Below are 62,265 nucleotides of genomic sequence, written 5' to 3'. Positions count from 1 at the left end.
ATCACATTGTTAAATCACCAACCAATGGCATATCACAATATATAATCACCCACGATGGGTTTAACCATCTCATTGCATTCAAACATATAATAATTCCCATCTAAACACACATTTCCTACCCTTATCTCAGCCACATAGCAATATTTAATAGAATAAATGGTAATCAAAGCACAATGAGATAGGGTAGAGTCTCCCCTTACCTCGAATTGAAGAATTACACATGAATTCAACCCTAGGAAGTGCTTCCCACACGAATTTCATCCTAAATACACGAAAGAATCCCATGAGAACCAAGGGAAACCAAGAAAACAGAGAATGAGAATGAGAAACTGAAACTCTAATTGTTAAAACTCACCTCCAAGCGTTCTCAACACGAATCCAACCTTCAATCTAGTTCCTGAACGGTTTTGGAGGCAATTTAATCTGTAAAATAAGGTTTTGGGTCAAGAGAATCAAAGAGATTTTGAAGAGAGGAATAGAAAATGAATTTTTCAAATCCTAACATCTTCTAATACCCCTCTGGTCACGACACTCTCGTTGCAGCGAGGTCCTTTGTCGCTACAGCAAAAATCTCAATGAAAACTGCATCCTGATTTCTGCAAAATCTTGCTACAGTGAGAACCTCTCGTTATAGCGAGACTGCACCTAGAATTGCACCCAAACTGTTGCTCTGTTGTTGCAGCGAGAGACTTATTGTTACAGCGAGAAAGCTTCACGCCTTCCTTCCAAGGTCCTCTCGTTACAGTGAGACCTCTCTCGCTACAGCGAGAATACCTTTCACTCTATACTTAGCCTATTTCAAACAGTTCAATATAGTCAATCTCGATGCATACTTAGCATCCACATTTATAATATACACACACATGTATATATATATAATAATAATAATAATAATAATCAATATTACAAAATTCGGGGTGTTACAAGAACCAAATATATGAAAAAGATACTTAAAACATGGTTAGTTGGTTGTGTAGTGTGACATTTTATATAAGCATATTTTCCTTTTGAAGTGTCTTTCTTCTTAGACAAGTGCGATTGATAAGTGCAAGTATGAGTATATAGGTATGTAGAGAGTACTAGTGTAAGATTAAAGTTACTACTCACGTGAGTTTGAGACCAACTACATATGTTTTTTTAGAATGTGGGTAAGGGAATAAGTACTATAGTACCGTATCCATACCTCACTCGTTGTCATTCCTACATAAGAATCTCATAACCTATTATAAGCAATGAACAATAATTGATAAGTAACATAAATACTAGGTAATTAATGTATAAAAATACTAGTTAAACAAAAAATATAAGTATAAATAATAAAATATATATTATCCAACTTTAAAATTATCATATAAACTAATTATGAAAAAGTTATGAAAAAGATAAGTATTAGTGTGCACCAATTTGAATCAATCTAATTTTGCTTAAGAAACTCTAAACCAAAGCACATTAATTTCAATATAACATGACCTTTTTCTACCCATTACACCCATCAAATTAGACAGATCTAGGTTAACATGGTGATCCGAGTGGTTTTAGATGAGTTTTAAATAAAACGTAGTATAAGTCATTTTTTGTGCCTTAAATTTAATTTCAACCTCCTTTGTATTATGAAGTTTGTATCTAAATGATTTTGTCATAAATGTTAGCTTGCAAGGAGATTGACAAAGTGAATATCACATGGTAAGAGAGAGAAAAGAGAGAATGTATGATAGTAAAGGGTGAGATCATGTCTATGAGAAAGAAGAGAGAACCATACAATAAGTATAATATTAGCATTGCCAAAAAAGAACTTGACCTAATACTCCAAAAGAAAGAGACTCTCTTTCTTTGTCTCTATCTTTCTTTTCCACTGACTTATCACTATTTCTTTCACCCTCCATTTTCCTTTCACGAGCGAATGAATAGGTTTGACTTTTCAGTTGAGCATCAAATCAAACTTTTTTTTTTGTGGTAATTATTATCATCAGTATATATTTAAAATTTTTCTTTTGCTTGTCTACATGCTGAAGGTGAAGTAGTGGTGGAGTTGTTGCAATGCTAAGACTGTAAGGTATGTTGTGTGGCAAAGAGAAAGAGAGAGGAGAGAGAAGAAAGTTACAAGAACAAATTAGTATGAGCAACACAATTACGCTTAAAAGTAAGGATCAGTATCCTCTTATTTTTTGGCACGAATATGAGGATTATGTAGAGTTTTTTTACAGCAATATTATATAAAAAAATAAAAATACCAAAATAGAATGGAGGCCATTTTAATTACCCATCTAGACCCAAATTTTGGGCAATAATTTTGGCACCCAGGGAACCGAATTCTAAGTTGCTTTTTTTTTCATTTTTTAATTTTATTTTATGTTTTTATATAATAAATTAAATATTATTATTTAAATTATATTTATATGTTTATATTTTATTAAAATAAATATTTATAAATATTTTGTTAGTTATATATAATAAAATAAGTTTTATTATTTAAATTATGTTTATATTTTATATTATTTAAAAATGAATAAAAATAATATTAATTTTAAATTTTTATTAAAATTTATTTGACATATTTAAAATAATAAACAATATTTTTGTTTTTCTTATTATATTATTTAATTTTTATTTTTTGAAAATGATATTAATATTATATTCTGAAATTATATTTGTAGTTATTTAATATTATATTATTTAAAAAATACAAATTACAATCATAATTTATTTAATTTTAAATTTGTATAAAATAAAAATTATAATAATAATTTATTTAATTTTATATATTTAAAAAATAAGTAAAAGTATTAAATAATAACTAATTTATTTATTTATTTTGAGATATTAATCTTTATTAAAATTTATACATAATTATTTATTTACAAAATATAATATTAATATTAATAAACATAATTAAATATTATTATGTAGATATATTATATATATAATTATATATTTAATATAAATTACAAATACTAAAAATTTAAATGTTGAAATGAAATTCATAAAATTAAAAATGATATTAAGAAAATTTTAAAATAATAACAACAACATAAACCAATGGCGTAAACTAAAAGCTTGAGCGATGTTTAGACATGTTTTTCTTGTGTGACTAGGGGTATGACAATAAGAACAAATTTTTGCTTGATTTTGTTGTTCTCTATAACACCTTAAATTTAATTTCAATTAAATAATAATTTTGCAAATCGGATAGCCAAATTTTTTATAAAAGATTTTGAAATAAGTGAAAGGTTACAAATTAATATCAAATAACTGCTACAAGACTAATTCAATTACAGCAAATTTCAGAATAAAATCTAAGTCTATAGCAGTTCATCCGTCTCTTCACTGAGTCTGGTGCTGATCGTCTTGATTACCTGAAAAATAAATGTAAGGGTGAGTACTCTACACTATCTAAAAACACACAATCAATGTAGAGTCTCACCTCCAAAACATTTCCAACATATTAAACAAACGCAATCACAAGCAACATTTTACATCTATAAGTACAATTCATAAACCTATGCATATGCATACTAGCCACATTCACTGTGGCATTGTGATCACAGATTTACACCATGAATGGTCGCCGATTACCCCTACCTCACAGATACCACGTGGGCAGTCACGAGTCGCTCGATAAGGATAGTGGTCAGAGGTATAGTCAGGAAGAGAATGTGTGGCCCGTGATGCACCGTTCCGCAATCAGTGGCACTGCCATTCCCTCTTCCCCAAGGTATTTCTACCGTCCTCATCTCCCACATCTCCAGTGTATCGCTGAACCATTCACAGCAAATTACAACGGCGCTAACATGCTCATTCACACATATTTCATTCACGCATGTAATAGTCATGTTTACACACGGTACACAGCCCACATGGTACTCAAACACACGGCACTAGACCCACATTCATTTCACATTACACGGCACATAGTCCACATTTATTCACAATATCATTAATTCACCAATCAATGGCATCCCATCACACACAATCACCCTCACGGGGTCTAATTATTCTATCACACATCACGTTGCATATCAATTTCCATCAAACACACAATTTCTATCTTCTATCTCAGCCACATTACATTCCTCAGCAATTTCTTACCCACTAACTTAGCCATAACACAATATTCAGCAAAATAACAACAATTCATGCACAAAAGAGTAAGATAGAGTTCTTCCTTACCTTAGATTGAAGACCACACTCGGATTCGACCATGGACGTGCTCCTTACACAGATTGCGGCTTAAAACACATGGAAGAACTCCATGAGAACACCAAGAAACCGAGAAATAGAGAATTAGGGATGAGAAACAGAACCCTAACCATTAAAACTCACCTCTAAGCGTTCCCTATACGGATTCAACCTTCAATCAAGCTCCCGAACGGCTTTGGAGGCAATTAATCGGAGAGGGAGAAAATAACTCTCTCCAAACCCTAACCCCCTTTAAATCCTTTTCTAGTCGCGACACTCTCGCTACAGCGAGAACAGCCCAGTATCATGTCCTGCACTTATGCACTTAGCCCATTTCAGCCCTATCTAGTCATGCATACACACATCTATATACTTAATACACATAAACATCATTATCAAGCAAATCCACAGACGTATATATATACATTTAAATTTATATAAATAACAACAAATAAATATTACCAAAAATTTGGGGCGTTAGATTCTCTAATGTCTATCTCTGTTCTTATTCTACTGGACTTCGGTCGACCCCTTGAAGTTTTTTTCAATTATGGATTTGGACACAAAGTTGGGGCGTGTAAGTTGGCCAATAGTATTCGTGTCTGAGTTCTCCAAACCGACCTTCATATACCTTAGAAACTTGTTGTAAGGTATACACATGAGATATGTAGATGTCAAAGTTGTGGTGTGTGTAAGCATGAAGCAAGTACATGCGAGCATGGAATGTGAACTTTTTAAAACTTGCCACAATCACATCACATTTCATCTAACCGTACTGTAAATCTTTTTACAAGTCAAATTTCTATCGGATGTTGCGTTTGTTCGACTAAAAATCTAGTGCTTGTTCTGTCAAAGGCGATGACTCTATGACTGTTCACCTTTGACTGTGCATCTTAAATTGCTTTAGTTGCAACCTCCGACTACATATCTCTAACATTAATCATTGCATCTACTTCCCTACTTCTATCAATGAAGAACTTATTGCAACGGGTGTATGTTGCCATGACCATGGAGCAAATTGGTAAGGTTCTGGTTTTCTTCAAGACCGAATTAATTGACTCCGCTAGGTTTGTTGTCATGTGTCCCCAGCGTCGTCTGTTGTCCCATGCCAATGTCTATTTTTCCCTTGGGATGTTATCCAACCATTGTACAACTTCAGAATTATTATCTTTTACTATATTGTAATAGTATAAGAATCTCGGTTCAGTCATATCATATGCTGGAAACAAGATTACAAATTAAATTAATATAACTAGCTAAACAATTGTATAAAATATTAATGATAATATAGTACGTTAAAAAAATTAAAAGTACCCATATTGACGATATCTTTCTTCAGTGCAGCGTTTTTGAATCGTCGCATGAAGTTTTGTGCAATGTGTCTAATGCAATAGACATAGATAGAATTGTTTTCTGTCCAACCACTTCCATTTCTAGAGTATGCACTTCTTATGGCCTCGTGACAATTCGAAATGAGGCACAACCCCTTTTGCAGGGTTACGTTCCTCCTTAAGTTTTTCAAAAAAAAGAACCATGAATCAGTAGTTTCACCTTCAACCACAGCAAAGGTAATGGGAATTATGTTGTTGTGGCCGTCTTGCGCTACTGTCACTAATAAAGTCCCTTTGTATTTGCCATTAAAAAATGTTTGATCCACTTGAATAATTGGTTTGCAGAAGGCAAAACCATTAATGCATGGCTTGAAGGTCCAAAACAACCTCTTGAAGAACACATTCCCCTCGTCAAGCAAGCCACCCTTATATGCCGGTTGTGTACTCAGTTTCCAGATGAAGCCCTGAACATACAGTTGCATTGCAAGTAACTGTCTAAGTAACTTATGGTATGACTTCTTCCAATTTCTGAAGATATTTTCAATGACATGTTATTTCCCCAACCATCCCTTTCTATAGCTGATTGTGTAACTCATTGTGGACTTTATGTGGGCTAAGATGGTTGCGATGGGTGTAGATGGATCAGTCTCAATAATTTCACAAATGGTTTAAGAAATCATTCATGATCCCAACTTGTTATGATCCTGTGAAATGAGTAGGGAAGCACATGTGTGGCACCCTTCAAGCTTCATTATTTCTCAGTGTTGCTCGGTGCGCAATATAGTGCAATATCTCAAGGCACAGTCGTTGTGAACGCATTCCATGACAAGCCTAGTTGTACTTGACATCTTCACCTTGTAAGTGCAATAATTGACAATGTGAAATCTATTTATGGCATCTTGCACTTGTTCTTTTGTTAGAAAGCGTTGGCCAACAAATAGTGTTCCAGGTGGATACACTACCATTTCACGATCAAGGACATGCCCAAACTCAGAGTCATGTTCTTGTATTTGAGTGGGAAAGTCTAGAAAATGTGGAGGTGGGTTGTATAATGATAATGGTCGTGATGGTGGAATATTTGGAAGTGGGAGGGAGTCCTTTTCATCATCCTGCTGTTAGGGATGGAAACAGGTCAGGTCAGGTCAGGCTTTACTCTAAACAGGCCTAGCCTGTAACATAATTATTAGTAGGGATGGCAATGGGTAGAGTATGGGTAGGGTACTACAGTACCCATCCCCATACCCGCGTTTTAAAAAAATACCCGTACCCAGCCCCATACCCTCGTGGGTATGAACATTAATCCCCGTACCCGTACCCTCTGGGTATCCGCATACCCGTCTTGTACCCATTACCCGCGTTTGTTTGAGAAAAAAATATTTATAAAGAAAAATATGTTTATATAACTTCACATAAGTAGCATAATAATACAAAAATTCAATATGTAGTTGTCGAACAAGGTACAAATATAGATAAAAAAAATAAATATTTAAAGATCATAAATGTTAAATGTATCTTAATATAATAATTTTCTAAACTAAAATTCTTAGAAACAATAAGCAAAACTAAACACACAAGTTATTTGTCAGTGATAATCCTATCTTGTGTGAGATTTGATTGTTGGTAATGTAAGAATGACAACGAAATAAATCTGTACAATAGTTGTCCCTTCGTGTGGGATCACTTAGTAACTTCTTGTGACGGCATTAACAACTAATTCTAATGAATAACATTTCATAGTTATTAAGTTTTAGTAAGACAGACATTGAGAATGAGAATAGAGTTAGAGTAGAAAAGTTCAATATTAACAACAGAAAGTTGATACATAAAATATTTTTTTTAAGTTTTGAATTTGAAATTGTAAGAAAAATAATAGATTTAATTAAAATAATATAATATATATATATATATATATATATATATATTAATACTAGTATTTTTTAACTCATATACTATACGAAAGTATTTTATTAAAAATATAAATTTTTGAAAAATTATTTTAGTGAATTAAATATTTATAATGTATATAAATTTAAAAAAAAGAATTTAAATAAAAGATAAATAGTTACAATAAAATTTTATAATAAAAAAATATACGTGTATATTAAAAAAATTAACAAATAAAAATTAACAATAATTTTTTATATTTATATCTTTTCAAAAACTTCTTTGAATGTGAATAAATAGTAAGAATAATATTATTTAGATTCAATAGATTATAGTTGTGCTTGTAATACATATGTTACATAGAAAAATATTATTTTAAATTAAAATATAAAAATAAAATTTAAATATTATTAATAAATAATAAGTTTACGGTAATAGTAAGTGATTGTAAAATTTATAAAATATTTATAATATATTTATTATTTATCATTCACTTTATGATTTAAACATCAATATGATTTTATTAACAAAAATATTTGTGTAAAAAATATTTTATGTGTGTCATATATAAATAATATTTTAAAAAAAAGTCAATCTTATATTAACTATGTAATAATTAAATTGTGTTAGCCTAATTAAATGATATAAAATAGTAAATAAATTTTTCTATTAAAAATATAAACCAAAATAAATTTTTTGGTTTACTTTATTATTAAATATATTTTTATATTAATCTTATATAACTTCACATAAGTAATATAATAATACAAAAATTCAATGCATAATTGTAGAATAAAGTTCAAGCATATATATATATATATATATGCGGGTATGGGGCGGGGTGGGTACTTAGATACCCATACCCGCACCCATCCCCATTAAAATTTGCGGGTTTTTACCCACACCCATACCCATACCCGTATAGCGGGTAAATACCCTACCCATTATGGGTAAATTTTGTGGGTGCCCATCGGGTATTTTACCCATTGCCATCCCTAATTATTAGGCTTGAGCCTGACCTGTTACTTGTTAAAGGCTTTATTTTAGGCCTGGCCTGAAGCCTGTTAAAAAAAATTAATATTAATAAAAATATAAATATTTTATTATTAAATTAGTTTATACATTTTTCTAATTTCTATCTATGTTCTTAATAATTATTAAATAATCATAATAATATTTATATAATTTTGTAAATAATTTTTAAAATATTATTTAAGTATTAATTATAAATATTTTATATTAATAAAATTTATATCTATATTTTTTATTTATTTTTTAAAATTATATAAATAGTAAATATTTTAGTTTTATTTTAGAAACATATTTTGTTTATTTAAAGACATTTTATACTCAACAAATAAAGTTATAGTAAATATATAAAATTGATAAAAAAAAATAACATTCACACAGTTTGTTGAATCAATTAAAAGAAAATTATATGTTTTAAAAAAAATAAATTTAAACTTACTGCAATATATATAATGACAATAATAATAACTATTAAATTAAAAAAATAATTACAAAAAATAACACTTATAAAATTTATTGAATCAGCTAAAAAAATTATTATATTTTAAAAAGTAAATAAATATCGTCATTATAAAAATTGTAGATGATAAATATTTATATTATAAAATTCATAGATGCAGAAAAATAACATATGAGCATAGGAAGAATTATTAAAATTTATATTTAAATTAAAATAACTTATATTTCTAAATTTTTATCTTAATTAAAAAATATGTGATAAAACTTAATATAAAAATTTAAATTTAATGTAATATATATATATATATATATATATAATGAAAACAATAATAACTATTAAATTAAAAAATAATTACAAATATTTAATTTTATTTGTCTCATTAATTTTTTATTTTAAATTAACAAATAAATGTAAAATTAACTACACTATAATAATAATGTAATATAGAAAATATTACTGATACAATAAATTAAAACACATACTTATAAATTACATATAAATTGATAAATTGACTAATAATTTAATTAAAACATGTGCAAGTTATAAAAATATATATTATTATATAATTTATTTATAATTATATTATTTATATTATTTACTACATGGTCTGATTATATATATATATATATATATTATAATAAGTTTTTTATTTTATTTTGTTATTATTTTTTTATAAATTTTTACTTTCATTATCAAGATAGTCATGGTAATTTCTTACGATTGATTGAAATGATTGCTAAATTCGATATGATAATGCAAGATCATGTTAGACGCATTTAAAATCGTGAAATTCATTATCATTATCTTGGGAATAAAATTCAAAATGAATTGATTTCTCTTTTGGCCCATAGTGTTAAAAGTTCTATAATTAAGACCATTAAAGAGGCAAAATATTTTTCCATAATTCTTGATTATACTCCTGATATTGCTCATCAAGAGCAAATGACTCTAATAACACGATGCATAAATATGTCAACTAATAAAATAAATATTAAGGAGTACTTTTTAGAGTTCTTGAAGGTGGATGATACATCGGGATTGAGACTTTTTAATGAATTACAAAATGTTCTAAAGTCTTTGGATCTTAATGTTAATGATGTAAGGGGTCAAGGTTATGATAATGGTTCCAAAAGGGAAGCATCATGGTGTGCAAAAGCGATTTCTTGAAATAAAACCGAGAGCATTATATATGCCTTGTGCTTGTCATGGTTTAAATCTTACTCTTAGCGACATGGCACATTCTTACACTAGAGCTATTTCATTTTTTGGAATTGTTCAACAAATATATTCATTATTTTCAGGTTCTACAAAAAGATGAAAAATTTTGCTTGACAATGTCCCTGAATCAACTGTGAAATATTTATCTAATACTCGTTGGGAGAGTCGAATTAAAAGTGTGAAAGCTATTAGATTTCAAACTCCCCAATTAAGATTGACTTTGTCAGAAGTATATGAATCATGTGAAGATGCAAAGTCAAAGAGTGAAGCGGAAAGTTTATATAATGCACTTGGGAGTTTTGAGTTTTTGCTTGATATAGTTTTTATTTACTATAAATATGGTGAGCAAGAAATTACAATCTAAATCTATGTGCATTGACACCACTATAAACAATTAGAAGACATATTGCCATACTTTGAAAAATATAGAGATCAAGGCTATACTTCTAGTATGAATATTGCTAAAAGTATTGCACTTAGTGTGGATGTAGAGTCTACCTTTCTGATAAAGCGTCGTGTTATTAGAAAAAACAATTTGATAAAAATAATCAAGAGGATGAAGAAATTCAATCGGCTAAAAAATTATTTAGAGTTGAATATTTTTTGGTTATTGTGAACATGACAATTACTTCTTTGAAAAGCCGATTTGAACAACTAAAAACTTTTGAAAGTATTTTTGAGTTTTTGTTTGATTCAAACAAGTTAAAGTCATTGGATGAAAAGGAATTGAAAGAATGTTGTGCTACTTTTCACTATACTTTTTCTCATGGTAATTCATTAGATGTTGATTTAAATGATCTTTACTCAGAATTGAAAGTGTTGCAATTTACTTTACCAAATGAATTGATGTCAGCCACTGAAATTCTTGAGTTTGTCAAATCTGCAGATTGCTATTCAAATGTTTCAACTGCTTATAGAACATTTTTTTATAGTTCCGGTGACTGTGGCATCAGCTGAAAGAAGTTTTTCAAAGTTAAAGTTGATCAAAATTTACTTGAGGTTATCAATGTCACAAAAACAGTTGAATGATCTTGCAATTTTATCAATCGAGAAAGAATTTTTGAAAAACATTGATATGGATATTATCATTAATGATTTTGCATCTCAAAATACTCGTAGAACCTATTTTTTATAATTTTTTGTGTTTTTGTAATTGATGATGACATAAAAATTGTTTGGATAAATTTTTTTTTGTAATTTTATTAAAAAATTCTATTTACTTAAAAAAATGTATTATTTTAATAGAATTATGCTTTTATTTTATTTTATTATATCATATAATTTTTTTTAAAAGGGCCCCAATTTAGTACTTTCCTAGGCTCCAAAAAAGTCAAGAAGCGCGTGCTCAAAGTATGCTACCTGCTTTGCTCTTCTCTTCTTAAAACCAGAATCACGATTTTCGATGATGCGCTCAAGCTGCTACTTGTACTTTACTATATTTAAAAATTAAAATCAAAGGCACTTATATAAATAACTTTTTAAAAAAAATAAAATTAGGGACTAAAATAATTGTCACTTATATAATCTAAGACAACAAAATAAAATAAATATTTTGCCTTGTAACCAGCTGTACACAGCTAAAAGGTGGAGAATGTGCATATTGTCCGGTTAAGGGTGTCTCAATTATTTCTTAGTTTAATGGTTGACTAGTTTATGAGAATTGGGGGTCCATTTTGGCTTAAAGACTAAAATAATGTAATTTTAAAAACTAATTATTAAAATAATGTAAAAATTAAAATAATTCCCTGTCTGGGGCATTTTTTGGCCACACTAGGCATAAATTCGTATAAAAGTCAGATGAAACTAAATGTTTTTATTTTTTATTTGAACATTTTGTATTAAAGAAAGACAAAACACTGGGGGGGTTACACGTGACAGTAATTTCGTATAATGCCAAGACGAAAAGGGTAAAATATTTGAAATAAATATTCCCGCCAGACGACACGTGGCCCAATCAACGTGTTTCGTCTCGCAATGGTTACCCAGGCTCCCTCTTCCTTTCCTCTTCTACGTTTCTCTTCTCCGAAATCGCCATTGTTACCGCTTTGGAGCTTCGTTGGATTTTTTTTTTATCATTTCAAAGTGAGTTTTGAGTGAGATTCGTGTTCCATTGTAGAAGACTGTCCAGATTGATTGGGTTTGGAGTGATTTATGGTTATTGTGGGTCTGAAACTTTGAGGACCTTAGGAGAACGGACTGAACGGAGAAGAGGAGCTCATCGCCGGAAAGTTACCGTCCAGTGAAGTTGTTGTCGTCGTTGGAAACCAACCGCCGCCGAAAAACGCACCGTCCGCCCTTGCCGCCGTCCGCTGCCCCCTCCCCATCCAGGTTTTTCAATTTCTTTAAAAAAATTTAAATATTATATTTATTAATACTAGTAAAAGGTTGATTAAAATAGGTTATTATAGTAATATTAGATTAAAAATTAGAGTAATATTAGATTAAAAATGTATACATATATCAAAATAATCAGAATTTATATTATTAAATTTTAATAGTAATATTAAGAAAAAAAATTAGAGTTTGCAATTAGAATAATTATAATTTGAAGTATAAAATTAAAAAAATTTTAAAAAATAATTAAACATGTTAATAAATATTAAAATAAAGTTAAAAATAGAAAAATATAAAATAGTTGTATGGTTGATTAATTATATAAGAAATGATAAATAGAAAAAAGTGTAAAAAAATTATAACATAAATTATGTTTTTAAGATTAAATAACATTTAAGAATATACACTTTAATAAAAGGATTGATTTATGATTAATGAACAGATAATTACAAAAAAAAAAGGTAAAATTTGAGAGCATTAAAATTAAGCATATACATTTATATTAAAATTATAGTAGCAAAAATTTGAGTTTATTAAATAATTAAAAGAAGAAAATAAATTTAATTATGGTTAAAAATATTGGAGTGATATTTGATAATTTAGAATAAATAATTAGAATTCTATAAGTTTATTTATGATGAAATAATAAGTGTATATATTGAATTTAAATTTTTAAGTGATACTAATAAGATGAGATTAAGTTATTTTAATTAAATAATTTAATTTTGGTAGAAAAAAAAATTTAGCTATGTAATTTAATTTATTGGAGTGATATTAAATAGTTTAGAATAAACAATTATATTATGTAATATTATTTATGATTAAATTATAAATTTATTTTTTGAATTGTTAATTTAGATTGATATTAATAAGATGAGATTAAGTAATTTTAATTAAATTATTTAATCTTTAATGAAATAAGAACTTTAATTAGGTAATTTAAATTATTGGAGTCATATTATATAGTTTACAATAAATAATTATAATTTATTTATGTAATATTATTTATGATGAAATTATAAAAATATTTATTGAATTGTTAATTTAGATTGATATTAATAAGATGAGATTAAGTAATTTTAATTAAATTATTTAATCTTTAATGAAATAAGAACTTTAATTAGGTAATTTAAGTTATTGGAGTCATATTATACAGTTTAGAATAAATAATTATAATTTATTTATGTAATATTATTTATGATGAAATTATAAATTTATTTATTAAAAAAAATTAGAGTCTTATTAAATTTTTTGAATATTAAGTTATTTTAATTAAATTTTGTTAATAAAATAAAAATAATAGTTATGCAATATAAATTTTTGGAGTGATACAAATTATTTAAATCAATTATTAATCATATAATTTATAATGATTGATAACTAATATAAAAAATATATAAATTTTCGGAGTGATATAAATTAGTTAAAATCAATTATTAATCATATAATTTATAATGATTGATAACTAATATAAAAAAATATATATGAGCATTTTTTTTATTAGGATTTATGTTATGAATTTATGGAACATGTTATATTTGATAGAAACAATTAAACTAACACACATTTATATATAATATTTTTTAGATAGCTTCATCTTCTGGACAGAATAGAATCATTCATTTAGGACCAGATGATCCTTCATTATTGCGCTTACAGAAGATTCATGTGTTTGAGCATATTTGGAATGGTCGGGAACATCCTATCTTGAAGGTTAGGAAGAGCCAGTTTATACCAGCTGGTTTAGATGGTGTTCCACAGGAGATCCTTCCACATTTAGAGCTTGCGGGATTTACCGGGATTGCTCACGTGTGTCAATTCCCATTGGACCTCTCGTTGATCACTGCATTAGTAGAGAGATGGAGGGCAGAGACACACACTTTTCATTTGCCTCAAGGCGAGTGTACGATCACTCTGCAGGATATATCTGTGTTGTTAGGTTTACGGATTGATGGAAGACCTGTGATAGCACCTATTAGAGGTAATTATGCTGATATTGTTGAGGAGAGTCTAGGGATTAGACCATCACGTGTAGATTTTGTTAGTAGCTTCTTGAAGATAAGTTAGCTAGACCAACATTTTACCCATGTGGCGATGCATGCACAGAATCTTTTACAGATCACCCGATTTGCTAGGGCTTATATGTCGCGGTTGATTGGGAGTTTTATGCTGAGCGATCACTCTAGCAGTAGAGTGTCAATGAGGTACTTACCTTTACTAGAGGATTTTGCTGTTACTGGTGAATATAGTTGAGAGTCTGCAGTATTGTCCGTATTGTATAGAGAATTGTGTATGGCTACCAATATTGATCGACATGGGATAGGTGGATTACTTGCTTTACTTGTCATGTGGGCATGGGATAGGTTTCCCTTTTTAGCTCCTGATAATCCCCCTCACACACGACTCAATCTTCCATATGCTACCAGGTAATATTATAATTAATAATATTATAATTAATTATTGTTCAACTTTTATTAACATATTTATTGTACTTAATCTGTTTATCATATTTTTGCAGGTGGTTGGCAAACTAAAGGAATAGGAAAGGGAGGAAGGACATATCTTATTATAGATATAAATTTGACATACTTAGTCGTGATGAGGTAAACCTTGATTTGTTAATTCATTATAACTTATAGTCATACTTTAAATTGTTAATCATTTATGAAAACTAACCTTAATATTTGTTCCTTATTTACAGATAATTTGGCAACCATATTAAGTTGATTTGATAAATTTGTTACCTCCTATATGTCGTGAGGGGATGGACTTGTGGAGGGTCGTAGTGCCTTTGATATGTTTTCAGGTGTGTGAGTGGCACCAACCAGATCGAGTTATGCGTCAATTTGGTATGGTTCAACATATACCTCGTGGCCCATTCCAGCCAGATGCATTACATGACTTAACCTTGTGAGGGAAGGCATCAGAAAATTGGGAAGAGAAGCTTAGGGATGTGTTAGACATATGGGAGAGAAGGAGATCTTGGGTCATGACTAATGACCCCCAGATTGGTCAGCTAAGTTCAAATTCAAAGTATATGCAGTGGTATAGAGTCGACACTAGACGTTGGATGACAAGGGATGCAGCTGTCTCATCCTTGCTTGTAAGTGTAATCAAACGTACTTATATGCACTCATTTAAGTTTTGTGTTCTTAAGACGTAATGATGTTGTTTAACGTATTCCCTTTCTAACTTGTAGGGTGATGGTCTTGAGAGAGCCCACTATTTGATGACTGATGGCCAGGATTCTTTCACATTTGATGAGATGCGAGACTTGTGTCAGTCTATGCTAGTGTTGAAGAATGATTTAAATTGCATTATAGAGCCTATTTCTTCATCTGATCCTCCGGTACAGAGTGGCAATACTGAGGACCCAGTCATACATGTGAATCAACCTAGCAACCGTAAGGAAGGCAGGGGATTACACCGTAGATGCACTGAGGTTCAAGCCACAGAGTGGTCTCTTCCTCCCATACCTGAGCGTCCTGATGGAGTATTCTACGTTCCATCGCAGTTTTCTTTTCACTTACAGCCAGTGAGGCCACCTACATATTTCCACTCATCTCAGGCCACCCAATATCCGCCTCAGACCCCTCCATTACTATTCATCACCACAGATTGTTATATATCCCATGTCCATCATCATTCATCACTCCGGCTTCATTTCATCCATCTACTCTAACACCACCATCACCAGATCTAGATTTTGTTACTGGTCCATCCTCACACGATACCCCATATAGTCATGGAATTGATTTGAATGCTGACTTCAGATCAGCCTTAGATGTTCCACATCCAGAGGTACGTCGTAACCCATATCGTGGAGCCAGAGATCGACCTAGGGAGTGCATCTTGACACCACATCAATCCGACGAGCCACATGAGGATTGACCTTGACATTTCTTTCGCCCACTACTTGTATACATGACTTATGCTAGTGTTATATTTCTGTTGTTCGAAATGTTTGTCGCTTTACCTCTTAGTGATATGATATTTAGTACTTTGTTTAAATGCGTATATTGTTTGATTTACTATATATGTTCTTAAATGCAGAATATTAATCAATATAATAACATACATAATGAACTAACTTCCAAATAAATATAGCGTACTCATATGAAAATAAACCTAATACACCATTCGACGTGAATACGAGAAGCTTTGATATACTACTCGTTAGGCGAAATAGAAGTACATTGACGTCTATTGTGACCAATTTGATGACATTGACTACATCTTGATCTACTTTGTGATTCAATCCAATCAATTTCATTCCTAATTCGAGTTGATTTTGGTCTTCCTTTACTTCTTATTCTCGTCTCATCAGGAACTAACTTCCACTCACTGCGTGTAAGCACATTACTATCATTTCCCAAGGGGAACCACTGTGATGAATATGCGTTAATGACATTTTGTATGGAGTAAACATCATCAACATATTGCCAAAAGTCAATACTTACTGATGCACAAGCAGCAATAATATGTGAGCATGGAAATTAATATGCTTGAAATCTCCCACATTCACAGTATCTTCTACACAGAACAACAATCCATTTGTTATCGCCCCTTTGTATGATAGGATTAAATGCCTCTTCAACTTCAAATCTTGTTCTTTCTAGATCATAACATCTCACTTGATGTGATAATGCTTCTTCTTGATTTTTCTGCATTTTCTGAAGCAGTTTTGAACAGTACCTCTTACCAGCGTTCAGGTCATTCAAAGCCTCCTCTCCACGCTTTACAAAATATTTAACCAAGTGTCCGTAAGTGCATTTGACAAGAGCAGTTATAGGTAAGTTTCTTGCTCCTTTCAACACCTTGTTTACAGCCTCTGACAAATTTGTAGTCATGTGCCCATAACGACGTCCATCATCGTCATGACTCAAAGCCCATTTTTTTTTGGAAATGTTGTCAATCCACCTCTGTATTTCTAGTGATTCATTGCGAAATCTTCTCAACTTCTCTTCGAATACAATCTTGGTAGGTAAATATGCTGTAAATAATAATTAAGCCACCATTGACAAACAATTAAAATCAAAATAAGTTAAGAGGACAACTTCCAAATAAATAGAGACATTATACCTAATTTCGTCAGTTGCTTCTTCATTTCAATGTTCTTAAATCTATGATTGAAATTGCTTGCTATATGACGAATGCAATAAACATGATATGTATTAAGAGGTTGCCATCCAATATGTGGGTTTGAAACAACACTTTTGATGCTTTGATGCCTATCAGATGTTAAACATAATCCTGTCTTGGTTGTTACGTGCACCCGAATCATTGCCAAAAACCATTCTCACGCTGACAAAGTCTCTCCTTCAACAATTGCAAAAGCAAGTGGTAGGACACAATTATTCTCATCTTGTGTCATTGCAATCAACAATGTGTGACGATACTTACCATACAAAAATGTTTCATCCACTTGAACAATAGGCTTGCAAAAATTGAATGCTTCCTTGCATTGATGAAAACACCAAAATAATCGCTCAAATACTCTAAATCTGTTGTCCTCCTGATGTCTAACAACAAAAGGCTTTGTTTCAATCTTATAAACAGACCCTGAAGCATGAAATTACATGTACTCTAACCATCTTGGCAATGTACCATGTGATTCATCCTAGTCACCAAATATTCTTACTATTGCCTTTTGTTTCGCCTTCCAAGCTTTCTTGTATGAAATTTTATATCCAAATTGACTTGTCATTCTTTCTTGAATTAAACTTATAGGCAATGATGGTTCAAGATTAACCATACCTACAAAACAACAAAACAAAATTGGTTAGTTCTAAATTGGTTAGTTCCTTTATTGTCAAAACGCTTAACCCCATTTACTTTTTGTGCAAAACTTACCAATGATGCATTAACAAATCAAATCTGAATCTAACTTTATATAATCTTGAGAAATTGTTGGGTTGAGGCATGTATGCTTACCCCCACTCCTTGTTATTTTCCACTTTGTTACATTTTTAAGCAATGATGCTCTTATTCTCCAAGGATAACCATTGTTATAGTTTAAACACTTCACATACAACTTTGTTGGCTTTGACTCAACAACAAAATACCTCTGGTGTATTTTCATTGCATATTGTTTTAAGACATTTTTAACTTCCTCTTTGGAGTCAAATAATAAACCCACATGTAACGGATCTCCAATAATCCATGAATTGTCAGCACTAATTTCTTCTCCTTCAATATCTTAGTCTGGGTGGTCCCAATTTACATAATTGTAGTGTGGACTTATATTCCAAAAAGGTATTTCACCTACAACTATATATAAACAGATATTATTTATCATTAAAAAAGATAATTAATTTAATCAATATACTCTACAAATATTACCTCTAACATCCTATTGTTGTAAATTTAAGTTTGAATCAAAATCACCATCTACATCTGTATCCGATGAGCTATCTAACGGAATATGTCCTTCATCAACATCATGATCATCATCACTATTGATTTCATCTTCATCTTCATCTTCATAACTGCATAATTCTGCATATCCTTCAAAATACATACACTTATTCAATATGTGTACTCACTAAATATAAAAAAAATAAAATTTTTAATATAATTTATACCTTCTGTAATATTTATATTCCCCATTTCCATAAGGTTAGGTGGCGACATTGATAAGCTTAAGTCCAACCTATTTGACCCAACTTTTGAACTCTCACCAAATGCAATATCCACATATAATTCAATAACAGTTGTAATACTTTGTTGTTGATATGCACTAATCATACAATTAATGTCTTTATCATCACATATATCTAATGCAGTATATTGTTTAACACTTGAATCAACCATAAAACGACAAATTATTTTGGATATGAAATGATTTTTACTAAGATTCAACTTGTCATTAATCTTTTTTTTAAAATTCATAAGACTTATTCCTCTTTTTATCTTTATCATTTTTTTGCTACCTTCAAATGTCACACCTTCATTTCCAACATCAATTTTTTCATTCCAATATACAATAATAATAATCTCACTAATCCTGCATTTATAAACAAAAAAAAATATCAATAAACAATTATAACACTATACTTATTTATATAAATAATTCATTTAAATTATTATTAACATACACAAATATACTACTACATTTCACATTATTTGATATTACACCATATATATATCATCATATTTATTAATTACACATGTTAATATTAACTATCTAATAACTTCTTAATTTTTTAATCAGCATTTAACTACTTCTATTGATTTTAGTTATTAAAAATATATAATTTCATTAATTTTTCAATAACATAAAAACTCATAAAAATATCTAAAATTTACTAACCTGAATGAACTTCTTCTTTTAAAGCTTATGAACTCAGAAATGCTTCAATCTGATTTCAATTGATCCGCATATGCACTTCATATACTAAAATTTTATTGGATATTAATAACGAAATTAATAGAATTTTGACACGTGTCAACATTCTCTTAATTTTGTCCATTTTTAAGGCAAATTCGTTACGATTCAATATCTTAAAGTTTCATCTCATTGTTATATGAAATTAAAGCCACGTACCCAGATGTTTCATCCCTCTTTAATATGAAATAATCAAATAAAATATAAAAAAATTATTGATTTTTATACGAAATTATGTCTGACGTGGCCCAAACTATCTAGAATTATTTTTTATTTTACCTTATTTTAGTAATTAATTTTTAAAATTACATTATTTTAATCTTTAAGCCGTCCATTTTATCATTTGTTTCTTAAATTTTAGTGACGCGTTGTATTAGACGAGTTGAGTTGCTCATAGAAACTAGTAAAAGTAAAACACATGCAGAAATTGGCAGTGTTGAGTGTTGCTTGGGCAAATGGCAAACAACAATACGATGATGAGTAATACAGAAATACAATTGGATTGCATTTAACAGAAAGTATTTAGGTTGATGGGAATGGGACGGAACAAGAGCGAAGGTGTTGTATCAAAGCAGTCAAGTGAAAGTAAGAGGAGCCATTGGGTTGAACAGCGATCCTTGCCATTCGAGCAAGTTTGTGTGCTCTGATTCTCATGCCCTCAGCTTCTTCCCCAACCATAATACGAATCACAGCCTTCTCAAGAGCGTGGCTGCTTATGCTATCTCCGACAAATCTGGCCCATTTTTGAGCACCCACAGGGACCCCTGTTTGAAGCAATTCAGTGACAAACTTTTCATTATAGAATTGCTCTGCAGAGACAGGCCAAGTGACCATGGCTACACCCGCCGCCACTCCTTCAAGCGTTGAATTCCATCCGCAGTGCGTCACAAACCCTCCAACAGCTTCATGCTCCAGAATCAACACTTGTGGGGCCCAACCCCTTATAATCATTCCCCTTCCTTCCATTCTTCTCTCAAACCCCTCAGGAATCCACTCCTTGTCGCTTCTCCTCACAACCCATATGAAGTGTTGCCCCGATGCCTCCAATCCAATCGCTATTTCTCTCAGTTGACTTTCGCTGAAGTTTGCTATGCTTCCAAAGCAAACGTAAACCACAGAATTGGGTTTCTTGGAGTCTAGCCACTTCAAAATCTCTACTTGGTCGATTGAAGCTTCCTTTCCTCTCTTGCCTTTATCTTTCTCTTCGTTGCAGAGAGAAAGTGGACCTATGAACCACGCTTCCCTTCCCAATATATCCCTGTAATAATCTGCGTAGACCTGCTCCAGTTCGTAAAAGCTGTTAAAAACCACTCCCAAGCTTGTTGCCACGGATTCCTTGATTGCCTCCACTAATCTTGCGAAGTCAGAGTCGGGGTCGTCGGTTTTAGCGTAATCGGGCAAAGCCATCCGGGTCATTTTGATCTGTCCGGGAAGATGAGGAATAACGAAGGGTTCCGAATCGGAAGAAACGTTCTTCTGAGGCTGGTAGAGTCGAACGCATTCCGAAGCACATAATGGGAACGCACCGGTGCCATAAAAGACGAGCCTTGGGATGTTGAGCTTGGCGGCAGAGTGAGTTGCCCAAGGGAAGAAAGCACTGGTAATGATGCAATGTGGAGGGGGTTGAAGATGAAGGAGCAAGTGTTCGAAAGGGGTTTGTAGCATTGTTGTTGCCTTGAAGAAGGCGGGTACCATGGCTGGGGAGGGGATTGATTCAGTGTTTTCGCATCCCTCCGGCAAGCCAGCCTCCGCACAGGGGAATTTTATGGTTCGTATTTCTATCTCTGACTCTGACTCCGAGTCAACGCCTTTCCTTGTGCTCCCACAGATCGTAGCTTCATTCATTGGAGTGGTCACTATGGTTGCCCTCACCCCTCTCGCTCTGAATACTTTCGCCATATCACTCATAGGTATCATGTGCCCAAGACCCGGGAACGGCAAAAACAATATGTGTAGTTGCCCATCCATGTTCCTCACTCCACTGTTGGATACTGTGTTTGCTGCCTTCAACAAATATGTGCGACCCTTGAGTATGGAAAAAGAGTTTGGCAGTGGCGAACTCTTGTGCAGAGAAAGAAAGTGACTTGCGTGGGGATGCAGGCAGAATTCGTAGGCCCTTGCGTCAGCATGTTGGCAATGAAGATTTTCTAACACGCGGCTTTGAATTCTGGACTGGTTCTTAAAAAAGTCGTTCGATAGGAAACTTCTAAATTGAATGAGACTTGGCATCCTGTACTATCCTTTTAAAATAAATAACAAACGACCTCTTTTATTAAATATGTTATATGGCCGTCTATATTTAAAATAATCAATGGTTTAGATTGATTATCGTTAATTATTAATTAAATATTACAGTTTAAACTCTTATTTTTCCGTTTTCATCGTCAAATTTACATCTCATTATCCATCTCTAACCTTAGCTCTCTTATTTAAACTATCATTAAAAAAAATAAGCCATCTAATTATATTTTTATTTAATTTTTATCTGTATTATTGATATTACTAAATTATAATTACATTTTTCGTTCATATAATTTATCAATAATTTTTTAACGCACTATTTTATAATTTTATTTAAATATTAATCATAAATTTTTTTATGTTTTAATATTTTATATTAATATGTTTTATTTATTTATTTTTATAAAATTATTCTATAAATACTACATATTTGATAAATATTTTTAAAGTTACAATAGAGACATAAAATATTTGAAATGATTTATTTAAATAAAATTTAATGTGTTTAAAAATAAATATAACACCATTATTATAAAAATCATAAATATGTGATACTTAATATTATAAAATTCATGAATGTAGAAAAGTAATTTGTCAATTTAGTAAAAATTAATGAATGCTTACTAATTTAAATTTTGACTCATCTTAATTTGATATTTTTTTTTATTTTTTAAGTATAATTTTTAATTAATTTTAGATAAAATAATTTAATAAAAATGATAATGGGAATTTTCATTAGTAATTAGATCAATTCGTGATAGTATTTATTGATGATTTTCTTATTTACTCGAAGGATCACAAAGAACATGTTGAATACTTGAGGATCGTCTTGTAGATTTGGAGTAAGATGCAGATTTTAAGTGAGAGACAGTTGTACGCTAAGTTTTCAAAGTGTAAATTTTGGTTGTCACAAATACAATTCTTGGGACATATAGTGTCTAAGGAATGAATCATGGTTGATCAAGCAAAGGTAGAAGCAGTGGCTTATAGTGGTCAAGACCTATGACTTTGTCAGAGATTCAAAGTTTCCTAGGATTGACTAGCTATTATAGAAAATTCATTGAAGGATTTTCTAAGATAGCACTATCTTGACAAAGCTTACGCAAAAAAGGAAAAACATAAACTGGAATGAAGAGTGTGAGGCAAGTTTCCAGAAGCTGAAGGAAAGGTTGATGTCAGCAATCATGTTGATTTTACCAGAACAAAAGTTCAAGGTTGAACTACCCTACGTATGATTTGAAGCTGACAGCAATAATCTTTGCATTGAAGATTTAGAAACACTATCTCTTTAGAGTAAGATTTGAGGTCTTTAGTGATCATAAGAGTCTGAAGTACCCATTTGATCAAAAGAAGCTGAACTTGTAGATGAAATTTTTGAATGACTACTACTTTACGTTATTCTACCACCCTTAGAAAGCAAATGTAGTTGCAGATGCACTGAGTAAGAAGTATCTACACATATCAACTATGATGGTGAAAGAATGGAAATTGATTAAAGAATTCAGATATTTGAATTTGGCAATGAAAGTGCGATCTAACAGTCTTTACCTTAGAACCTTGAAAATCAGCAATGATTTCTTGATGTAAGTTCAAGTTATACAACAAGAGGATCCGTATTTGTAAGAAATGATGCGACAAAAGAATGAAGGCAAGAACTTGAAGTTTCATTGTTATTCAAATGGGCTTATAAAATTTAAGGATATGGTAATCTTAGAAAGGACGAGAATATGTCTCAGAGAAGTTAGCTCAGATAGAGGATTGGCATGGAAATGACGACTAGGATCATTCTTAGTATTTTTGGGTATAGATAACTACTTATTACAACTAAGTTATTTTGATTTTATAAATCGTGTATATGAAACATAATGTATTTTGGAACTATGATTTATAATTATCAAATTATTGTACATTAATGAAACTGTTATACATGTATTTTAATTTAATTTTAGTCTAAATTTATTTATTTTTTATTGTTTTACTACTTGAATATTTTGTAAACCTAAGTAATAAAGATGAAATTTTTAAATTTTTTTTAACGTTACACTGTGAATATAAGTAAATTTATTTTATTTCCTCTTTTTGATATAAAATTATTTTATAAATTATATAAATAAAATAAAGACGTTACTATTCCCATCCGTGTAATTTCTAATAAAGCATAATTACACGGATTTCTAATAAAGAATAATTATTAAGGTAATGTGTAAACATGGTTACATTCATCCATAAGACTTTAAAAAGTCACATAGTAGTCAGAGCGATAAATAAACAACTTACAAAGTGAACTATTACATCTATTACAAGATATATAAATAACATAACTTTATTACTTTTCTACTACATTGTAGTGGAATCATACATCTATGGTATGAGGTTTTCCTTCAAGTCTATGGAAAATTATGGATATGAAGGAATTGACAGCGCGAGGAGGTCTAGACATACTTCTAGTGCAGCGGGTGTTTAGAAGCAAGATAGTTTCTCTAAAGGGGGAAGAAAGTTGGGGCTCTATGCTCATAGCAAGATAGTCAATTGGGGCTCCACGCTCATAGTCGTTGAACGAGATTATAAAGGTAAAAATAAGGGGTATCATAAAGTGAATTTGTTGGAGAATAAGGCAAAAATAAACTTCAGCGAGGATGATAGTAACCCATCCATGGAAGGTACTGCGATTGTTGGGTCCATGAGTGGTCTACTCTCCCTAATTGGCATCCTCAATATTTGTGAAAACTTTTAAACAACAAACACAACAACATTTTCACAAAACAAAGGAGTGAGTTGTGCTATCAAATAATGTGATTCAAGAAAAGAATAAACAGAATAAATACGTGTAAATACAACATCAACATTGGACATTTACATGTATTTATTCAAAAGTGAATTGTGCAATTTATGAAAATCGATGATTCATGGAAGTACATATGCATATTTTGGTTTGACTTAAAAATAAAGCAATATGCTCATGTGGCTCTTGGACACAAAACGTACTATCCATTGGAAGTTTTTAGATAGTATCGCAACAACAAGTACAAGAAAAAGCTAGTAACTTTTACTAACATTTGAATACAACAGCAAATAATTTTTTATCGGTAAAATTTGTAATGACTAATTTTATTGTTGTTAAAAATTATTTTTTTTTGTAAGGTGGTTTAGAATAAATGGTAGATTGAATTAATACTTCATAAGAAAAAAGTTGTGTAAGGTTATTTAAGAATGGTGTTAAAGGACAAATGTGCCAAATATCAATCTTCTAACAGGCATACAGAGACTTTCATGCAAACAGAAATAGTAGGCAAGCAAAGGTACTTATATAGGAAAGAGTGATGGCATATCCAATCATCAATACATCAAAGTATTACAAAGCACATTGGTATAATATATGTTGCCATCGTCCAGCAGCTGAACCGTGATGTAATGAAGGATAATTACATGGAAAGCTCTCAGATAGTGCAAGGATGTAATACCATGTTACAACCGAACGTCGGAACAACAAATGTAAGAGTTCCAGATCTACTCACCTCAATGCACTAAAAGAAAGAGAAGATATTGCGTACACAGGAGAAAAAAGAGTACAGAGTTAGTATAAAATTAAAAAATATTAACATCCCTCTCATGTTTTCTTATAATGAAAAAGTCGCAGATGAATATTTAATGTATCAATTATATTATCTGTACAGCCAATGAATACCAATCATATAGTTACAGCAGAAAAAAGACCACGTTTTCAGACCCTAGTAATATGGCCTATTCCTGTTAATTGGCTTTAAATAAACTAAAGCATATGCGTCCACCTTCCCACCATCATAATAACACGATCAACTTGTATGTAACAAAAATTATCATATGACTCAGCCAAATTGAAGTAGCAAAAGATTCATATACAATAGTGCAATGCACATAATGATAATGAGACTATGTGAGGCTAGTATTACTACTATAATCAAGGATATGTCAAAGATTTTTATAGTTTATTCTAATAAAGGGTGCCACACGATACAATACAAGAATAACATGTTTATAGGCTGGTGTATGTCACAGAATCATAAAAGGATGACCTCACTTAGCTCTTCGTAATGGAACAAGAAACGAATATCAAGCTGGGCATGCGATGCTTATCTATTCATAGAGCTACCACTTTTTTATTTGGACCAAACTAACATCTTGCTTTTGATGCAAGAAACCAAGTAGTGCGCTAAAAAGCAATCATCATAAATAGTCTTGTAAAAGTGCACCAATAAGTGAAGTGGTGTTTGATGTATAACAACATGTGAATCAAGAAGCCATTTGCAGAGCTCAACATTGAAAGCAGATTAATAAAAGAAAAAGTAAATTTTGGACAACAAAAGCAAATATTTTTGTCACCAACCATGTTTTGAAATGGGGGTCAAGCATACAACTTACTTGTATATATAGAGGGCGACTCCCAGAATAACACACAGCAGAATGATGTCAATACAGAAATTTCTACTAGACCTCATCTGAAGAGGAAAACAAAAATTGCAATTCAATGGAAACTTGCAAATTTTCGCAGAAAGGAGAATTCAATTAATCACGTCAATTACCTCTGTGAGAGTTTTCTTCCGCCTTACGTTGGTGTTTTTCACATTAACTGTTGCTCTATCCACCTGCAAAATCAGGCCATGCACAAAGCACCATATTATGCATTTTTGACATACTTGAAAATTTATTTCTAAAAATTATCTATTTGAACATAGAAAACAATATTGAATGAAAATCTCTTTCACCTTTGTCTCAATTTCATCCATTAAAGGAACTTGCCTATCCATTTCCTGAACACGGTTGGGGTTAGAAAAGAGAAAATAGTTATACTCTTAAAATCCAACATCTTTCAACAAAATCTCCAAACTAAGTTAAATGCACAACACAACACACCTCATTCATATCATGGGCCCAGATTCTTCAAGGTATCCAATCCCTCTGATATAATATCAAGCCCTTCATCCTATACAAATAAAATTTTGAATCATCTAAGATTGTAGATCAGATAGTGACAAATACCATAAAATAACTAAGAAGTATAAACCTCAGGAACTTCTTAATTAAGCAATTAGCATAAACAAGGTAATTGAAATACAAAACGAATCTTGCATGCCTGTTTCATCTTGCGCATTTCATACTCATTTCGAAACTGATTGGATTCTTCACTTTGATGGAAATATTCACTGTCAAGATTTCCCCCTGCAGTTGGGGATGAGAGAGAGAGAGAGAAAGCTATGATTAAAAATCAATTCAAATGCTTCTATTAAATGGGTCTAATATAAGTAACACTAATCACCTGATGAGTCAAACTTGATATTCTTAGAAGATGAGGAAGTCGCCCATCCTCCAGTTTCAGTAGCAGCACCGAAACTACCATCTGGTATTGCTTGGATTCTCTCTGGCAATGCCAGAACAAGATCCTCACGAACGGCCATGTCCTCTTTTGTTACACCTTTAACCTGTAAGTGATTGTATTAGATTAGATTTTCAAATCCAATCATAACCTTTCTTTCCAGTAACAAGGTTAGAGTAGGAAGCATGTATATGACTCGAGACATGGATACGGTATGCACAGATGAGATATGACAAATTTCAAAAATTATACGACTTTACAATGCATAGAATTAGTAAAAAGATAATATAGAAATACAAATTTTAACACAAAAGAGAATTTTTTATTTTAGCAGACGTCATTTTTTACATGATAAAATGATAATATTTATACAACTATTATAGTATTCTCATCTCTATTGATATAAAAGTTTAAAAAATATAAACAAAATATAAGTAAAAGTGTTTGTAAAGCATTCATAAATACGTATTTTGAAGTATTTGTGCTTCCTAACGAATAGCTATGTAACGAGGTTCACCTTCTTGTGCACCAATTTGCGCAGTTTAGGAACTTCGTCCATGAGTCTACCTTTGGTTCGACGACCCTGTGCATTCAAATCCGGAACAATCGGGCCGTTCTTGACTTTTTTAAGACTATAGACGAAATAGAAAATTAGAGCCTCTAAAAAAATTATAAAATATAATAAATAAAATAAAAGTATATATTAATAATTTTATTAAAATAATACATTTTTTTAAGTAGCTATAATTTTTTTTAATAAAATTATAAAAAAAATATTTTTTCATTCAAACAATTCTTATATTATAATTAACTACAAAAACACACAAAATATAAAAAATAGTTCTTTAAGCATTTTGAGATGTAAAATTATTAATGATAACCTTAACATTAATGTTTTTTAAAATTTTTTATCAATTGATAAAATTGTGAGACTATTCAACGGTTCTTGAAGTTTTGATTAACTTTAACTCTAAAAAACTTTTTTCAATTGATGATATAGTCATCGAGACCATAAAAAAAATTTATAAATAATTAAAACATTTAGATAACAATTTGTAGATTTTACAAACTTAATAATTGTTTAAGTTTTGAAGAAAACTAAAATTTTTTATGAGCTTTAATGTTAAAAATAGTAAAATTTTAGAATTAAATAAAGTTTTGAGTTTATAAAAATCAATTAGTCCATTACATTTATAGCAAATGAAGTACAAGGAACTAAAAGGTCTTTTTTATTTTTTCAACTGCAAACTGTTAGAGCTGAATTTTTTTTTAAGTGAAAATAGGATATAATTTTTCTTTTTCCCTCTTTTAAACTTAAGTTCTAGGCGATCGCACCTCTAAACTATAACAAAACGGTGCTTCCTTAAAACTACATCGTTTTCTTATGCAGTTTACATTATTGAAGCCTAGAAAACAAGAAGGAAAGAAAAAGGAGGGAAAGAGATTGGAACTTTGAGAGCGGCTTGAATATTGGATTCAACTGCTACATAGAGGCGAGCAAAGGCGTCATCGCCATAGGCATTGAGCTCCCGCTGCTTATCGATGTCGTATTTGTCATATTTCTGGCAAATTTCGTCAACCCGGACAAGAATGTCAATTACGAACATTATTTTGGTTTCTCCTTTATTTGTTGTTTTGAGGGAGAAAATGAGGAAAACAGGGTAACGTTGTTGGATGAAAGTTTTGTGTCTGTTTGTGTTTGTAGCACAGAACAGAACAAGACAGAACAGCTACTCTGCATTGTTGCATCTCAAAGCAAACAGGGCGTTGAACGCAGAGAACGCTACGCGAAGCAATTTTGAAGACGATAGCGTGGCAATGTCAATGCATGTCTTGCTTCTATTTAGAAATCATTCTATACCCACCCTACTAAATTTTTTCCTCTTTATAAGTTCAACTTTTTTAGTTATTGATATATTATTAATATTTGATTTTGTAGAAAAAATATTAAACATATAATTTTTAATGCATTTTTTGCAGTTAGTTTAATTTTAAAAAATTAAATAAAGATGAAAATAAGTTAGCTACTTATCAGGAGAATGACTTAAAGTTTATTTTCAAATATAATTATTTTTAACCCAATCTTTATTACAATCATTAATTGATTTGTAAGACAGTAAAATTAATTTCTTTTAATTAAATAAGGTTATAGAAAAATTAAAGTGGTTTTTCATTCAAGCAAAATGTTTTTATGCAATTATGTTCTTAATAAAATTAATAAAATAAAATAATAAAATTTTACAAATTATGTTCTAATTTGACGCTTTCTCTTCATAATCAAATTTTTTAACATTTGAGCCCAAGATCAAGTCAAACAACCCTAGAAGAAATGTTTTGTAAAATTTTTAATAATAACGATATTTTATTTTATTTTCATAAGAAGGAAAGAACGTAATTGTGGTAAGTATTGAAAGGGGTTGTTTTGATAAAATCTCATAACATTCCCAAATGTACGTAAGTAAGTTTTGACTTTTGAGGGAGAGACTTAATTGAAGTCACCTAAAAACCCTATTAAATAAAATATGGGTAATTTCAAAATTGAACTATAAAATATTGATTTAGTTTGGATTAAATTTTTTAGTTTATTAATTAAATTATTCATTTTAAAAAAAATTATTTATTATTATATGATTTTTAATTTATTTTTAAATTTAGAGTAAGTAATAGATTTAAAATTGAATTGAATTTATTGAAAAAATAAAAAATTATTAAAAGAAATAAAAAGTTATTCAATTTGAAAAATAGAATCCAAATTAAATAAAAGTAATGCACTATTTATCATACAAATGTTATGATAAGATTACATTAAAAAGTTTACAAAAAAATAAAATAAAATTATTATAAATGTAGTTTAGTTCAAATTTAATTCAATTTTAAGAATAAAATTCGAAAACTGAACCAAACTACAATATAAAATGCAGTTTTTTTTAGTTTTCAATTTAATTACTTTCAGTTTAAGATAAAGCACTCTTATATCTATAGTACATGGAACCAGCTTTCATGAGTGGCATACCGTTCAAAGCACGATACTGGTATACTAGTCAAAATATATTCAAAGAATCACGGCCTCTGAGTAACAGTGTCTTTCATATATGTGTGTTGAACAAGATCACTTCCTGTCAATGACCATGGATAAACTTCAACATTAAAAGTACTTGAAATCAAATTATGACATATTTTAAATTTTTACTAATTGAAGACAATAATCAATGTTCATGAGATGGCCAATACGACATAAAAGTAAGTTGGGTGATGTTGCATCCCCGACATACTGAGAAATAGACGCAATAATAGATCATAGAATCTTAACAAATATACACACGTTAACAATTACCTTCAATGATGCCCTATAGATGTTAAAACACATATCACATAACAAACGAGAAAATCAATTATAGATGTAGAGGGACTAAACTAAAGTTTTGTCTGAAACAAAACACAAGTAACCAAATATAAACAAGATCATTGCTTGTTGCCAAATGCTATCTTGATCCAAGCATATCTCCTTGAAAGCACAAAGTTTAGAAATGTGAAGAAGAGAATTGTAATAACGGAGTGAAATGCGTGTCGCGCGTAAGTTATCTCAAGGACAAATGAAGAGATGTGCCATTGCCAAAGACAAGGTCCTATGTGTTAATGCATGAAATATTGATAAAATTAATTACAACCATTATTTTTTGTTTAGACATTATTTTGTAGAAAAACGTAAGAACTAATTTTCTAACTGTAGATCGAATAAACACTTGCATGCTCTCTCACGCCTTTATCGTCTTTTTCTTCCTTTTCTTCTCATTTACACTGACTTAACAAAAATTAATTATTTGTTTTTTATTTGGATTTATCCCCATAGAGATTTCACACTTCTTATTCTTCTCCTTAATTTAGACATAAACTTTCAATCAATATTTCATAAATAATACTTAATTAATCTATATATTCAAATGCCTCCAAAGGATAACTTATCAAATAGAGGACTGTTGAAGGTTGAAGGTCGAAGGACGACAGAATAAGTGCAAAATGCTGAGATGACAGAGTCTTTTAACATGTTGTATAGCTATCAACGGTAAGAAAGAGCCGGGTGTGTCACAAATACTTTACATTTAGTAAAGTAAACGTTAATATCGTAATGTAAATGATTCCTTGCCTGTGATTATGCGTATCATCTCAAAATTCATAGTAAAACTTTGCCATTTGTTACAACATTTAACAAAAGTATCTCTAAATGTCAGATTTTGGCCGTAACCTGCTCCTTCATTTCAAGCAACGCATCTTCGAAGCATTTGGCCAGAAAATCAGGATCGGGGATGATGTCTTTGGCCACCTGCACTTGCATGTCTGCCCTTCCAGCATAGCTCACCATATTCAATATGAGCGCCTGCATAACAATATCAACCACCCACAATCAACATTAATTACATGCACCTATTCTCGTACTACAAAGTGTGAAGTGCTTAATGCTGTGAGAAAAAACCGAGTTTAGGGGCCATACATGAGGCAAGGCAGAATTATTTGCCCTTAAGAACGTTATAGGATTGCCTCCAATCATAATCTCCTCTTGTGGGCCAACCACATTTGAGATTGTGAAGGTAGTGTGGCAGAGTATCCGGTAATTTAGAAAGCTAGCATACTGCAATTTAGAAATAATATCATTGTTTGCGGGATACTAATGACACTTAAAAATTTCTAGTTTACCTTGATTACCACTAGTTTAAACGAGGTATGAAATAAGGGATGGAAGTGCACCTTTGGACCAAGAGTCGACATTACAAAATCTCCAATTTTGTATGAGAAACTGGCTTCCAAAGATCGTTTCTTTCTGTCGATCATTGCTTTAGCTCTCTTCAAATATTCTAAAGGATCTGAACTGTTGCTTTTGTGGTAATATATAGGCAGGAGAATCATACCAAATTTGTTACCCCATCTTGCTCCTGAATTGCTTCTCATCAAATTAGGTAGCTCCTGATCAGTAATAGTCATTTTTTTCAAGCCTCAGTAAAGTTGTAGAGAAACAGGTAAAGAAGGAAAGTGAATTTGGACAAAGAGTAGACCTGCAATCCTGGCTGCTTTCTTATATTAACCATGGCTAACCCTGTTAGCTGAACACCGTCTCGCAGCCCTTAAAAAAAATTAATTAATCATGATTATGTGTGTCTGTGTGTGCACAAACGCCTTTCTGTATAAGTTCTACAGAAGTTGTTCTTGTTGGAAAATACAAATTAAGTTTACCATTAGGTGCCCGGAAGTCTAGGTATCTTGATATTCCAGATGATATAACTGCAAATAGAACGTCATTTATGGTCTGCAGAATAGAAAAAATTAACAATCACAACTCCACAATAACAAGAAGTGCTAAAAAATATATATGTATGTTCAAACTTCACGGCCCATGCATGATGCTGACAAATAGCTGCATCCATAAATTTGAAGTTGGTTTTCATTTTTCTATCGGATTACTGTGGGTGGTGAAAAGCACTGCATTATCACATATTCCCAGTCCGCTGTTTTGCAAGGCAGTGAAGTAGGGGATGCCTTCACCTCCCAAGAATAAATACTTATCCTTGTTGTATTTTACTGAAAATTCCATCATAAATGTCACATATCACAACCTTGTATTGCAACCTTGTACAATACAAGGTTGTAAATTGTCTTCGATCAATGCATTGTATATTTACATCCCGTGGTCTAAATAAATCAGACAAATAAAGTAATGAATAGTGAATTTAATTCTTACATTGGTCAAAATATTTATGATATTGGTCAATAACAAATATGGGATTGTTGAATTGGTCAAAATTTCAAATGAGATTAATTAATAGCGTTGAGAAATTTTAAATAAATTATCTATAAGCATTTTATATTATTTCAATTTATCGTGATTCCGTCACAGTCTCCTTTACCTCCTTATTTTATTTTACACCAAAGGGCGAGCTGTCTAATAAATCCTCTAACGTTTTACTTGAAATTGTTTACTCCGTGAGGAAATGAAATTGGGAAATATTTGTTTACTTATAGAAATAGAACAAGAAGGGTTTGTAAGAATAGTTTGGACAGACGTAGAAATGGAAATTTAGGAAATATGATGTGAAATTTGAAATGTGTGGCGATGAAATAAGAAGGAATATTACCGCATTAGGAACAGCCTTCTTGACGGACTTCATGTGTTCCAAGGAAAAGGAGGCAGTAGCAATCTTCCTGGGCCAGAGCTGAACCCCAGGGCCACCGGTTATGGCGGTTTGGGAGTCACGAATCCAGAGACATCGAAGGATGAACTGGAGGGAAAAGAGAAAACAAAAGAAGAGGGTAACGAGGAGACTCCAGAGAGTGAAGGGAGTGTTGGAAGAAGAAGAAGAAGAGGTGGAGATGGTAGGGAGGGTGTGAGGGTGGTTGAGCTTCCGGCAGCTGGCGAGGAGCATTGACATCAAGGAAATGCCATCCCCGAGGGAGTGATGGATTCGGAAAATAGCGCACTTGTGGGGCATCAGAAGATGGATTTCCCACAGGGGCTTGTCCACCCTAAGCCCACTGCTGTCGATGGATAAATCCGCCAGGTACTGGTTGATGGCCCGTTCATCGTCCTCGCCCATGGATTCCTCTATCACGCGGAGATGCCTGTCTATGTCTATCTGGGTGGGCCTCCAGTGCTCAACTCCTCTGTGGTCCCGAACCATGAGGCTGGTGAACCTTGGGTGCTGCAGCAGAGTGGAGTTCCTGATTTCTGATCTCACTGACTCCACGTCTATCGGATTCTTCATTCCCACCACGCAGTGGATTATCTGCTTCATCTCTTCCTGCAGGAACAGCCTCCCCGCCGGCGTCAGAGGTTCGTCTCCTCCGTCGCCCTCGCCCATCCTTGTCTCTCTCTCCTCTCCCCTCCCCTTCCCACTCTTCATTCCCATCTCTTTTAATTAAATGTGACCGCAGTTATTATATTATTGGTGGCTGTGTATTTTTAATTTAAATTGCCAAATTGCAAGCCAACAGGAGGAGAGGCTTGGTTGACGATTTCTTTCTCTTTTTCTTTTTCTTTTTCTTTTTCTTTTGCTTCTGCCCCAAACACAAACACCAAAGACTTGATCAACTACTCTCTTGTTTTAATGTTAACGGTCGTTTCATTATTTCTTTCAAATTAATATTCTACTATTTTCGTTTTCAATTTCCTTTTTTTTATTTTATTTTTTTGGCATATCGTTTTCTTTTTTTGTTTGTATTATATAAGAAATGGAGAAAATTATCACGAAAGGTGGCTGGGGAATTTAACACGGAACCTACTAGCGGGTACCAACAGCTATTGAATATGCCTCCATATCGACAGATGTCATTGCCACAGAGAATTTTAACAAAGCGACACTTTTGTGGTGTACGCACCAATTTGACTAGTTTCACGTGCCCAACTGATGCTAAATATCAATCTCTTGTTCATTTAGTTTTAAATAAGTTGTGAGGAAAAATATTAGACTATGATGGGCCACATTAATGTCAAATATTAATTTAATCAATTTAGATTATTACTTGAACCTTTATCTTCAATATTTAATATTTTTTAATCCTTGTATTATCAATTTTTTTAATATTATTATTTATATTTTTTTTTTTCATGCATCACACTTTATAAGTGACATTAGTCTCAAATTTAGATTTTTATTTATAGATTATCAATTATTTTTATTATTTTTTCTTTTAAATACATACATTTTTATTTATTTTTCTCATATATCACACTTTATATTTTATTGTTAAATTTGAAAGAAAAAGATAAAAAAAAGTAAAGATAGATGATTAGTGTCATAAGAATGAGTCACCATGTTAAAAAAATTATGATTCCAGTTTGATTATTTGTTTCATGTTCGGCTCTAAACTTGATTTGAGGAAAAATGTGGATTTATAAATTTGAAAGACAAAAAAAACTTAATAAAACCAATCATATCTAAATTCACATTTATCATCCGAAAAGACTAGGAAAGAAAGAGAAATAAAGATAAACAAAGATGAAACTCAAATATTAGTTAGTAATGCTTACTAATAAAGAATGTGATTAGCACAAGTTGAGTCAATTCAGACAAGGATTTGAACTCAACCCATAAGAACTATCTTTAATTTGATTTAGCAAACCAATGTCAAATCATAGCGATTGTAGAACATCACTATAAGAGATTAAATGATAATAATGTGGCTTAAAAAAAAAGGTAAAGAAAGAGAAGTAGACCATTATGAGTATTGTAACTATGAGGAAAGAGGATAAAAGAGAAAGTAAAGTTTTAAAACAACGTTATTTTAGTATTTAAGGTCACTTATTGGTTAAATTTAATAATTTTTTAAGACGTTTGTTGATCATAAAGACCTAATTGGCCTAATATTAAAATGATGAAATTAAAAATTAAGAATTAAATGTTTTCATTGTCCACATTTTAGTATTTTTTTCATTTTAATTTCTTCAAACATTTTTTATTTTAAAATTTTATTTTTATAAATTATTATTTTAATTTTAATGTAATAAAAAACTAATATTTCATCGTATCTTAATAAATTAAATTAATAATAAAAACGAAGATAAAAAATTATTTCAAAGCAATAAAACTAAAAATTCATTAAAATAAAAGATAAAAGCATTTATAAACCTAATAATAATAATAATAATAATAATATTGAAACAACAATTTTTCTTCGTTTAATTTTAATTTGGTCATTTGTAAGCTATTTTCTTTCATTCTTATTAATTTAGTCTAGTTTTTTTAATTTTTTTTTTTTATCAATTATTTTCTTTTAACCTTTTTTTTTTATCTTCCAACTTTCAACGAGAATGTTTCGGTATTTAATATATTGAATTCATTCATAATGATGGTCAACAGCAATGAAGAAGAGGCCTAAAAGTCGGTAATAACTTTTATGAGGGTTTAGCAGGCATTTATGAGTAGAAGAAGAAAAAACTTTAATTCAAAATATTATCATTTATTTTTTTATTAAGTTGGAAAATAATAAAATTAGAAAAATATTAGTATAAAATATAATTAAATTAAAAATAAAATATTAAATTAAAATTTATTTTATTATAAACGTCTTTATTTTTAACATCAATCATAAAGAATCCGTATATCAAGGCTCAGACTTAACACTTTCGCTATTTAATAATTTTACAAAATTTGACACTTTGGTCACATAAATAAAAGAAAAGACACAGCATTGAGTTTTTTTTCCTGGTCAAGTATATTAAATTTATAAAATTCTATATAATTCAAAAATTATTTAATACAAATTCAATCCTAAACATAATAAATTTATATTAATACTTTATTTATTACCATATAAATACTACTATAGGATATACTTTATTGAATATATTTCTATTTTTTGAAAATTGAGATTATTTTGATTTATATTTTAAATTAATTTTTCATTTATAATAAATTTAATTTAAAAACCTTATATGTTTATATATATTTAAACTTTAATTAATTTTATCTGTTAAATTACAAATTAGTCATTAAAAAAATAGATTAGTGAGGAGAAAAGATATTTGAGTTGCCAAGACACACTAAACAATGATGACCCGTGGGACAGTCTATTAAATCTAATATAGCCAATCTCTTCAATAAGGGAAGAGATTTTTTTCCTCTTGTATATTTAATATAGGTATATTTCTAAATATTTAAAGTTGAAATTATTAATTAAAGTGTAATTACATGACACTAATTGATCTATATGTTTGGCCGTAAATAAATTTACATAGTTTTAAAAAATAAATAAAATTTATATATTTTCTTTTTAAAAATTATAAAACATCCTTATTTGCGAACAACCTTTAAATTTCATAACTTTTTGCTCAATAAACTGTAAATATAAGTATTATGTGAGCCTTTAAATAAACCCATACAAATACAAATACTGATTTAAAAGTTTTTAAAGTATAAATACTAATAAAATCTTAAAAATACTACTTTTTTATTTATATTGAGAGATTGTTTGATAAAAAAATTATTTTATTCTTTATTAGTATTATACTGAACTTTTATATAGATATGTAAATAAAATAATTTTGCTTGACGAAATATAAGAATAGAGATAAAGAAAATATATTTAAAATTTTATAATATATACGTTTAGGTTTTCATATTTTGAAAAGTTTTAAAATAAAATAAATATAACCTTGTTCGTTAATAACTTTTTTAATATTTAAAGAACTAATCTTTATTATTGACATTGATTGTTATATCTTTGGTGAGTCCAATAAAAACAAATCTTATGAAACATAGAGAACACAAGAAAGCTAGTATATAATGTTAGAGGAGGCAAAGAGAAAAAGAAAGCAAGGGAGTGGTAGGTACTCTTCACATAAGTTCATGTTTAGACAAATAATAACCAGAAATAGATCACTTACTTTATTCGGTGACATGCCACTGGTCATATAATTTTTGAATGCAAATAATATACGAATCATGATGTGATTCTTAATGGTTGAAGATTATGGGTGTCATCGTGATTGTGAGTGTGTCTTATGATTAATTCATAATAGTAAGCATGTATAAAGTATTAAAGACTAGTACACATGCTTTTTAGACTACGTGACTTAATTGGGTAAGAGGTTGTGAATAGCCTAAAAATATAAATATAATGTTCAACTTTAATGAACCTCTTCAAATAAGATATTTAGTATTAGAAAGTTCTTTTATATATATACAGTGTATTTTTATATAAAAATATTAAATTTATAGAACATTATCTTAGTGTTGTTATTTTTTTAAAATAACAATGATATCTATTATAAATTATTTATTTGCTTAATTTTTTATTATTTAAAAAAATTGAGTGCTTTTTCAATTTTAGAAAACTTTTCTTAGATAATTTAATTATAAAATCAACACCTAGATTAAAAATTCCAAACACATAATTTATATATACAAAATTTAATATTAATTTAAAATTATTTAATACTTTATTCATATACATCAATATATAATTATAATTTAACAATTGAATCATTAAAAATTATTTTTTATATTAAATTATTAATAATTTAAGAATAAATGTAACTTATACTAATATAATTTAATCTGTCTCCATTCATAAATTTTTCATTTATCTAATTTTTTATTTTTGTTTAATATAAATATTATGTAACATTTATGAAAAATTAAAAATCTTTATATTTTCTTAATGAAAAATTTATTATTTTTTGTTTAACTTATATAGAATACAAATTCATACGTCATACAAGTTGCCATCTATTTACTAAAAAATATACAACATAATTTGACATTTTCTTTTAAAAATAAAAATTTAAAAACATACCAATGATACTAATTTTTAGATATGATAACAATAAAAGTAGATCAAGCCAAGTCAAACTTAAAATTAAATAGATTTGACCTAATTCACAAAATTAGAACTTGAACTTAAGCCTAATGATTTAACATAAACCATATTTTTAAGTTTGATCTAATTTTTTTAGAAATCTAACTTAACTTAATAGCCTATTTAGTAGTTTATTTAACATTAAAGTGTTTAAATAACATTAACAATTTAAATTTAATAGACTAATGGACTAGTAGCCAACATGTTAGTAAGCCAAAAGCTTACGTTTAATAAAATAAAAAAATATACGATAAGTTTTAATTTCATACTTTAATAATATAATTATAATTATTATATTATTATAATATAAATTTTAAATTATGTTATATATGTTAATATATACAAAATTTTAATTGATATTTGTTTCAGTAAGTTTTAATTAGTACTTTAATAATATAATTATAATTATTTAATTAAATTGACCTAACAAGCCTAAAATATTTTTTTAAAAACTTAAGCCTAACCTTTTTATTTAAATAAATCTTTTTAAAATTGAAGCCCAAACTTTCTAATAAATAAGTTGGGTCAGTCCAGACTTTAAATAGATCAAGCCATAAGTCCCAACAACAACCTAACCCATTCCCATTCCATCCCTAATAATAAATAAAATAATCTTGACACAATAATAATTCATCTTATGATATTTTAAACATAAATTTTTTAATGTCTTTAAAGAAGTATCAAATATATTTTCTTACGTACTGTAAATTATTATAAAAAGTCTGCATTGAATTTTATGATTTTGAGATAATCAATAAAAAAAATCAATTTTCAACCTTTTAACATGTGCCTCAATACACGTTAAGAAAACTGTTTTAAAATGATATACATATCAAATTCTGAGCTTATGTTAAGAATATGAACGTTAAATACCAAAATGACGAGTGCAAATACAGCAAACCGAGTTGAAAACATACTAAGTATTACTCAAAATCATCATCATTGATATTTGCAGGACATGATCGTTTCTGTGGTACTACTTTATTTACATGAGAGTAATCGGTCTGAAATGCTAGATTCATGGAGGTGTTTTTGTTAATCCGGACAGAATTTAGTTTTTCCTTCGTCCGAGCATTGGGAATGGAAGGTGACGTATTAGCAACACCAGAAGCAGACCGCAGTGGCAGTTTATTATGTAAAGGAAAAGGAGTGGAATTTTGTTTACCGTTCTGCTTTGACTTGACTAATTCCTTATTTGGTTCCTTTTGCTGTAGTTTGGGACTGGTGATGGACTCAATGGGTACCAGGTGTCCGTTAACTTGGTTTGTAAAGACAAACGTCACCTGAAAAATACAAAGCCGCGAATGCAATCAAGTTTGCTCCAGTCAAGTGTTGTGCAAATAATTATCTTGGGCAAATTTCTTATTTAGGGATTGACATGATTAACTTCAAAGTGAAACAAAGGTACTTCGGGTAAAATAAATATATTCAACCGGTACAGAAATTTTATTGTCTGCAATAATCTTGTCATGAAAGGTATTTGGGGATAGAAGAGGTACCATTCTGAAGACAATTTCCAAAATTTTCATGATATAACATATGAAGATGGCTTGTCTACCTATGTATTCCCACTTTCTCATGCAATGAGAATATACTTGAAAGTTAAAAAAGGCAAGCAGAAGTTTAACATCTCCAAACGTAAAGACTGCCACTCCATTTAATCTAGTCATATATTCCACACTTAATGAGCTTTATCTATTCTCTATCATTAGCGAAAGGGAGTTCAAGAATGCCAGAACTAGGAACCTACAGAGCATATCATCGATTGGCAAATTGAGTTAAATAGGATTTTTTCATCGCTTTAGAGGAGTCAAATCCCTTTAATTTAATTAATTTTATAGGAAAAAAAGTGAGGGAAGGACAATGTGTTAAAAATAAAAAGCTTATGGCACACCTCATCACCGGCTGAAGCCTGAAGGATAGCATCTGGTACAGAAGTTGGGTAAAAATGATGGCCCCAACTACCCAAATCCTCTTCCAATGGGGTTCCTACCTGCAACAAAGGTATGTATCGACGAGTTCAAAACTAGAGTTAATATGTTCTTTGCATTCCCTTGAACAAGAGGTACGATCGACGCTGCTAAAGATTGCCAGTGGTAGATTAAAAAAAAAGAAAAGAAACTGAGAAAGTTGAACAAAAGACCTCCACCCAAAAAGCAAAAGAAACTGATAAACTCTTGCGTACATAAATTTTTATATCCACATTACACAAAAGCAACCTGTTTTTCTGATCTTTTTAAATTCTGTAGGCAGCCGGCAATTCCTGCAAATCCACCTATATCAGAGGTATCTTCATCAGATTCACTATCAATAATTGTTTGGGCGTCAGTGCTTTGAGGCTCATCATATGTTTGGCACCGACTGCACCGCATCTTTTCATGAATCTCTGACCTAAAGAAACATAATAAAGCAAACATTAGACTGATAGACAGTGTAAGAATTGGGTTATCATTCTTTTCACTTTATCACACCATCAGTATCAATTATGTTGACAATTGCCCCATGACCTACTTCCTTTGAGATCATTGTGTTTTCAAGACGATTCCATGACCAATTACATTTATTAAACGAATTGAATTGGTATGGGTAACAGAAGAAAAAGAGATTCAAATTGATTATACTAAGGAAATAGCACAAGAAAACCTAGAACTCACCCAAACGAACACAAACTGTTTCAGGGTCATCTGACCAGTTCGATTCTACTATTATACAAATTTAGAACTGTAAAAAATTAAGGCTGTATCTACCAATTAGTTTGAATTAAAATATTTCATAAACATGAGTCACTTTTTAGATAAGTATTTATAAAAAAAAAACAATATAGATAAAACTTCTCTTATAAATTAGGAAGGGCGAAACCAAAAAAACAGCAAGAAGCAAGATCAGAAAGAAAGAAACGTGATGACGATTGACGGAGGAAAAGCTAGAAAACCGCAACCCTAAACATTCTGGATCAAGTATAAGAAAACACTAGCAAAGATGATGTTATAAGTGGGAAGGATTCCACTTATACAAGTCCTCACTGCACTCACGAATGCGGGATCCCACACGTAAAATCAAAGAACACACAGTACTCACAGGGATTCAATCCCTGAAAATTCAATATTATTTTCTCATATATGAAATTGTGATTACAAAGGATATTTATAGAAGTACTTAAGGACTTCTAACGATTAGTTTGACAATCTTCCCTCTATAATTCTCAACTAACAACTACTAACTTTTTCATTACAAAATATATCCTTTTATTATTTATAATAGTTTCCCCTCCTTCGGAAAAGCCTTGTCCTCAAGGCATGCAACTAGAAGGTTGCTGCAACAAGACTTCCCACTTCGCTTCTGGAAATCTAACTTTCAAATCGTATAGTTCTACCCAACAAGCATCTTCTGGGTCTAACTGATCCCATTGCACTAAAACTTTTGTGACTGTCCGGTTAGCCTTCTTCTTCATCCGTCTATCTAGTATTGCAATAAGTTGGACTTCAAGGTCTCCATCTTCATTGTAGTTTGGTAAAGGCTAGTTTTGAATGTTGTGTCCATGACATTTCTTCAACAGGGAAATGTGAAAAAATTATGTATTTTAGAGCCTTGGGGCAGCTCTAACTTATATGCTACTTGTCTGATTCTTTCCAATACTTTGAAAAGGTCGAAATATCGTGCAGCAAGTTTATGGAATGATGTGTTAGGCAAGGAGGTCTTCTTATAGGACTGTAACTTCAAATAAACTAGATCACCAACTTTGTATTCTTTCTCAGTTCTTTTCTTATTTGCATTCATCTTCATTCTGTCTTGAGCCTGTTGTAAATTCTTCTTTAATAATGCGACAATCTTGTCCCTAGTCATAACAATGTAATCAACTGCTTGTATCATTGAATCACCTACCAATAACAGTGTATTTAATATAGGTGGGTAGCCATACAAGGCTTCAAATGGAGTAACTTGGGTTGAAGAGTAGAACTTGGTATTATACCAATATTTAGCCAATGCGAGAAATTCTATCCATTTAGATGGAATGCTTCTAGTAACATACCATAGGTAACCTTCAAGTGCCTTATTTAGTGCTTCAGATTGGCCATCCATTTGAGGGTGGAAGGTTGTTGATTTCAGCAGCTGCACTCCATGGATGCTAAATAGGTCCTTTCAGAATGCACTCATGAAAATGGGATCTCTATTTGATATTATCTTTGCTGGCCAACCATGTAGTTTGACTACCTTGTCCATGAATGAGTGTGCGACTTTAGGTGCAGACAAGGGATGAGCAAAAAAAATAAAGTGGGTATATTTAGTTAATCTGTCTATGACTACCAAAATAATTGTCTTGCCTTTTGATGATGGGAGTCCTACAATAAAGTCCATTGATATGGATTGCCAAGCTTGGTGAGGGATGGGTAGAGGTTGAAGGAGACCTACAGGATGGGTGAGCTGGGACTTGTACCGTTGGCATATATCATAGTTCTAGACCCAATCCTTCACTGACTGTTGCATTTCTGTCCATCAGAAAACTTCTCTCAATCTTCTATATGTTTGTGAGTCTCCTGAATGCCCTCCAAGAGCAAAATTATGGTAATAAGCTAAGAGTTTCCGTCTAATCGTGATATCTCCCCCAACCACTATGTTGCCGTTTCTTTTGAGAATTCATGTTGCCACGCTAAATTTTTTGTAAGGCTGTTGAGTCATGCCGATTTTATCTTAGATTTTTTGTAATTTCGTATCATTCTGCCATGTGGCTTTGACTTCTTGTAAGATTTTTTATCCAATTTGGAATATAGAGCATAAGCTGCTGCCAGTCTCATTCCTTGACAATGCATTCGCTACTATATTTTCTCTACCCTTCTTATATTCAATAGAGAAATCCAATCCCATTAGCTTCTCCAAACCCCAATTCTGCATCAATGTTGTAGGAGGCTGCTCCAGGGTATATTTGAGTGCTTTTTGATCTGTTTTAATCTTGAAATGATTTCCTAACAGGTAATGCTGCCATTTTTTTACAGCAAATAAAATAGTATAAAATTCTTTCTCATATGCTGATAATAAACGATACCTCACTCCCATTGCTCTGCTAATGAAGGCCACTAGATGTCCTTGCTAGAGAAGAACTGCTCCTATTCTTTGGCCAGAAGCATTTGTTTCAATTGTGAATTCATCATCAAAATTCAGTAGTGCTAGTACAGGAGCTTTAGTGAGTGCCATTTTCAGCCTTTGAAATGCTTTTTCTGTTTCCTTAGTCCACTAAAATGCTGTATCTTTCTTTAGTAGGTTGGTTAATACTTGCGCAATTTTGCCATAATTCTAAATAAATCTTCTATAGTAGCCTGAAAGCCCTAAAAATCCTCTGAGCTGTTTGCCATTGGTAGGAGAAGTTCATGCTATGACAGCATCTACTTTAGCAGGATCGGATGCTACACCTTGTGCTGAAATTATATGCCCTAGGTATTCAACCTGTTGCTGTGCAAATGAACATTTTTTTCTGTTAAGGACCAACTGATTATCCATCAGAATCTGAAATGCTATTTGTAAGTGTTGGAGTTGATCATCCCAAGTCTTGGAATAAACCAAGATATCATCGAAGAAAACCAAATGAATTTTCTCAAATGTGGTCTGAATATGTCATTCATCAAATTCTGGAATGTGGCTGGTGCATTGGTGAGCCCAAATGGAAGGACTACCCATTCATAGTGGCCACTATGAGTTTTAAAAGCTATCTTGTGGATATCAGACTTCTCCATTCTGATTTAATTATAGCCACTTCTCAAGTCTAACTTAGTGAAGTAGGTTGCTCTTACTAGTTCATCCAGTAAATCCTCAATGATCAGAATAGGAAATTTATTTTTCACTGTTAGAGAATTCAATTTCCTATAATTAGTGCATAGCCTACATCCTCCATCTTTTTTTCTGACTAACACCATTGGAGATGCAAAGGCATTGTAGCTTTCTCTGATAAAACCACTTGCAAGCATATTCTGCACTATGTCTTCAATAACTGTTTTTTGTGAATATAGATATTGGTATAGCTTGGAGTGTATTGGATCATCTTTTAATAGTGTGATTTGTTGATCATATTTTCTTTGAGGAGGTAACTGGTGTAGCTCCTGAAATAATGCCGCATAATGCAACAACAATTCTTCCAATTCTACTTTTTGTGACTTTGTGAGGTCCTCAATAGCTCCTACAACAATTGGGGAATTGTTGAGGTGAATCATGTTTGAGATAATCAGAAACATTGCTCGACAAATGTTGGAACCAATCATGCTTTTCAGTGCTGGCTACAGTCTGTTTTGTTGTTCTCCTTCTAATAATACAATATCATCATTATGCACAAATTGCATTGTAAGTTTTGAGCAATTCCATCTAATTTCATCATAAGTCATTGCATGCCCAAAATTGCTCCATAGTGTGATCCAGGGAGAACTAAGAACTCACTTATAAACTCGCCCTTTAAATTTTCAACGTAATTGTTCACACTTCTTATTGATGAGTAATTACTTTTCACTAGCTACCATAATTGAAAATTCTTTTATGAATTGAGTTTTAAGTCCTAGAGACTTAATTCATTTATCACTGATAAAGTTATGAGTAGATCCAGTATCCATTAAAAAAGGGACCTCTTGTTTCTTGATCAGGCCTCTCAGCTGTAATGTTTGGCCACCAACAATGCCCTTAAGTGCCTGCAGAGAAATGTGGTCATCATCCTCGTACAAAAGTTAGTTTCCAATGTGCAAAGCTTCCTCTACTATTGTTGTATCTTCAAGTTTTGCTTGATCATCACTACCATCTCCTTGTGCAGTAAAGATGGCACTTAACTTCTCCCAAACCTTGCATTTCTATCTATGAAACTTTTCCTATGGTTCACCACAAAATCTACACAGGCCTTTGGAAATCCTCTCATTCATCTCTTTTCTATTTGGAGTAACACCCGCTGTCTTGATCTCTTTGTGTATTAGAAGCAGCAGATGCTACTGATTGAGATTGCTGAAAATTAGTGACAGGAATGTTTCATTGGCTCATATTAGAATAGCTCCAAGCATGAATTCTCCCTTTTGAGGTTTCTGAATAGGGACTCTTTACTGTTGTTAATCTTTTCTCCCATTCTTGCATAATATCATCCTATAGTCGTGCAATTGGCATGGCATCTTGGACAGATTAAGGATTGTGAACACAAACAGATTTCTCCAAAGAGGAATGTGAGTCTCCTAAGAAAAAATTAATTGTCATCTCCTCAGAAACTGTTACTCTAGCTAATAATTCAACAAATCTTTGAAGGTACTCTATCACAGTTAAATCTTGTCTCAACTTAGATAATTCAAAAAGTGGATCATCGTAATTACCCATATCAAAACGTGTTGCGACAATAATCAAGATTGTTTGCCAAGATTTGTTCTTGGATGCATTGAGCGCCATGTAATGACATTGCCATGTGAAAGCCTTTCCATCCATGGATAGAAGTTTTCCTCGCTGTTCCTCTGGCGTATTTTCTAATTTAAAAAATTGTTCCGCCTTGGCGCGCCATTCCCGATAATTTGATCTATCAAAAGAAGGAAATGGGATGTGAGCACGTTCGAGCACTTGCATCCTTCGACATTATTCTCGTCTTCAACTTCGATCTTAGGTTTGACACAGGAAGTGGAACCAGTTGATGACATTTGTGCAAGAACTTGTTCCAGCATTGCTGACATTGACTCCATCGCCATCTTTGTGTCATGACGTGATTCAGCAAGACGTTCTTCTAATCTTTTCTCTAAGACTTGAATACGTTCTTTAAGATCTTTGTTTGTTGTTGAACTTCCCATTATCGTTGTCAGCTAAAACTGATACCAATTGTTGTAAGTGGGAAGGATTCCACGTATACAAGTCCTCACTACACTCACGAATGCGGGATCCCACACGTAAAATCAAAGAACACACACAATACTCACAAGGATTCAATTCCTAAAAATTCAATATTATTTTTTCATATATGAAATTGTAATTACAAAGAATATTTATAGAAGTACTTAAGGACTTCTAACGATTAGTTTTACAATCTTCCTTCTATAATTCCCAACTAACAACTATTAACTTTTTCATTACAAAATGTATTCTTTTATTATTTATAATAGATGAAGGTGAAAAACAAGAAACACTACAAGAGAGAAGCAAACTTGGTCGAACAAGCAACAAAGAGCATGCAATAACCTTGGAGGTTTGGTTCTCGAACAACCCCTCACCACAGCAGTCACACGACTTGTATTTGGCCATGGAAGCTGCGACAGAGATTGGTGGTCTTATGCATGCTATTCAAGCCAAAACTGTCGGTCTTTGGTGCTCAAACGATGACTGAGGTTATACTGACTGAAGATATGAATGGGCATTGCAATCGCACCATTTTTTTTGTTCCAAACAGTCACACCTTAACAGCAGGGGAAAAATGGCTGTGGCTGGCCCAAAAGCAGAGCAGTCAATTTTCGACAAGGAAGAGAGAACAACCAATGAAAGGTTTTTTATTTTTACACCATCCTCTTTTTTGAGAAATGTATTAGTTATTTTTGAAAACCACTTTCAAATTTTTTTGGAAGGGTAGTGGGAAAAAAAAAATTACCCCAATAAAGAAAGGGGAGGACTAGAACTACAAAAAATGGTTTTGACCGAATGTATCAAACCATAAACAATGAAGCAGATTCTCTTCCATCACTAATAACCCAAGTGAGGAGGGAAAGAAATGTTGGGTCTGACCCAATGTTATCAAATGGCGGCCATGGCGGCGCCATGGCAGTTCTGAAGACAGCCGTTAAACCGCCTCCGTTAGATGACGGATTCAGATGGCGGCACCATGGTGGCCGTTACCCGCATGGCAGTAGCGGCAGCCATGGCGGAAATCCTTCAAAAATGGCGGATTCGACGGTTTAGGCCCAAACCCGACCCTGCCCAATGGTGACCCGCGCAGAAATAAGGTTAGTACCCCTCTTCTTTGACACTCAAAGCCGACCCCATCTCAGATCTCTCTCTCTCTCTTCTAATCCCTCTCGTTTCCGATCTCATCTCCCGTCTCCGATCTCACATCTCTGATCTCATCTCCGTTCGTCTGGACTCTACAATCCCTCTCATCTCTATTCGTCTCTTTGTTCTCCGACGTCGCACTCATCTTCCATTACTGTTTTCTTTGACTTGTTACTGTTCTGCTGGTGGCTGTGACTGTTCTCCATCTCCTGCGACCCTTTTTTTTCGGTAGCAATCTTTTTTTGCATTTCCCTCTCCCAATTTTTTTTTTATTTCTTCCTTTCTGTTTTTCTCTTTCCATGGTTCAATTTTTTCTTCAACCACCTTTCTGTTTTTTCTGAGTTTATCCTCAAAAAAGCCCATTATATTTATTTCAGCTTCTCTTAACATGGCTCAACAAGAATCTTCATCATCAAGAGTTTCTAATCGATCCGACCTGGGATGAAAATACGCTCATTCATTGAAAGAGGGTAATACAAACAACATTGTATGTAACTTTTGTGGAAAAGTTATGAGTGCTGGAATTACTAGAGTGAAACAACATTTGATTGGAAAGAAAGGTAATGTGAAAGCTTGTCCCAAGTGTCCCGAAGAAGTTAGAAAAAAGATTGAGGCATATCAAAAGAATAAAAAGAGTCAAAACAACTTTGAAATGCCAAATGTGAGAAGCTTTGAAAGTGTAAGCTATAATGAAAGTGAGAATGAGGAGGATACCCAAACACATACTATTGCCATGGGTAATCAGAAAGGGCCAATGGATTTGTTTTGTAGAAAGCCAGAAAATGCAATTGAAAAAAGGAAAAAGTTAAAATCGAGACAAACAAATATAAGAGAAGTTTGTGACAAAGAAGCCAAAGTAAAGGTCCATCAATACATAGCTCGATTTTGGTATCAAGCTAGCCTTTCCTTTAACCTCATTAAAATGAAGAGCTTTCAAGAAATGCTTACAGCTGTTGGTGCTTTCGGTCCAAATTTACCAGCTCCAAGTTATCATGATATTCGAGTTCCACTTCTAAAGAAAGAGTTAGAATATACCGATTCCCTCATGAAAGATCATAAAAAGCAATGGAGCAAACATGGCTGTTCCATCATGTCAGATGCATGGACCGATCGAAAGCAAAGATGCTTGATTAATTTTTTGGTCAACTCTCCTACTGGTACTATGTTTGTGAGGTCTATTGATGGATCTAATTTTGTGAAGACTGGTGAAAAATTATTTGAGATGCTTGATGCTCTTGTGGAAGAGATTGGAGAAGATAAAGTTGTGCAAGTGATAACGGATAATGAAAGCAATTATGTCTTGGCTGGTAAGATGTTAGAAGCAAAAAGACCACATCTTTATTAGACTCCTTGTGCAGCTCATTGCATAGATCTTATGCTTGAAGATATTGGAAAGCTTCCTTTGATAAAGAAGATAATTCAAAGGGGAATATCGGTTGTTGGCTTTATTTACAGTCATTCAAGTACCTTGAGTTTGTTGAGAAATTTTACAAACAAGAGAGAATTGGTAAGACATGCAGTTACTCGATTTGTAACTTCTTTTCTATCATTAGAAAGGCTTCACCAAGAAAAAATAAATTTTAGAAAGATGTTTACTTCTGAGGAATGGTGTAAAAACAAGTTATCAAAGGAAGCTAAAGGGAAGCAAGCAACAAAAATTCTATTAAATCCTGTATTTTGGAATAATGTGGTGTATACTTTGAAAATCATGGCTCCTCTTGTCCAGGTGTTACGTTTAGTTGATGAAGAAAGAAGACCAGCCATGGGGTATATTTATGAAGCAATGGAGAAAAGTAAAGAAGCTATCATGTAGTCATTCAAAAATAATGAAAGTAAATACAAAGATGTGTTTGCAATCATTGATAACAGATGGACTTGTCAGCTTCACCGTCCATTACATGCAGCTGGTCACATTTTAAACCCAGAATTTTACTATGACAACCCTCAAATTGAATTTGATTTGGAAGTTACAAATGGGTTATATGATTGTATCAAGAGATTGGTGCCAAGTCGGGATGTGCAACAAAACATATTACTTGAATTACCAATTTACAAGAGCAATGGTGGTCTCTTTGAGTCCGACTTTGCAAAATCACAAAAAAAAAGCATTGCTCCTGGTAATTCATCAAATTCTTCAATATTTTAATTTTAAGGTTATACTTCATCTTTAGAATTATAATTTATCTTTCGTTTTATAGTTCAATGGTAGAGAATGTATGGACATTCAGCTCCACATTTGCAGCAATTAGCTATCAAAATTTTAAGCTTGACATGTAGTGCATCCGGATGTGAACGCAACTGGAGTGTTTTTGAGCAAGTAATTTTCTATCTCTCGAGCCTACTACTTTCTTTTAGAAATTAGAGAGAAACAAATTAATATTCTTATAATTAAACTCACGTTGCAGATTCATTCAAAGAAGAAAAATAGGCTTGATCACAAAAAATTACATGACTTGGCTTATGTGAAATACAACCAACAACTCAAAGAACATTACAATCTTAAAGATATAATTGATCCAATTACACTCAATGATATTAATGAGTGTAATGAGTAGTTAGTTGGAGAAATGGATAATGATGCTCTAGATGAGGATGCTGGAAATGACTTAGTTTTTTATGGTGATAACACTTTAAATTGGGCAACTGTTTATGAAGCTTCTGGAATTGGAGAGCCTACAACATAAACTAGGCGTCATTCTAAGAAAAGAAAGAGTCCATCAAGTGGTATCACTATCAAAGCTGCAAAAGTTGCCAAGATCAAGGCATGTTCAATAACAAAAAGAAAAGAGAAAATGGTTCTTGAAGATGATGATGAAGAATTAGAAGATGAAGAAATGTCGGAAAAAACAGAAGATGAATTAGAATTTAATCTTCCACAATCTGAAGGAGAAGAGAAGGAGGGATATGCCTTGGTGGATGAGAAAGAGGATGATTATGTTGGAGTTGAAGAAGAAGACTAAACTAATAATCTTTATTTTTATTGTTAACTTGACATTTGATAATTAAATATTTTGTATTTAATTATACTTTGGATTAAAGGTTATGTTACATATATTTTGAGTTAATTATTTTTTATTATTTTCTGTGACCTATAGTATTTTTTTATATATTTTATTACATCTGCCATAAATCTACCATAACCTGCCATGGCGGCCGCCATAACTTTATGGCAGTTTTTTGAGTTTCCGCCATGAGCCGCCATCCGCCATTGATAACATTGGTCTGACCCAGTAAAGGAAAAATTCTTTTTCTAATTTACTGGGTTAGACCAACAGAAGCAAGTGAAGGCGATCAGCTGTCATCCACAGTCTGTATATTCACCTTGAGGATAAAAGGTAAATGTTTGCGGGAGCTATGCTGAATTTTCCAACCGCTAGTCATTATTCCTCCCCTGTATCTATCTTTGGCTGTGCATCAAATTCAATGATTTCAAAAACATGGATATTTGAGGATCCTATCATAATTAGAATTAGTTTAGTTCAATCTAGTCATCATTCAACATCCGAAGACAGAAGAATCTTGATGACTGTACTGGGTAACAAACTCTTTTAATGGTGGTGCCATGAGAATAAGAGGAAATGAATGAACAGTTGAGATCAATGGAATTGGTTTTCTTGGCCTAGAAAGTAGGTTTAGAATGATATTTTGGTCTCCTTTGACATGTTTCACTGTAAAATCATACCTTGGAAACCAATTTTTTAACCGAAGCTTGAGGATCACAAGGCATTTTGTTCTTAAAATCCAAAATTCAAGAAAAAGAGGAATTATACATCTGAACTTCAAAACTATATCCTCTTAAATGAAAATCAAATTTTTGAATTCCATATTTGACAACAAATGCTTCTTTGTATGTTGTATGATAATATTTTTCTACTTCTTTGAATTGTCAGCTAGCATGACCACTATGCCTTTTTTCCATTAGTTTCAAGCAGGAAAGCTTCCCAATAATGATCAGTGGCGTCTGTCTACAGAATTCTTTTCCCTTCTCCAAGTATCTTGAGAGTAAGAGGATTTTGTGCCATCTTTTTGAAGTATATGACCACCTAAGTTTGGGAATTCCCCTATGAAGGGACATTTTTTTGGAGAAGCTTAGACAGCTGAGTGGTGTATTTTGCTGCATTGGGGATGAAATTCTCCTAAAAATTGTTTGAATTTACTTAGCTGGAGATTTTTATCTGGAAAGTTGAGAAGTTCTTCAGCAATGTAAAGTTGTGGTTAATAATTATTTGAGAAAAATCATTCCTGAGAAACCTATCTGGTTTTGACCAAGCTAGATTTTCTTCTCTAAGAGCATAATCTCATATTTTTTGGATATAACAAAAAACTAATTAAGGACATCTCTATGAGATTTTTCATCTTTTGAAAACAAAAGGACACATCAATGTAGATAAGTATCCTATTCAATATCGGCTCAAAGATTCTTGTCATGGCCTTTTAAAATAATAAAAGAGTAAATTTGAGGCCAAAAGGTAATACCTTCCACTGGTACTGAACATTAGGAATACATAAGGTTATTTTGTATCAATCAACGGGATCTATTCCAAGTTTCCAGAAACCTGATTTCATATCAAACTTGGAAAAATGAGGGTTCCCTGAAGTGAGAGTAATAGGCTGAAGATGTTGGTGGAGGAGCAAAGAAAGGATGTATTAATGTTTCAATTTTATTTTGTGGTTGAAGCTAAGAATTGATTAAATCATCCATTTCTTTTATCTAGGATTTCAAACTCCTAATTCCTCTTTCCTTCTAATTGAATTCTTCTATAAAACAGGCTTTGTCTCTCAACATATGCACTATCTCTCCTACTAGTTTTGCTATTTGACTTTTTGTAATACTTTTGAGACTTGTCTGACAAATACTTAAGTCTTTCATCAGTCTTATCCAAATTATCAGATATCTAGTTAATCTTGGTATCTATCTTTTTGAGGATGATATTTTGGGCATTGGACGTTTCAGATTGCCAATTTAAGACTTCTTCAGCTTGAGACGAGGCTTGAGTTTTCATCTAGTTGTACCTTACTAGGTATGATTAGAGGTTTGGTAGACTCTAGAAAAAGGATTAGTTTTCCTTTCAAGAGAAAGAAAATCTTGTTCATATTGGCTTGATGCAAATGAAAACATCATACAAGAGATTGGTTCAAGTATTATAGTAATTGGTTTATATGGTTCAGAGGGATGAGGCTAAGTGATAAGGTCTGAGTCATTTGGAGGTGAAAGGAGAACTTCTCTTAGTATTACGAGAGTCTAATAATAAATTGGTAATGGTTCCCTCTTATGAATTCCTATCCAAGGTGTATACCCTAGGTCTCTTTTCCTAGGATTTGGAGGAGGTTTGCATGGTGTTTTCTTTCTTTTTGGCTGGTCATCATCAGATTCTTCATTAGTTGTATCTCCAGTAATGCATCCAACAATTACATTCTGAATCACACATAGAAGGGTCAATATCCCACATGAAATGTTCATCAAATATATCGAACAAAATAGCAGATCCATTAGATCTGAAACTACAAATAGAGATTCCATCTTCTTCTTCTACAGGTGTTATTATCATGGACTGAAAACAACTTAAGGACAGGCTAGATTCAACTTCTGTTCTTTTGAAGATGGTTTTTATATACCCATCAACAAATCTTCTAAATGTTACATCAAAAGTTTAGATTAGTTTACTGTTTAATTGGTTACCCATTCAAGAGGTATCATCTTGATTAATTCCTCTCTGGGTATCTGCCTTGGAACCTGCATGATGGAAGGAACTTCTTCATCTCTATTGGCAATCACAAACAAGTTGTCATCAGCACCTCCTGGATTTGATGATCATAGGCATGATTTTGCAACATATAGATCATTCCTAATGAAGTGTAGCAAATAGAGCTTCTCCAACCTACTCTGTTCTTGTAATCTGAACTTGAACTTTGAGTGTTGTTGGTAAAGTACAATCTTTGAGTAAAACATTATAATTTGGAAAGATTGTCAAGACAACACTTCCCACATGAAGGGTGGTTAGTAAAGTAGCAATTACTGCATGCTTATAATAGAGATAGGTGGTATCTAAAAGAGTTAATCTAGCAATTACTAGTAGATTTTCTCTACCATGAAGAGACAGAACTAATCTTACAACTCCAAAGTGCAGGGCTGTATATCCTTCATACCTCTAGGACTCAATAAACATTTTTGGAATTTCAAGATCTATGTATTGTTCCTGGGAAGTTGCTCTAAGGTCATACTGGTTCATTCTTGAGGATTGAACATACTCTTTAATAGGATATTGTTTCTTGAGAATGAGCATATTAACCATGTTGGCTATGGATTTCTTTCTTCTAAAGACATTGTATGGGCTCAATAAAGGTGTGATGGTTTCTAAGTGTTTGTGATCATTAGGATGTAAGTGTACTCAATCAGATTTTCTATTTTCTTAGAGGCAGTCTTTATGCAGGATTTGGTTGGTATTATTCATTATTCTAAAATTCTTACTCACTTTACTTATGATGTTTATAGCTTTTAATTCCTCTTCTCAACAAAGACTTTAGACTTTGATACCAAGTCTTGTCAAGAGCCTTCCATATCATAAACATTGTAGACCATTCACACCATATTTCTAATAATTTGAGCAACCCAATGCATTTTTCTCAGAATCATGATGCTCTATAATCATACTACATTCATAATATAAAGGATCGTAAAACTTAGATCTTTGGTCAGAAGTTTTCTGATGCCTAGGATCATCTCAAAGAGACAAGTGCAGAGCATACTCACTTCTAGATTAGGACTAGAAAATAAATATTATAAGTAAAGCTTTCAAAGAGAGAGTTTAGAAAGAACTCATAATTATATAAGACAAGGTTTATTTGATTTCAGTCTGCCAAATACTCAGGTTACTCTCCGGAAAGAATAGCTAGACTCAGGACCATCTTCATAATTCATAAGCGTTATTTCCAAGTACCAAGCACCATATGCATGAGTCTTTTGCATATTTGTATGGTAGCCCCACGAGTAAATATAGGTCAAAGAGGAAAGGAATGCATTACTTGATGTTCTCATGAAAAGTAAACAAATCACGAAGATCCTCTGCTGAAAGAAAGTTTCCCTGACAATAAACAGCATTACAAAATGAATAAGATTGTGACACATGGAATAAGCAGCATCAGCTTGAACACTTAGTATAAGCAGCAATCTCAACCTGTGCCACAAAGCTATCAGTTTGCTCCTGCTGAATGACCTTTTGCAACCCTTCTTTTGACATCTGACGCTGGTAGACCTACACACAACTTGAGCAGTTCAGTGAAGGGAGAATATAAACAGAAATAGCTCAATGAAGGAACTAACGTAAAATGAATAAAAAAACGTAAGATGCATGTGTATACTTAATTATCACTATTCACAACTAAATATACCTTTTCCTCTATTGTTCCGGCACTCAAAAATCTATAAATATAAACTCTTTTCTTTTGTCCATCCCGCCATACTCTTGCTGCCGCCTTTTTATGGGTAAGGAAGAAAAACAAACCAAAGAAAAGACGTAAGATATAGAGATAAAGAGAGAGAAAAGAAAGCATGCACATAAAGATTTCAACTGCGACAACTAAACCCAGGGTATCACTTGTTTATCATTTGCTGGATTCCAATCAGGATCGAACAAGACAAGTCGATTTCCACCAATCAAATTGAGTCCACAACCACCAGCCTTGCTGCTTAAGAGAAAAACAAATTCATCCTGCCATATGTCAATTATTTTTATCAAAGGATGATCGCATATGATGCAAAATGAATTTCATGAGAGGAAAAGTCTAAAATGGGAAGCAATTTACCTTGGATGGATCATTAAAGCAGTTGACCAACTTCTGCCTTTTACTGATTGATGTAGAGCCATCAAGCCTCAAGTGAGGGTACCTCCGTTCCCGACACAATTGAGCAAAAAGATCAAGAGTCTGTTAAATGGGAGATAGTTTAGTAAAGCAAGGGAGTAGAAGGTAACAAAAGGAAGCATGAAAGATTGAATTAGCCATGAAGAAGCTATTTCTCCTGTATACTACATATATAACTGTAAAATCTAGTTCATAGCAAGCACTTTATCTAATAAAACCAGAGAACTGTCACAGACGATTCAAATTTTCCATTTTCCTTCCTTGGGTTTATATGTTTTCTTCTTCAATGACGTGGTACCAGAGCTTGGGGAGATAAACGCTAGTCCCTACCTGCTTGGCCCACTGCAGCTGTTAAACTCGAGTAAGCACATTGAATTATGTATTTATTACTGGAAACAATTTATTATATAGGTCAGAATTATTGTAGAAGACACAGAAAACACAAGGTTGAATAACAACCCTTCGGTATTCACCTAGTAAAAATAGTCATTGAATTACCACCCCCGAATCCCATACGCATAAAGCATCAGGCACCAACTGTCACACCATTCAATAACTGCCTAAATAACAGGATAAAGACAGAAATAATACAAAAAAATAACAATTCAGACTCATAACTACCTAAATAACTTCCTGAAGAGAATTATTGTACAAACACGAATAATTCAGTTCAAGTAGGTATAAGTCTGCTTCTTGTTCCATCTCACATAAACTTTAAATAGCCTATCAGCAGCAGTGACCAAATCCTATTGTTCCTCCATGATTCACAGCTAGTGGTGAACATCAACATTGTCACTAGCCTCAATTCAACTGGGAACAGAACCCCAGAACATCAACTGGATTACCATGAACTATATTTCAATTTTTAAATACGGGCAAAATTATGAAAACATAATGCAATATAGATATTTCTCCCATGTAGAAAAGATATAATTCATATCTGATGAGTTAAAAAAGAGATATGTAGGTTTTGTATGTGTTATAATTAAGCACAGTTAGTGCAAGTTTGACATCAGTAATAGATGTCTGTTAATTGGCATAGAGGCATAGTTGATTGTATGTATTTATAGCTTAGATTTAGCATCACATTATCCTGTATTAAATGATGTACATTTATAAATATACCCTGTGCAGATCAATTAGTTATAGTCACATAATTTCCATATAAATTTTATACGGATACGGTATTGGTAATCTACAGGCTGAAAGCCCTATTCCTGTTCTCACAGCTGCACATCAACCAATCACAAACTTTCCAGCAATGCCCACCTCTGACTGCCACCACTTCTCACTGACCTCCACCATCATTGGAGACCATTTCTGATGAGCTACGACAGTTGGCAAACATTTTCAGAAAACATTAACCAGGGGTGACTTTTAAGCAAATTTTCCAACAAAAAATATGCCTTTTTTTCTGTTACTGTAAAAACTGTATTCAATCTCTTCCTCCACCTTATACTATCTCACCTCCCCGCTACTGTCATGTATGAATCTTATTTCATAATAAACAGTCACATGAGTCAGCTACAAATGCTATTAAAAAAGAGTACCTCAATGTGACCTCTCATTTTTTACCACATACCTGAGTGTAGTTTGAGACAAGGACAATGCGGTCATTAGTTCTCTGACGCAAATGGGCAAGTAATCTTGCTAAGACATGCATTTTCCCAGATAACTCAACCCAAGCTCCATGCCCTCCTGTCCATGAGCCAGACCTATAAAGTATACCCCTATATGATTACTAACTTAAGATGCCAAAAGCGTAACTGAAAATTCAATTAAAAATATCTACCTTCCAGATAACATTTCTGGAGGGAAGAATCGAATGCAGTCCTCAAAACCTGAAGTTCCTGGACTTCCACTTCGTATGGTATCATAGATAAGCTACAAGACACTATCTTCAGTGAGAATGAAAGTTCGAATGGAACTTTTAAGACATGAAAGGAGAAGATGGGTTTCCTTCACAATTTTTAGTAGAGGTTCTAGAGTTAAGAGGAGAAAATTGATGAAATTCAAAGATTATGGAAAGTCGACTTACCAATTCAAATGATACCGAGAGAAAAGCTTTCATAACTTATTATTTATGAGGAAAATATTAAGCGGGTAATAGTTACAAACTGAATTTTATCCAAAAAATATACTGATAGGAGCAATAAAACTCCTCACTCTCCTCCAGAAGAAAAGATCCAGATCATACCTTTGGATGATTGCACAACTTTTTCAGAGCTGTTATGTAGGCCAAAATCTTTGATTGCTTCAATTCTTCAGTAATTACTCGTTTAACCTGTGTTTGAGGACACGGATTAATCAATATTCAACAGTGTAAAACACCTTATGGAAAATGTCTGCTTAATCAAACCTGGACCTTACATTTTTGGATTGTATAAAATGTTTGTAAAGGTCTGACTGTAGTGGAGTTAACTTGCAGCAAACAACTTCAATCATCTGTCCCAAGAAAGAAACAGATCATAGAAATAAGATTAGCAACACAACTAATCACCAATTACCTACACAGTTACTTTCATGTGCTTTAAGGGCCTCATATATCTTATCAAGAACAAATAGGGATAAACCCTAACTACAAAGATAAAACACTGGAGAGATTCAAGGTCTGCACCTGCCAATGCCCAAAGGTCCCAATTTTCTCACAAAATGACAAGATGTCTTCCCTTTTTAACCCTTTTTCATATTTATACACATAACACCCAAATTGTAAGATGATGGTTTGATGCCTAAAGCTAGGTGAAGAGCAGAAAGTAGAAACCTTAATCGATCATGTGGTTAGGCAAGCTTCAAGATAGACACTCACTCCACTGGGGCATCTTAGGCCCTAAAGGTAGAGATGACACCATGACCAAGAAAGAGTGGAACGTTTGTAAAAGCGACCAGACCACACACCCTCTAAAACCACTGTCCTGGTATTGTAATAACTTGCACTAAAATAGATTTCACCCACCTCTTCAGCAAAGTCTGCCATTTGTCTATTACACCCTATTTAGTCTAAGTCTTTCAACCCTCTAACTACCCAAACAGACTACAAACACAATCTCCCAAAAAAGCATGCCCATACTGTAGTCTAAGAAAGCCTGACTTTGTCACAATCCAGCAGTTCAGGCTTCTTGTCATACACTCCCAACACATGATATAAGGTGGCAAGTTAGTAGAATGGCAGACACCAAGAAAACCAGTAACAGAGAAAAACACCCATTACTAATGTCTCCAAAACCTCTCTATGATTCTCCCCTTGATCATTCATTGCCATGGTCCTATGTCATGTCTATCCATTCATCACCAAAACAAATAAAGGCACCCGCTCTTCAACCTCTCAACTCCACCAAGCACACTTGATTAAGTTTACAAACCCAAATCTGAAAAATAATTCCGAAACATGGAAAAAATTAGGATTTTGCTTCTACTTGGTGCAAAGTTTAGAGGGTTTTTTCTTATAGATATATCATGGGATTCTGTAGCTTTGATTCATTGATGTTTGATTTGTTCTCTACTGTTTCTTCTCTTTTATTTTCTGAAAAAGATCTCTTGTTCTCCTAACTTTTCATAATCATCTCTGTCCTAATGAATTTATTCTTTTATCATATAAGAAACAAACATGTATGGTTCTAATTATTCAATGGAAGGAAAGAATTAATTTTTCAAAAACACTACAATTGAAAATGCAGGGAAAAAGAAAAATAAAAAAAAAAGATTGTTGACATATAGTCTTTTTCTTCAAAGCAAAAGAATATGTGATTGAATTGTGCAACAAGTCAGTAAGTTTTGCAGATAAATAAATAAGAGTACCATACCTTTGGTGGCAAGTGATTTGATAACAATGCATTAGTCCTTCTTAATATGAACTGCACAAGTGTATTGTCCAGTCAATCTTCACAAAAACAGAATTATACTTTCTTATGAGAACACACCAAAAAAATAAAAATAAAAAACAGTTGCACTTCATTACCTTTCAGCTATCAGTTCTACATAATATATTATTTTAGCTATCAAGCAAGATTACAACTTCAATTACCGGTAATGGATAACAATACAGCTCTCTAAACGTACAGAGTGGAATCTCAGTCACATGTATTACCTGATTAACTTTAACACTTAATTCTGCTGAGCGTTCAGCACCTAGCTTCTTCTCTTCTGCAGTAGCAGCAGGTTCTCTTCCACAAATAATTGGTGCCTTCACAATAAAAGTAAGCCATAGTAAAAATCAGAAGCAAAGAGAGGGGGGAAAACCCACTCCAGCATCACATCTCCTGAAAGCGCTCAGAAGTTGGTTTCGCTTGTTATCTTATCAGTCTCTAATAGAGAATATTCTGTACATACTATAAACTTAACAACTGGATAACTCCTCTTTCTTAATTACTCGTATATTCTGACAGAATGAGCTAAAGCATTTGAAACAATGTGCATTCAAAATCTAATCAATGTACCTCATAGTAACGTCGAAAATGTGTAATATCACCCAATATTCCAGGATTAGTAAAGTTAACCATTGCAAAGAATTCTTCCAAGTCATTCTGCAAGTAGCATATGTTCAAAACAAAAAATTAAAATATAATTATGTGAGGATTTTTGGATTGTAACACACAAGACAGAGGGATAATCATGCATAGATCCTCACTTGCAAAGGAGTTCCTGACAACAAAATTCTACGTTTGCATGGGAGAGCTGCCAATGCCTAATACAGGAAGTTTTGTGAGAAGCTCGGAAACATTTCTTTAAAGGAGAGAGGGAAAGAACTCCTAAAATACCCGGTTTGTTATTGTCTGATCATTTTTCAGTCTGTGAGCCTCGTCACATATGAGAAGGTGACAAGAGTCACCAGAGCTAAACTTTGATGAATGCATTCGGAATGTTTCATATGAAACAATGAGCACCTGAAAATAGGGGGATTTAAACAGAGTACATATGTAGTTCAAGCTATTAAAACAAATGCAGAATGGTTGGAAATTTCACCTGTAAATTGCTTTGGGGACTTGTAAAACTTTCAATCCCAGAGATAACATCTTCTCTTGTGCTTTCACATAGAGCAACGAGATGAACTCTTTCTCCAACCCACTTCTTGATTTCATCTTCCCAATTGCTGACAAGGCTGGTAGGAGTCACAATGATGGCCTTTCTAACCATTGGCTTGCCATCAAACCCTTGACAAAGAAGAGTATACAATAACGTGATCGACTGCAATGTCTTCCCCAAGCTGTACAACAAAGGCGGCACTATAATGAAAGAAGCTGGGAAAAAAAGAAAAGGGTAGGGTGGTAATGTCAACACTTGAAAAGAAAGAAGTTACCCCATATCATCGGCCAAAATGCATCCATGTATATTGGGGGTGGTACACAGCCCTGAGACACAATCAAACATGAACTGAACCCCTTCTCTGCATCAAAAGAAATGCTTATTTGATATTGAATCGAGGTAAAAGTATGGGCAATGAATGGAGTGCGGTTGATGATGATGATGACCTCTGATGTGGACGAAGGTAACGAACGAGCAATGGGTGAACTGCTATCTCTGTCAAATTAGAATTAGGAGGTTCATCCTCGGAGTCTTGAGGGTGCCACAACACTAGAGGATCAATCCCAGGGGGCAAAGATGGTTCAACTTCAAGATCAACATCAACATCAGCATGGCTTTCTGGTAGATTGAATTTGAACTCCTCGAACGCGGGTCTAGGAATAGAAGAGCAAGAGCCCCATGGAACAAACCTTTTGCGGACGGAAAGCCTACGAGTGAGGTCTTGATTGTAACTGGAAGCATCAGATTTGGAGCATGGAGGCTTGAAGGGCTTTCTACAAACCTCTGCCCCTTGCGATACTGATAGAAGTCGCGGTAGCAACGGTTGCCTCTTCACAATCAGGTTACCCCTACAATTTTCTTTTATTTCAAAAACAAATGGAAAAACATTGCATTTTCAATTTCATGATTCAACGCCTTACCTCACTAGGGCATCCACATTCTGCGATTTCCGTTGTTCGATATCATCGTCGCCGGAATCAGAAGAAGAATACCACACTGCTTCATCTTCCTCTTCCTCCATTTTCACGCCCCCCCCCCCCCCCGCCAAAACTTTTCATTTTCATTTTATAACTACAATTCAATTTGTTCACTTTCGTCTAATTCCTTCCGTCAACATTCCTACTCTAATTTTTCCCGCTCACCCTTTATTTCCCAATTTTTATTTTTATTTTTATTTTTATTAATTTCATTTCATAATAAAATATAAATATATCATTTGATATATGCTATGCATCTCTTTGCCTAAACTAATAAATATAAAATCATAAATCATGATGAAATGACTATTATTATGAAAATTAAATTAATTAATTAAACATTGTGGCAATATAAAATATTAAAAAATATGAATTTCAATCAGTTGAATTTAAGCATATAATAATGATAATAATAAATTTTTATTTATAAATAAAATATTGATTATGATTCTATATCTTTTATATAATAAATATTTGAATTTAACTCTAAAGACTATACTAACGAAATTAAAATACTAATAAGTTAAAAAGTGAGATGTTATAATAAAAATATATATATATACTAATAACTTATTTAAATGAAATTTTTATAGTAAAAAGTCAAAATAAAGATCATTATTTTATTATAAAAATATTATGAAAATAATAAAATGAAGAAAAAAAGTATTCAAGAATAT

The 62,265-nt window shown here is 32.2% G+C and overlaps 3 protein-coding genes and 1 pseudogene across 3 annotated transcripts; all 4 read right to left on the bottom strand.

Annotated features, from left to right (window-relative positions):
* Window positions 1-20,174: 20,174 nt before the first annotated feature.
* LOC113869709 (scopoletin glucosyltransferase-like) lies at window positions 20,175-22,084 on the bottom strand. Its single transcript, XM_027506163.1, has one exon. It carries the CDS (start codon window positions 22,046-22,048, stop codon window positions 20,342-20,344), a length of 1,707 nt encoding a protein of 568 aa, XP_027361964.1. The 5' UTR covers window positions 22,049-22,084; the 3' UTR covers window positions 20,175-20,341.
* A 4,370-nt stretch (window positions 22,085-26,454) lies between these two features.
* On the bottom strand, window positions 26,455-29,017 carry LOC113870333 (annotated as a pseudogene).
* Window positions 29,018-31,328: 2,311 nt separating this feature from the next.
* LOC113868708 (O-acyltransferase WSD1-like) lies at window positions 31,329-34,338 on the bottom strand. Its single transcript, XM_027504536.1, has 6 exons — window positions 33,536-34,338; window positions 32,637-32,709; window positions 32,459-32,526; window positions 32,154-32,369; window positions 31,900-32,037; window positions 31,329-31,785 (listed from the first exon to the last, which is right to left on the bottom strand). The coding sequence occupies exons 1-6, from the start codon at window positions 34,304-34,306 to the stop codon at window positions 31,636-31,638; spliced, it is 1,416 nt and encodes a 471-aa protein (XP_027360337.1). The 5' UTR covers window positions 34,307-34,338; the 3' UTR covers window positions 31,329-31,635.
* Window positions 34,339-39,679: 5,341 nt separating this feature from the next.
* Window positions 39,680-61,640, bottom strand: LOC113870332 (protein CHROMATIN REMODELING 25). The gene is made up of 21 exons (XM_027506926.1): window positions 61,532-61,640; window positions 61,058-61,459; window positions 60,886-60,972; window positions 60,552-60,792; window positions 60,347-60,472; window positions 60,217-60,273; window positions 60,026-60,112; window positions 59,677-59,772; window positions 59,393-59,443; window positions 57,960-58,034; window positions 57,787-57,873; window positions 57,382-57,473; window positions 57,172-57,304; window positions 55,533-55,652; window positions 55,325-55,438; window positions 55,119-55,202; window positions 54,905-54,982; window positions 54,753-54,811; window positions 40,976-41,147; window positions 40,651-40,749; window positions 39,680-40,039 (listed from the first exon to the last, which is right to left on the bottom strand). The coding sequence occupies exons 1-21, from the start codon at window positions 61,630-61,632 to the stop codon at window positions 39,680-39,682; spliced, it is 2,721 nt and encodes a 906-aa protein (XP_027362727.1). The 5' UTR covers window positions 61,633-61,640.
* Window positions 61,641-62,265: the final 625 nt, after the last annotated feature.

This window comes from Abrus precatorius, unplaced genomic scaffold (genome assembly GCF_003935025.1).
Source record: "Abrus precatorius isolate BTA unplaced genomic scaffold, Abrus_2018 Scaffold6, whole genome shotgun sequence".
Lineage (NCBI taxonomy): Eukaryota > Viridiplantae > Streptophyta > Magnoliopsida > Fabales > Fabaceae > Abrus > Abrus precatorius.
This window is presented reverse-complemented; position numbering and strand designations above follow the sequence as displayed.

What these genes read in the sequence shown, in the direction of transcription:
- LOC113869709 (XM_027506163.1), bottom strand. Translation starts at nt 22,048, where the DNA reads ATGCCAAGTCTCATTCAATTTAGAAGTTTCCTATCGAACGACTTTTTT.
- LOC113868708 (XM_027504536.1), bottom strand. Translation starts at nt 34,306, where the DNA reads ATGGGAATGAAGAGTGGGAAGGGGAGGGGAGAGGAGAGAGAGACAAGG. An exon ending in GAAAGCAGCCAGGATTGCAG is followed by an intron (nt 32,370 to 32,458) that starts GTCTACTCTTTG and finishes ATTACTGATCAG; the next exon opens with GAGCTACCTAATTTGATGAG. An exon ending in ATAATTCTGCCTTGCCTCAT is followed by an intron (nt 31,786 to 31,899) that starts GTATGGCCCCTA and finishes ATTGTTATGCAG; the next exon opens with GCGCTCATATTGAATATGGT.
- LOC113870332 (XM_027506926.1), bottom strand. Translation starts at nt 61,632, where the DNA reads ATGGAGGAAGAGGAAGATGAAGCAGTGTGGTATTCTTCTTCTGATTCC. An exon ending in AATGTGGATGCCCTAGTGAG is followed by an intron (nt 61,460 to 61,531) that starts GTAAGGCGTTGA and finishes AGAAAATTGTAG; the next exon opens with GGGTAACCTGATTGTGAAGA. An exon ending in GCTTTAATGATCCATCCAAG is followed by an intron (nt 55,439 to 55,532) that starts GTAAATTGCTTC and finishes GACATATGGCAG; the next exon opens with GATGAATTTGTTTTTCTCTT.